Raw genomic sequence first — 72,089 nt, forward strand, 5'->3', positions numbered from 1 at the left:
TGCGTCTCCCTCCCTCCCACCCTCCCTATCCCACCCCTCTAGGTGGTCACAAAGCACGGAGCTGATCTCCCTGTGCTATGCGGCTGCTTCCCACTAGCTAGCTATTTTACCCTTGGTAGTGTATATATGACCATGCCACTCTCTCACTTTGTCACAGCTTACCCTTCCCCCTCCCCATATCCTCAAGCCCATTCTCTATTAGGTCTGTGTCTTTATTCCCATCTTACCCCTAGGTTCTTCACGACTTTTTTTTCCCCCTTAAATTCCACATATATGTGTTAGCATATGGTATTTGTTTTTCTCTTTCTGACTTACTTCACTCTGTATGACAGACTCTAGGTCCATCCACCTCACTACAAATAACTCAATTTCGTTTCTTTTTATGGCTGAGTAATATTCCATTGTATACATGTGCCACATCTTCTTTATCCATTCATCTGTTGATGGACACTTCGGTTGCTTCCATGTCCTGGCTATTGTAGATAGAGCTGCAGTGAACATATTGGTACCTGACTCTTTTTGAATTATGGTTTACATATTTCCATGCAGTCTTGGTTGTGACTATGAGCTAGTGCTATGTCCACAGATATACCCATAATCTGGTAAAGTTCTAATTATTTCTATTGAATCCATACTTCACTTATAATGAAAAGTGAGTACATGAAAACGTTGGAAATCTTAAAGAGGAGGTATTGCAATTCTTGGAATCTCAATGAGAATGCACATGATAATATAAAATAATTATGTTTTGATTGTATCATGAGTTTTCACAATTTTTGTCTAGAGAGGAAATTCTAATGACTCTCTGTAGACTTAGCCACAGTCCACGAGTGATACTGAGGTACGAGAAAGCTGGTAACTACAACTTCTTTCTATCTGACCCATGTTGGTAGTATTGGAACCTAAGGTTGAGTCATAGAATTGCTTTAGAAGAGATCTGAAATGATAGGTTAAAAATGATGTCTTTTCTATCAAAATGGATGAAATTCGTTGGTTGAAGGAAAAATATATTCTAGAAATGTCACCCTTCCTTCTACAATTCTCCTCCCCAGCCCAAATATAGAAAGGGTGATATATCTCACAAATATCTGTACCAGACCATTGCAGAGCCAATTTTTCAAAATTTGGTATAAGTGTATAGCTTAACATACTTATTAGGAGTTTCCCAACTAGAGACATTTTATAAAGCAAAGATATATGCCTATACAATGCTTTTTTTGGTTAAGATTATAGCTTTATGATGAATGTTGCAGGGAGTTTATTAATTTATTCAGTGACCACTTAATAGCCAAATATGGAGGAATAGTAAAATGATTTAGACATGATTTCTATCCCAAAGAAGTGTGCAGTTTTGTGCCAGAGAAAAACACATAAGGAAATAACTCTGAAAGTAATTATTTTTCTAGTCCAAAATGATTACGGACATGTTGGTAGGGTAGCACATAGGTGGCAGTGTATAGCTATGCTTCAAAATAAATACATATGCTATAGAAATTTACTAAGGTTTTGTACACTGGAGTTTTAGTTACTCAAGATTTTCTGAGGGTCCCATAAATGTAATGAATTTTTAATCATCAAGTATTTTTTTTTAAAGATTTCTCATGTGGGTGTACTATTTTTGATGCTACAATGAGAAAATTTCCATTTTAGGATGCAGGACATAATCAGAAGTATTTTTCCATGCTATAACGAGAGAGACTATAATCCACGCATTATTTCATCTAGAAAGCTGTGAAAACTGGCTTAACAGTGTTTTATTGTATATTGTGGAATAAACAAATCCAAAGATGGGGAAGTAAAAAAGCCCTCATAAAAGAAATAACAATCATCATGTGGTCTGAAGAATGAGGAATTCTATGGACTAAAAATAACAAAGAATATTTTTAAAAATATAACTCAGCAAGCACAGTTTTGGATCTATGAATGTCACCAGATGTGAGGTGTTGATGTTAATATTAGGAAGGCTAGACCACTGTGAAACTGGACAGGATAAGTATTCTCTACAAATGAGAAATCAGCATGCATAAGAATGAGAGTGACTTTAGAAATTTTCTTTTCTAAAGATAAGCCTGGTGAAGTTGTGCAGTGACACTTTTGTAGGAAACTATTGATATTAAGGCAAGAAGAAGCAAACAACAATTACAATATAGCAAATCAGGGATAACAAATGCCACAAATTCTGTACTGCTGGCCAAATGAAACAAAGAGAAAAGGGGCTCCAGAAAATTCACCTTGGCATTTTGAACATGTGAATATCCATGGTTCAAACGTGAAAACAAAGGAGTATGATAAATCCAGAGTCTGTCTGGATTCTGAAATCAGAAACCAAAATTGTCAGTAAGGGGAGAAAAATTGTTGTAAAGTTCTAGGACATGAAAACTACAGTTCAGTAGTAATTTTAGAAAACGGGTAAGTGTTGATTGTTAATTACCAAAACTCACACAAGGTGATTTTAGAAATAGCAAAAAAGGAAGCCCAAACCTGAACTACAGCTCTGGTAGGAACTGTGAGGGAAGTAGGCTGAAGTTGTGATTTGGGATCATCTTTTGGGTTTGGGTTAAGATTAGTATTCATGACTTCGTTATGAAGTCACTTTATTTATTTATTGAAACATTATTATTAAATCACTTACTTAGTAACAACAATCAGCAGATAACAGGAACACGCTGCAGATACTCATTTCCCATTTGGCCTGAATAAGCATTGTGTTTTTGCTACACAGTGCTATCCTAATGTAGGTTTTTCTGTGGCCAGGGAAAACAGTATTTAAAATAGTCCATCTTTCTAAAATTGAAGTGACTGTTCTAAACAGGTATTTAGAAAGGAAGTGGGAACAGTTAAGGCTTAATTACTATGAAAAAGCAAAACAGCACAATTACAAAAGAACATTTAAATAGGAAAATAAGGAAACTATACATTAAAAAATTATACATGTACACACTGTATCAAAATACCTTTTCTATTTTGGTAACCAAATTTTGGAGATTAAAAACAAACCAGTTCAAGCATTTCTAAACATAAAAACTTCAGGTTTATATTTATTAAAAACAAGATAATATCAGTTTTGTTGAAGTAATCATATATACACCATGATAAATATTTGGAATTGTGAAAATGGAAATAGTGAATAGCTTTAAATTTCCTGAATATTTTCATGGCTTAAATAAACTTTTTTCAGTTTTTATTTTAAAATAAGTTTACCTAGTTTTAAACTCAGGCCAGTGTGCTTTTCTTAAAAGACAAAATACTTATTAAAAATGGTAAGTATTAAGGTTTGCACGAGCTAAAAAAAATTTACATTTGCCTAGATGTAACAATTTAAAAACATACAAATTCAAGATATAGTAGGAAAATATGTAAAAAAACACATAAAGAACCATAGCCCATTAAAAAATATAAATGCACCTTCTATATATCGAAAACTAAATATTCTGATTTAAAAGTAGCTTCTGTAAAATGTCTAAGTAGTAGGCATTGTTTGCTTTCCTAATATAATGAATAAATAAGAACTATTTCTATCCCAAACAGTACTATCAGTATTTCTTAGCAAAAACTGTAGTATATACATATACATGGAAAGGCAGGCATTGATACAGGATGTTCTGCATCCAAGTTTAAGAGTTTGAGTTCCATTAAAATGTTTTCTACAACTTATAAGGACAATGCACACAAAAGTAAAAAGATGAGGTAAACATCTTACAATTTTAAGCATTACTTGAAACTTAATACTTAGATATTCCCAATGCCTAGGCTCTAGAACGATGCTTAGGAGGTCCTCCATAGTGATGATGATATGACACGTATCTGAACCACATAATGAGCAGCAGGTTTCTTGGTCTTCTGAGTAGGCAATGATGTTCTTCCCTGTAATTACAAACCAATCATGATTAAGTTTTGTCAAGAATATTGCTTCTGTGTGGGTTTACAGGAGGCACCGAGCTACAGTAAGAGCAGTTACAATGCCATTCAAAATTGCCATACTATAGTTCACGTGGAAAGAATGTCCAGTCAGTTTCTTGAACCTGGCAGGTGAAAGAGGAGTAGGAGGAAACATTCCTGGTTCATGTAAGGAACGGCACCAAAAACGGAGGAGAGCTTAAACAAGCTTTATTTGGGAACGCTCCCGGGCGAGGTTCACTGGTCCGAGAGAAAGGGGCCAGAGAAGTCGCGACCGGGTGCAGGCACGAACAAAATTTCTAGGGGCGGACGCAGGGGAGGTGCTTGCTGTGTGAAGCAGCCCTTTTTTGGTAATCTCTCGGATGTTGTGGCAATGTCGGGTGTCGGTTGCATCAGCCTCAGAGCCGTTGGTTCCGCCCCTCGGGAAGCGGGAAGACCGGGGCCGAGTGGTGTGGCAATGTCAGGTGTCGGTTGCATCAGCCACTTTGGCGGGGGTTCCGTCTGGCTCCCGGGGCCCTTCCCCGGACCTGCTGGCCTTACATCTTGACTTCTTTGGTGTAATGGGGCGACATTTGGTCTCTGGCTACCTCCTGCTGTACGGGGGCGCCGGAAGGGAGTCGGGCGGCCAGCGGTCCGGAGGTTAGGGGAGGACGGCCACGGGGGGCTCTGTGGGTAGTAGGTATATGGGTGGAGGAGCATCTGATTTACCGCCACCCGAGAGACTTCTTGTATGCAGCTGCGGAGAAACCTGAGGAAACGGGGCAAGCATGAATAGGATGCAGATAAGGATTAAGGGGCCTAGGATTGGTGTCAGCCAGGTATAGAGGGTGGACCGCCACCAGTCGGGGATGGGGGAGGTGGATTGTCACTGCCTGCGTTGGAGTTCTTCTTTTAAGCATCGGAGAGCATCTACATTGTCTTCAACGACCCCTGTCTCGTTGATGTAGTAGCAGCACTCTTCCTGTAGGAAGAGGCAGGTACCTCCTTTGTCGGCTGTCAGAAGGTCCAGGGCGCGTCGATTTTGGAGGGCAACTCGGGCTACTGAGGTGATCTGGTGCTGGAGGGAGGTGATGGAGGCGGCAGAGGCCTCGATGGCTAGCTGGAGTTTCTGTTCTAGGTCGCGGGATGTTGAGACACTGTGTGTTAGGGCTCCTCCCCCGATGCCCGCAGCGACGAGAGAGGAGGCGAGGGAAATGCCTGCGACCATAGGGAGAAAGATGGCCCTTTTTTGTCGGCCAAAAAGTTGTGTGGTAAGTGAGAGAAATTCGGCTTGGCCACATAATGTGAGTTGTGGAACAAGGGTGACGGGGATACATGGGAAGGGGGAGGAAGAGTTGACCTCTTTTGTAAGGGAGCCATTACACCAAAAGAACAAGCCTGGTGGGGCCTCCATTGGCGTAGTTATGGGGAGAGATGAGTTGCAAGGGAGTGCATCATTCGTTAAGTTTGGGCGGCTGCCATAGCAAATTGTGAGGTTCTTTTTTTCTAAATCTCTGAGGGTGAGAAAGGCCTGTTGAACAGTGGAGGGAGAAGTAAGGGGTCCTTGGGGGGTTTCTTTAGCAGCCAAATATAGGGGTTTAGCAAGAAGAGCAAAGTTAGGTATCCAGTGTCGGACAAATCCTATCAGGCCCAGAAAGGAGAGAATCTGGTCAGCTGTCTCTGGAGGTTGGAGGTCGTGGATGGCCTGGGTGCGGTCGGCTGTCAGGCTGTTTGTTGTGGGGGTAAGGTGGATTCCCAGGTAGGTTACCGAGGGTGTAGACAGTTGGGCCTTGGCTGGAGAGACCCGATAGCCGCGAGAGCCGAGATAATTGAGGAGGTCAGCAGTGTGCTGTTTTGAGAGGCTGAGAGATGGGCTACAGAGGAGGAGGTCATCCACGTATTGGAGGACTATACTGGGGGTGAGAGGGCAGGAAGCGAGGTCCCGCGCCAGAGCCTGGCCAAAGAGGTGGGGGCTATCGTGGAAGCCCTGGGGAAGAACCGTCCAGGTAAGCTGGCGGGAAGCCTGGGTATCCGGATCTGTCCAGGTGAAAGCAAAAAGGAAGTAGGAATCAGGGTGTAGGGGGATAGAAAATAAGGCGTCTTTGAGATCGAGGACCGTAAAATGGGTGGTGGACGGGGGAATATGGGAGAGCAAAGTGTATGGGTTTGGCACAACTGGGTGGAGGGGAATTATCGCCTCATTGATCAGTCGGAGGTCCTGGACCAGGCGGTAATCTCCTGAGGCCTTGCGGACAGGCAGGATGGGGGTGTTGCAGGGAGAGTCCGTGGGGATGAGGAGCCCCTGGTCTAAGAGTCTGGTGATAATAGGTTGTAAGCCCCTTAGATGAGTTTCAGAGATGGGGAATTGGGGCCTGGATGGAAACTTGGAGGGGTCTTTAAGACGGATTAGGACAGGGGGGTGGTGTGTCACTATTATGGGTCTCCATGTATCCCAGACCTGGGGGTCTATCCGGTTGGGGGAAATGGGAGGAGGAAGAGAGGAGGGAGAGGGCTCCGCTGCCAGACCGAGGAGGGGGAGCAGGAGTTGAGAGGAGGGGGCCTTGGGATCAAGTCTGGCCAGTTGGAGAGAGGCCCCTAATTGGAAGAGAACATCACGACCTGGCAGAGGAACCGGGCAGGACGGTATGACTAAGAAAGAATGAGTAAAAGGGAGCCTCTCGATGTAACATGAGAGGGGGCCGGTCTGGAGCGGGAAGGACGGCTTACCGTCGATGCCCATAACCGAGATCTGGGAAGGAAAAACTGGCCCGGAATATGTAGGCAAGACCGAATAGGTAGCCCCCGTGTCCACCAAGAATGAGATGGATTTACCCGCTACCTGTAGCGTTACCCTGGGCTCGGCGAGGGTGATGGGGGGGGTGGTCTTCGAGTCCGGGTGTTTGTCAGTCGTCAGCCAGTCCCAGGAGTTCGCGTGGTGGAGCCGTCGGGTCGGTCCGCCCTCCACGTGGAGGCGCTGAGGGAGGGCCGGCCATAGGGCAGTCACTTTTCCAATGGCCTGTTAGCCCGCAGCCAGGGCAGGGCTTGGAAGGAGGCCGGGGATTGGGACATTGGCGAGCCCAGTGCCCCTCTTTTCCGCACTTGAAGCAGGCCCCTGGTGGGGTTGCCTGCAGCAGGTCCCATGGATGTTGCCCATGGGAGATGGCGGCCGCAGGGCGGCTACGAGGGCTTGGGTCTGGAGGGCCACCTTTTGGTGCATCCGAGCCTGTCGGCTGGATTCTGCCAAATCCTCACGGGCATTGTAGACTTTAAAGGCCATTTTTACCAGGTCTCGGATGGGAGTCTGGGGGCCGTCCTCTGCCCGCTTAAGTTTTTTCCTGATATCAGGGGCTGACTGGGTGATAAAGTGGGTGGCCAAGACCGTTGCGCCTGCCGGGGTGTCAGGGTCCAAGCACGTGTATAGAGTAAGGGCCTCTGTAAGGCGGTTGAGAAAAACGGCTGGATTTTCACTGGGCTCTTGGGTTATCTCTTTTAGCTTTTCGAAGTTGACAGTCTTGCGGGAGGCAGCCTGCATACCAGCCAAGAGGCATTGGATCATTAGATCGCTTCTGCGGCGACCGTCTTGGCCGTCCTGATAACTCCAGCCCGGATCGGTGCCAGGAACGGCAGTGGCTCCGACGGGCACAGAGTTATCAGTGAGGTGGACCTGATCTGCGTGGTTTCGGGCAGCAGTTTGAATTCTTTCCCTCGCGTCGGGGGTCAGAGTAGAAGATAGGACCACAAAGATGTCGTGCCAGGTTAGATCGTAAGCTTGAGAGAGGTAGCGAAATTCTTTGATGTAGCGGGAGGAGCTGGCAGAAAAGGAGCCTAATAGCTTTTCTATTTGAGAGAGATCTTGGAGGGAAAAGGGAACATGAACTCTAACTAATCCTTCTGCTCTGGCCACCTCTCTTAAGGGACAGAGAAGGTTTGGGTCCTGGGAGTCGTGGCGGTGAGAGCGGGTGTGTGAGCTGACTGGCGAGGAGAGGGGTGATGAGAGAGAGACGGAGGGAGAAGAAGCGGGGGAAGGGGGGGCCAAGGGGGAGGTTGCCGGGGGGAAGCGGGGGAGTGGTGGGGGGCGCTGGGGTGGGCTCAGGAGGGAGAGGGGCCGGTCCAGGGTAGGGTGGGGGTTGGAGAGGAGCTCTGGAGGGGGAAGAGGCGAGAGATTCGGGTGGGTCGGTGAGTGGAGAGGGGTCATCGTCAAAGGAAATTAGGGGCTTGGATGTAGGAGATGTCTGTTAGGCAAGAAGGATCTGGGAAGTGGAACAATCGACGCAGAGGGAAGGGCGGGAGCGGAAATACCAGAAGGCCTGGACGTAGGGGACCTCGGACCATTTACCCGTCCTGCGGCAGTAGTTATCTAAATCGCGGAGAATGTTGAAATCGAAAGTCCATTCAGGAGGCCATTTAGATTAATTGTCTAGAGGGTACTGTGGCCAGGCCTCGGTGGAATAGAATATGAGCCGCCTGCGGCGGAGGTCTTGAGAAAAGCCGAGTTTTGTAAAGTTGGCCAGGAGACACCCCAGGAGTGTCTTAGGATCTGGTTTGGATTCTGAAGTCCCCATTACCTCCGTCTGTCCCCAGGTGAACAGAGAAAGAGAGAGACGTCTCTGGTCTCAATCTCTGGCCACGGCGGATCGGAGAGCAGTCAGGCTGTGGGGACGTCGCCACAATCGCCCGAGGCTCGGAGGGAAGACGGAGGAGTCCCTGACGCGGCCGCGGTTAAGGACAGGGAGTCCGGTGGGTAGGGACCCCGGGGGTCGAGGGGAACGAAGGAGGGACTTACCCCGCTTCTGCCGGATCGGGTGGGTGAGCGGAGGTCCCCGGTCGGGAGGGGTGGCCCCGCGGTAATTTGTGGGGCTGGGTACCCCTCCCGGGTTTCGGCACCAAATGTAAGGAACGGCACCAAAAACGGAGGAGAGCTTAAACAAGCTTTATTTGGGAACGCTCCCGGGCGAGGTTCACTGGTCCGAGAGAAAGGGGCCAGAGAAGTCGCGACCGGGTGCAGGCACGAACAAAATTTCTAGGGGCGGACGCAGGGGAGGTGCTTGCTGCGTGAAGCAGCCCTTTCTTGGTAATCTCTCGGGTGTTGTGGCAATGTCAGGTGTCGGTTGCATCAGCCTCAGAGCCGTTGGTTCCGCCCCTCGGGAAGCGGGAAGACCGGGGCCGAGTGGTGTGGCAATGTCAGGTGTCGGTTGCATCAGCCACTTTGGCGGGGGTTCCGTCTGGCTCCCGGGGCCCTTCCCCGGACCTGCTGGCCTTACAGTTCAAAAGAATCAAAATAAGTCACTGTCCAAGAAAAGCTGCAGCAGGAGATTCCAGCAGTTAGGGATATTATAAGTAGAGTCCAGAATCCTAACAGTCCAGTGTGTACCTCATCTTCGTTCTTCAAATTTTCGGCATGTAACTCTTTTACGATCAGGTAGGTGATGGCGAGAAGGAAGGCGAGGAGGATGGCAAACAGCAGCGAACAGAGAACTGAGAGGACCTGGACCGGCCAGTGCCGGGCTTGGGCTCTGACGCCCACACCGCCGAGAAAATGCCATTGCGTTTATCGGGCAGGGCGGGGGACCCGTCCCCATCTGGCCGGAGTAGCGAGTCCTTTCTAGGTTCCGATGACGCCCCGGCCGAGAACTCCGCCCGCAGGTCACGGGCCACTCGGTTGCATACCTCCTCCTCGTCGACTTCACCCTCACCCCAGCTGTCTCCGTGACTCGGGCCGGGGGTGAAGGTGGCAGCCCCCCACTGCCCCACCCCCTACGGGGTGAGGCTGTCTAAGCTCGGGAAGCTGGGACACAGTTGTCTTCCCTTCCCCGGGGGAAGTTGGTGGAGTTTTCTGAAGTCACTTTAAATGAACTTTCCGCACAAAGTTGAGTTTGACAGTCAACCTCCAATATGATACTTGAATAGCTTTCTAGAATCTTAAATAGATCACCGAGGAACATTAGAAACCTAGTGTGAGCAAGCTAGGCTTTTACCTGGTGGAGAGAAGGAGGGACTATTGCACTATCCATTGGTACTTTTGTGCTATTTTCTCTTAATTTTCACATAACATCAACCCCAACTCCCGTAGATTCTGCCACCCATGTGCAGCTAACATCCATCCAGTTCCTCTCATATCCATTGCAGGAATCTGCTCTAAGTAACGTCATCTCTCATTTGTAATTCTCCAACAGCCTCTGGATTTATCTAGAAGTACATACCCTTGATCTTCCATTCCCCACACAGTAGTCACAAAGATCCCTTTTGCTTAGATTCCTGTACTTTTTTCTCTTAGAGTAAATTCTCATACATTTCCCTTAACCATTCATGGCCTTGGCTCACCCAGGCTTCCACCTTCATATTGTTTCTATACTACTCTTCCTTTCCTCGGCAACCACATTGCATTTTTTCTGTTTCTTGTACTGTGTCTTTGCTCTTTTCCACCTCAGGACTTTACACATTTACCTACTACATTTACCAGAAACATCCATAATAATTTTCCTTCTCAACCTGCCTGCCTTTTCAACTATACGGTAACATCCTACTTATCTTTTCCTCATTCCTCTGATCCTAGTTTAAATGCCATTTTCTCAATGCAGTCTTTCTGGAATCCCTTACTTCAAGGTAAATTTAGAAGCTAGATTTCTTCTATTTTAGCACATGTCATACTAGTAAATATGTATTTAATAGTTACAGCATTTATAGAAACTATATTTATTTCCCTCCATTCAGCATCACACCCCTAGTGCTTAGCCCATAGTGACTGACTTGACTCCCGCTGAGCCTTTCTGTGACTTGAGTAGGGACTAGCCTGAAAGGCAAACATCACTGTGGGTACGTGCCATGGAAATGGGACAGGCAAGGGCTAACCATGAGGGCTTGAGCAAGTCTGTGTTGGCAAGAATTGAAATAACAGTTTCAAGTAGTATGGTTTTTTTGAACTTTTTATTTTATATTGGAGTATAGTTGATTAACAATGTTGTGTTAGTTTCAGGTGTACAGCAAAGTGTTGTTTTAGCTATACATATACATGTCACTATTCTTTTTCAAATTCTTTTCCCAATTAGGTTGTTACAAAATATTGAGCAGAGTTCCCAAGGACAGCAGGTCCTTGTCGGTTATTCATTTTTAAATATAGCAGTGTGTACACGTCAATCCCAAGTATTTATGAACTGGAATAAATGTACTTACAGATGGAGATGATAAGGAAGTAGTCCTGTCCTTTAGGTGATGCTAACAATGATCATAAACAATATAGGAGAAGTCAGTTTATGGGGGTGAGAACGAGAGAAGGAGGAATTATGCTGATGGTGTTGAGTTTAAGGAATCTAGGGAATTTTCATAAGAGATATCCAAAAGGCATAGTTGCATCTTGAGCTGAAGAAATAAGTGAAGATTAGAGAGTTGGGATTCATTTCGTGTGATTGGAATAGTGCTTGTAAAATATGTTTACTCAGTAGAGTATTTTTATTTTATTTTATTTTTTTTGCAGTACGCGGGCCTCTCACTGTTGTGGCCTCTCCCGTGTGGAGCACAGGCTCCGGACGCGCAGGCTCAGTGGCCGTGGCTCACGGGCCCAGCTGCTCCGTGGCACATGGGATCTTCCCAGACCGGGGCACGAACCCGTGTCCCTTGCATCAGCAGGCGGACTCTCAACCACTGCGCCACCAGGGAAGCCCTAAACAGTTAAATTTTTTGACCTTAAGATTCAAAAATGGGAAAATCAGTTCATGTTGTTTAAATTACTCTCTTGCTTTTATCTTTAGGACTCTCTTTGATGGGAAGAATGAAGAGAACCCTAGCAGGCACTGGGTTAAGAGGGATTCTTTGAACACACACAGATATGAGGCTCTCAGGGAAGAAGAGGTTGCTCTACTAGTGATGCTATGCATGACCAGCCTTAGACACACTTTGAAGAAGGGTGAGATTGCTTAGCATTTCTTTGTGTTTTCTTAGAGTCCCCTCCTTTACAAAGCACTCAAGTCTCCATTATCACAACATGTACCAACTAACAAACAAAATCATCCATATCATGTATAGAAGACTTGCTGTTTCACCTCTTCAAGAAATGACTGCATTTTTAAATGGGTCACTGAAGGAGGGAGACTCACAAAGTAAAAGCAATGGTGAATTGCCAAGCATTCACAAAGAAGGTATGTGGAGGGACGGGAAGATGGCGGAAGAGTAAGACGCGGAGATCACCTTCCTCCCCACAGATACACCAGAAATACATCTACACGTGGAACAACTCCTACAGAGCACCTACTGAAGGCTGGCAAAAGACCTCGGACTTCCCAAAAGGCAAGAAACTCCCCACGTACTTGGGTAGGGCAAAAGAAAAAAAAAAAAAAGAAAAAACAGAGACAAAAGAATAGGGACGGCACCTGCATTAGTGGGAGGGAGCTGTGAAGGAGGAAAAGTTTCCACACACTAGGAAGCCCCTTCGCGGGCGGAGACTGCGGGAGGCGGAGGGGGGAGCTTCGAAGCCGCGGAGGAGAGCACTGAAACAGGGGTGCGGAGGGCAAAGCAGAGAGATTCCCGCACAGAGGATCGGTGCCGACCGGCACTCACCAGCCCGAGAGGCTTGTCTGCTCCCCTGCCGGGGCGGGCGGGGCTGTGAGCTGAGGCTCGGGTTTGGGTTTCGGACGGAGCGCAGGGAGAGGACTGGGGTTGGCGGCTTGAACATAGCCTGAAGGGGTTGGTGCACCACGACTAGCCGGGAGGGAGTCCGGGGAAAAGTCTGCACCTGCCGAAGAGGCAAGAGACTTTTTCTTCTCCCTTTGTTTCCTGGTGCGTGAGGAGAGGGGTTTAAGAGCGCTGCTTAAAGGAACTTCAGAGACGGCCGCGAGCTGCGGCTAAAAGCGCGGACCCCAGAGACGGGCGGGAGACGCTAAGGCTGCTGCTGCCGCCACCAAGGGGCCTGTGTGCGAGCACAGGTAACTCTCCACACCCTTCTTCCACGGAACCTGTGCAGCCCGCCACTGCCAGGTTCCCGGGATCCAGGGACAACTTCCCCGGGAGAACGCACGGCGGGCCTCAGGCTGGTGCAAAGTCACGCTGGACTTTGCCTCCGCAGGCCCGCCCCGCACTCCGTGCCCCTCCCTCCGCGCCGGCCTGAGTGCGCCAGAGCCCCCGAATCAGCGGCTCCTTTAACCCCGTCCTGTCTGAGCAAAAAACAGACGCCCTCCAGCGACCTACACGCAGAGGCGGGGTCACATCCAAAGCTGAGCCCCCGTGAGCTGTGAGAACAAAGAAGAGAAAGGGAAATCTCTCCCAGCAGCCTCAGAAGCAGCGGATTAAAGCTCCACAATCAACGTGATATACCCTGCATCTGTGGAATACCTGAATAGACAACCAATCATCCCAAATTAAGGAAGTGGACTTTAGGAGCAAGATCTATGATTTTTTTCCCTTTTCCTCTTTTTGTGAATGTGTATGTGTATGCTTCTGTGTGAGATCTTGTCTGTATAGTCTTGCTTCCACCATCTGTCCTAGGGTTCTATCCGTCCATGGTTTTTTTTTTAAATTTTTTCTTAATAATCAATTTTAATTTTAATAACGTTATTATACTTTACCTTCTTTCTTTCTTTCCTTTCTTCCTTCCCTCCTTTAGACAACGAATCATCCCAAATTGAGGAGGTGGTCTCTGACAGCAAGATTTATGATTTTTCCCCCTTTACCTCTTTTAGTGACAGTGTATGTGTATGCTTCTGTGGAAGATTTTGTCTGTATAGCTTTGCTTCCAACATTTGTCCTAAGGTTCTATCCGTCCCTTTTTTTTTTCTAAAGAATTTTTTAATTCAATAACTTTATTATACTTTATTTTATTTGTACTGTATCTTCTTTCTTTCTTTTTTCCTTCTTTCCCTCCTTCCTTCCTCCCTCCCTCCTTTCTTTCCTTCTTGCCCTCTTTCCTTTGCTTCTTTTTCTTCCTTCCTTCCTTCCCTCCTTTCCTTCTTTCTTTCCTCATACTTCTACTAATTCCCTCTACTTTTTCTCCCTTTTATTCTGAGCCATGTGGATGAAAAGCTCTTGGTGCTCCAGCCAGGAGTCAGGGCTCTGCCTCTGAGGTAGGACAGCCAACTTCAGGACACTGGTCAACAAGAGACCTCCCAGCTCCACATAATATCAAACGGCGAAAATCCCCCAGAGACCTCCATCTTAACACCAGCACCCAGCTTCACTCAACGACCAGCAAGCCACAGTGCTGGACAACCTATGCCAAACAACTAGCAAAACAGGAACGCAACCCCACCCATTAGCAGAGAGGCTGCCTAAAATCATAATAAGGCCACAGACACCCCAAAACACACCACCAGACGTGAACCTGCCCACTAGAGAGACAAGATCCAGCCTCATCCACCAGAACACAGGCACTAGTCCCCTCCACCAGGAAGCCTACACAACCCACTGAACCAACTTTAGCCACTGGAAACAGACATCAAAAAACAGCGGGAACTACGAACCTGCAGTCTGCAAAAAGGAGACCCCAAACAAAGTAAGATAAGCAAAATGAGAAGACAGAAAAACACACAGCAGATAAAGGAGCAAGATAAAAACCCACCAGACCTAACAAATGAAGAGGAAATAGGCAGTCTACCTGAAAAAGAATTCAGAATAATGATAGTAAGGATGATCCGAAATCTTGGAAATAGAATGGACAAAATGCAAGAAACAGTTAACAAGGACCTAGAAGAAATAAAGATGAAACAAGCAATGATGAACAACACAATAAATGAAATTAAAAGTACTCTAGATGAGATCAATAGCAGAATAACTGAGGCAGAACGGATAAGTGACCTGGAAGATAAAATAGTGAAAATAAGTACTGCAGAGCAGAATAAAGAAAAAAGAATGAAAAGAACTGAGGACAGTCTCAGAGACCTCTGGGACAACATTAAACGTACCAACATTCGAATTATAGGGGTTCCAGAAGAAGAAGAGAAAAAGAAGGGGACTGAGAAAATATTTGAAGAGATTATAGTTGAAAACTTCCCTAATATGGGAAAGGAAATAGTTAATCAAGTCCAGGAAGCACAGAGAGTCCCATACAGGATAAATCCAAGGAGAAATACGCCAAGACACATATTAATCAAACTGTCAAAAATTAAATACAAAGAAAACATATTAAAAGCAGCAAGGGAAAAACAACAAATAACACACAAGGGAATCCCCGTAAGGTTAACAGCTGATCTTTCAGCAGAAACTCTGCAAGCCAGAAGGGACTGGCAGGACATACTGAAAGTGATGAAGGAGAAAAACCTGCAGCCAAGACTACTCTACCCAGCAAGGATCTCATTCAGATTTGATGGAGAAATTAAAACCTTTAAAGACAAGCAAAAGCTGAGCGAGTTCAGCACCACCAAACCAGCCTTACAACATATGCTAAAGGATTTTCTCTAGGCAAGAAACACAAGAGAAGGAAAAGACCTACAATAACAAACCCAAAACAATTTAGAAAATGGGAATAGGAACATACATATCGATAATTACCTTAAATGTAAATGGACTAAATGCTCCCACCAAAAGACACAGATTAGCTGAATGGATACAAAAACAAGACCCTTATATATGCTGTCTACAAGAGACCCACTTCAGACCTAGAGACACATACAGACTGAAAGTAAGGGGATGGAAAAAGATATTCCATGCAAATGGAAACCAAAAGAAAGCTGGAGTAGCAATTCTCATATCAGACAAAATAGACTTTAAAATAAGGACTATTAAAAGAGACAAAGAAGGACACTACATAATGATCAAGGGATCGATCCAAGAAGAAGATATAACAATTGTAAATATTTATGCACCCAACATAGGAGCACCTCAATACATAAGGCAAATACTAATAGCCATAAAAGGGGAAATTGACAGTAATACATTCATAGTAGGGGACTTAAACACCCCACTTTCACCCATGGACAGATCATCCAAAATGAAAATAAATAAGGAAATACAAGCTTTAAATGATACATTAAACAAGATGGACTTAATTGATATTTATAGGACACGCCATCCAAAAACAACAGAATACACATTTTTCTCACGTGCTCATGGAACATTCTCCAGGATAGATCATATCTTGGGTCACAAATGAAGCCTTGGTAAATTTAAGAAAATTGAAATTGTATCAAGTATCTTTTCTGACCACAACGCCATGAGACTAGATATCAATTACAGGAAAAGATCTGTAAAAAATACAAACACATGGAGGCTAAACAATACACTACTTAATAATGAAGTGATCACTGAAGAAATCAAAGAGGAAATCAAAAAATACCTAGAAACAAATGACAATGGAGACACAACGACCCAAAACCTATGGGATGCAGCAAAAGCAGTTCTAAGGGGGAAGTTTATAGCAATACAAGCCCACCTTAAGAAGCAGGAAACATCTGAATAAACAACCTAACCTTGCACCTCAAGCAATTAGAGAAAGAAGAACAAAAAAACCCCAAAGCTAGCAGAAGGAAAGAAATCATAAATATCAGATCAGAAATAAATGAAAAAGAAATGAAGGAAACAATAGCAAAGATCAATAAAACTAAAAGCTGGTTCTTTGAGAAGATAAACAAAATAGATAAACCACTAGCCAGACTCATCAAGAAAAAAAGGGAGAAGACTCAAATCAATAGAATTAGAAATGAAAAAGGAGAGGTAACAACTGACACTGCAGAAATAAAAAAGATCATGAGAGATTACTACAAGCAACTCTATGCCAATAAAATGGACAATCTGGAAGAAATGGACAAATTCTTAGAAAGGCACAACCTGCCAAGACTGAATCAGGAAGAAATAGAAAATATGAACAGACCAATCACAAGCAGTGAAATTGAAACTGTGATTAAAAATCTTCCAACAAACAAACGCCCAGGACCAGATGGCTTCACAGGCGAATTCTATCAAACATTTAGAGAAGAGCTAACACCTATCCTTCTCAAACTCTTCCAAAATATAGCAGAGGGAGGAACACTCCCAAACTCCTTCTACGAGGCCACCAGCACCTTGATACCAACACCAGACAAGGATGTCACAAAGAAAGAAAACTACAGGCGAATATCACTGATGAACATAGATGCAAAAATCCTCAACAAAATACTAGCAAACAGAATCCAACAGCACATTAAAAGGATCATACACCATGATCAAGTGGGGTTTATTTCCAGGAATGCAAGGATTCTTCAATATACGCAAATCTATCAATGTGATAAACCATATTAACAAATTGAAGGAGAAAAACCATATGATCATCTCAATAGATGCAGAGAAAGCTTTTGACAAAATTCAACACCCATTTATGATAAAAACCCTGAAGAAAGTAGGCATAGAGGGAACTTTCCTCAACATAATAAAGGCCATATATGACAAGCCCACAGCAAACATCATCCTCAATGGTGAAAAACTGAAAGCATTTCTACTAAGATCAGGAACAAGACAAGGTTGCCCACTCTCACCACTCTTATTCAACATAGTTTTGGAAGTTTTAGCCACAGCAATCAGAGAAGAAAAGGAAATAAAAGGAATCCAAATCGGAAAAGAAGAAGTAAAGCTGTCACTGTTTGCAGATGACATGATCCTATACATAGAGAATCCTAAAGATGCTACCAGAAAACTACTAGAGCTAATCAATGAATTTGGTAAAGTGGCAGGATACAAAATTAATGCACAGAAATCTCTGGCATTCCTATATACTAATGATGAAAAATCTGAAAGTGAAATCAAGAAAACACTCCCATTTACCATTGCAACAAAAAGAATAAAATATCTAGGAATAAACCTACCTAAGGAGACAAAAGACCTGTATGCAGAAAATGATAAGACACTGATGAAAGAAATTAAAGATGATACAAAATAGATGGAGAGATATACCATGTTCTTGGATTGGAAGAATCAACATTGTGAAAATGACTCTACTACCCAAAGCAATCTATAGATTCAATGCAATCCCTATGAAACTACCACTGGCATTTTTCACAGAACTAGAACAAAAAATTTTGCAATTTGTATGGAAACACAAAAGACCCCGAATAGCCAAAGCAATCTTGAGAACGAACTGGAGGAATCAGGCTCCCTGACTTCAGACTATACTACAAAGCTACAGTTATCAAGACGGTATGGTACTGGCACAAAAACAGAAAGATAGATCAATGGAACAGGATAGAAAGCCCAGAGATAAACCCACGCACATATGGACACCTTACCTTTGATAAGGGTGGCAGGAATGTACAGTGGAGAAAGGACAGCCTCTTCAATAAGTGGTGCTGGGAAAACTGGACAGCTACCTGTAAAAGTATGAGATTAGATCACTCCCTAACACCATACACAAAAATAAGCTCAAAATGGATTAAAGACCTAAATGCAAGGCCAGGAACTATCAAACTCTTAGAGGAAAACATAGGCAGAACACTCTATGACATAAATCACAGCAAGATCCTTTCTGACCCACCTCCTAGAGTAATGGAAATAAAAACAAAAATAAACAAATGGGACCTAATGAAACTTCAAAGCTTTTGCACAGCAAAGGAAACCATAAACAAGACCAAAAGACAACCCTCAGAATGGGAGAAAATATTTGCAAATGAAGCAGCTGACAAAGGATTAATCTCCAAAATTTACAAGCAGCTCATGCAGCTCAATAACAAAAAAACAAACAACCCAATCCAAAAATGGGCAGAAGACCTAAATAGACATTTCTCCAAAGAAGATATACAGACAGCCAACAAACACATGAAAGAATGCTCAACATCATTAATCATTAGAGAAATGCAAATCAAAACTACAATGAGATATCATCTCACACCAGTCAGAATGGCCATCATCAAAAAATCTAGAAACAATAAATGCTGGAGAGGCTGTGGAGAAAAGGGAACACTCTTGCACTGCTGGTGGGAATGTGAATTGGTTCAGCCACTATGGAGAACAGTATGGAGGTTCCTTAAAAAACTAAAAATAGAACTACCATATGACCCAGCAATCCCACTACTGGGCATATACCCTGAGAAAACCAAAATTCAAAAAGAGTCATGTACCAAAATGTTCATTGCAGCTCTATTTACAATAGCCCGGAGATGGAAACAACCTAAGTGTCCATCCTCGGATGAATGGATAAAGAAGATGTGGCACATATATACAATGGAATATTACTCAGCCATAAAAAGAAACGAAATTTAGCTATTTGTAATGAGGTAGATAGACCTAGAGTCTGTCATACAGAGTGAAGTAAGTCAGAAAGAAAAAGACAAATACCGTATGCTAACACATATATATGGAATTTAAGGAAAAAAAATGTCATGAAGAACCTAGGGGTAAGGCAGGAATAAAGACGCAGACCTCCTAGAGAAGGGACTTGAGGTTATGGGGAGGGGGAAGGGTGAGCTGTGCGAGGGCGAGGGAGAGTCATGGACATATACACACTAACAAACGTAGTAGGGTAGATAGCTAGTGGGAAGCAGCCGCATGGCACAGGGATATTGGCTCTGTTTTTTGTGACAGCCTGGCGGGGTGGGATAGGGAGGGTGGGAGGGAGGGAGACGCAAGAGGGAAGACATATGGGAACATATGTTTATGTATGACTGATTCACTTTGTTATAAAGCAGAAACTAACACACCATTGTAAAGCAATTATACACCAATAAAGATGTTAAAAAAAAAAAAAAAGAAGGTATGTGAACAGTGTTCTTCCCTCTTCCCCTAGAATCTTACTATATAGGACCCAACTGGGATGGAGTTGATGGTACTTGTAACCCAGTATATACTGATGCCCTCTGATTTCAGTAAACTTATGTTAGCATAAAATCTCTGTTACTCTGGATAACCAGGCCTTATAGGAAAAAAGTCAAACCCATGTTACATTGATTTTTTTGCCATGTATTTTAGGCCATGTGATATCACTGTTCCACTGTATAAATTAATGATGTCTCTTTATTTGTAATATTTAGAGAGATGTTATTTATTGCTTTTGATGCCGGAGGGAAAAGACATTATCTCACCAACTTAAAAATGCACCCTCAAATTACATCGTCCTACATGAGGGGTGTGAAGCACGTATGTCGACTTAATTGGAATTTACAAATAACAGAAGATGACAGCTGTCAAACACCAGTATGAGGAAAAGAATAGCATTATTGAAGTGTCAATTCTAAATTAGCATATTTCCACTAGTAACAAAAACAACATTTTCTCTAGATAACAGCTATTGCATCATATAAAAATTCATATTTATGTGCAAGAAGGAATTGCAAATTTTTCAACTTTTAGATGAAACCATGAACATATACAAGTCTGTTAGGTTTCTGAAGATACTGAAAATATTATGAAGGTTTTCACATATGTTTTTCAAAAGCAGGTGACATGAGGGACACATATAAATCATGATAACATGATAATATGAAGGTAATAGTATATTCGCAAATGTGGTTGTTTTACTCAAAGACAGACTTAACTGTTAGAGCACTTGGTTTCACCTATGCTATTAAGGAATGGAGTTTGAGTTCAATTAGTAAACTATTGAAGTTCTAAACTACTGCTAAATCAAAAGTCCCTAGAGTTTTATTTGTTTGTTTGCTTGCTTGTCTTATTTGTTTCTAAGGTGATTGGAATTATTTTCTTGGGTGTGTGTTTCTACAGTGTTCTTGCATATTCAAGGAAAATACTTTTTCTATCTCAAGTAGCCTGAAGTATGTCAAAAGAGCACATCGAATGATCTCCATCAAGACACATCCCTTGGCTGCTAATCCAACCTAAGAGTGATAAGTACAATGGGTTACAAAGGAGGGTACACAACCCCAGCACATGAAATCCAACAGGGTAAATATTGCATCCATTGTCTCCTACAGTAGTTGTCAAAGAAGAGTTTCTTCCTCCAAAATGAGACACCAGAAGTTACTTTCTTTTTAAGATGTTCCAGTACAATGTAAAAGTAATTACAATATTTAAGAAGGGCATAATATATATTGTAGTCTATATTAGGCATTTTGCATATTTACATATCGGTAATCCTCATAATATTATGAAATAGACTTACTACACTTAATTCACAGATGCAGAAATTGATGCTGAAGGAACGTAAATAACCTGATCCATTTATATAGCCAATAGGTGGCAGAAACCAAATCTGAACCCAGGTATCAGTAACTCCAAAGGCCATATTCATTTCATTATCTGATTAATAATTGCTATGTAATTGGGCCTGCAGTAATAGAACTGTTAAAATGCTTCTAGGCTCTAAATCAGTTGAAAACGTCAATTTATTTTTAAAATGAGAATTCTCAAAGTAAATCATGAAACATATTATAGCCAAATCTATCATTCAGTGTAAGTTAGTGGAAAATCCACTGTTACTGCACAACACACACAGCACCTCATTGTTTCTCAAGGATCCAGATGATTATACTTTACTATCCTATCTACCTTGTCTTTCTGGATAGCCAGCCTAGACTGAGAACAAAGAATTTTACCAAGTCCTTAAACTGTCTCCCGTAATGATATAACTCACCAGGAACCTTATTTTTAGTAAGATCACAGGTCCTTTCTTTATGATTTACTCCTGGGACCATCACAAACCTCTCTCTTGGCAACTCAGTCACTATCTCCAGTTGACATCAACCAAGACTCCATAAAGCATCATTTCAATCTTTCACTCTGAAAGTCCAGCATGTTAAACACATTCTACAGAATCTATGTCACAAAGCAGAAATAGATGATTCCTTTCAACACTTATTGTTTGTACATGATAATACATAAATTGTTTTTGTTTTACAAATATAAAGAATTTTAAATCATAGACAAGTGGATAATTTAGGAATGTTTGGATCCATTGACCCCAAATCTATGATCATCTTGTAGAAATTCCAGATATTTAGGAAAATAGATAAGAAGACCTTATTACTGCCTTGAGAAAAAATATTTTTTAAAATACATGAAAAGAAATATATGACAATCAGTAGGATAAATGCCATTACAGTTATATGAAAATAGTTCTTATATGTCTTCTGAATATATTTTCCCTGTAGCACGAAGTTCAACATTGAAGATTTTATAACACAACATTTCTGGACTAGGGATTTTGTGGCTCTAATAAGAAAAGCCCAGATGGTGGAAATTAAGGCAAAGACTAGTATATTGAGTACATTAATAAGGTTATTTTATTATGCTTCATTTTCTCTAAACTTTCTAATTCTCCTTATTAAATTATAGAGAAGTAAATTATTACAGTTAGTGATTTGGGATCCACAATATTTCCGTTTATCGAAAACCATACCACCTTGGATGTAAAAATGCACAAAATGTATTTGCTCTCTACTAGTTGAGAAACATGGGGAATTACTTGCCTTTGGATCCTGAGAATATCCTCTTCAGGAGCAAAATTTCCCCAATTAAGTTTGCCCTTATTCCTAAATTACTTTATTATTTTTAATCACCATAAAAATGAATTTTCAAATTTTCCAAAAAGTTTATGGGAAAGAAGTAAGAGGAGAATAGTAAATCCAAACTAAGAAATCAACTGTAAAAGGATACCAATAAAAAGAGACATGGAAAATTTCAAATTTTAACAAATTGCTTCTTATTGAACTGTGGGGCCCAAACTATTCCACTACTTTTGTCCAAAACCGAGATACCATCTATGAAAAAATTTCCTGCCAAGAACCCTCCCTTGGAGGCCTGTCCCAGGGACTCACTCATGCTCTTGCTGGGCAAGAAAGAATCAAGAATTTCCCTATCAGTTGACATGAGGGTAATATTTCAGCCTGTCGCTAAGTAAAAGTCATGTATCTGGTCTTGCTCAAATCATACAGTAAACAATATAAATAATTTAATTTTGCTATGAATGGCAATGATTATTAATGTGGGTCACCAAACCCATAAGCAAATCAGTTAAAACATCCTTTTGTTACCAGAACTCCTGATACTAAGAACAGAGAACATTTCATTGATTTTTATCCTCCTGTTCCATTACAAAGAAATAACAAATATGAGATTATTCCTTTATTCAAGGACTGAAGCCAATTAGAATGACTGTTTTTGAGCCCACATTTTCCAAATTGGAAAGGGAACAATGGCAAAAAGGAAATGTTAGTTCTGATTCAGTAGAAGGCTTTATGACCTAGGTCTTACTCCATGAAAAACATGGAAATTTCCTTTTAACCTGATTGTGCATTTAAGGTTGACCCCAGAAGTAAATTTGAGCTTATTATTTTAAACGCTGTAACACTCAGTCTTTTTTCCCTGCTCAAGATGGCAAGCACAATCCATAATTTAGGTTCTGTGACATAAAAGGTAATTATTGTCCAAATCCTCATAATCACTACCATTTCTTGAAAGCTTACTGTGAATCAGGGACTGTGCTTTGAGAGTTACAATTTGGTATCTACAACAACCTTATAAGGTAGATATTATTTTTTACATTTTATAGATTAAGAGAGGGTAAATAACTGCCCAAAATCAAATAGTAAGTCAAAGGACTAGAATTTTTACCCTGGTATGTTTAACCCCAAATATATAGTCATAACCCCTAGACTTTGGTCAAGTCATATCATTTTTTTGGATTTCTCTTTTCTCAGCTATAAGGTATGGAGTTGAAAAATTTGGGGCAATTTTCAAACTTTGTAAATTTTTTTGAAATGAAATTGAATTTCTTTGAAATGAAATTGTGTATATAACCTTGATTTATAAAAATCAAGCTTCAGGAGGAGAAGAAAAAATAGGTCTCTAAATCTTCCTTTCCCTGTGGTTGTCTGGAAACAGTTTTGCAGTAATCTTGGCTCCTATAGAAAACCTATTTTGAAAATTACTAGACTACAGGACTTTGGGGGACCATCCAAATTCCTTCCACAAATCACATGAACAAACTGAAGAATAAAAACCATATAATCATCTCAATAGATGCAGAAAAAGGTTTTGACAAAATTCAACACTCATTTATGATAAAAACTCTCCAGGAAGTGGGCATAGAGGAACCTACCTCAACACAATAAAGGCCATATACAACAAGCCCACAGGAAACACATTCTCAATGGTGAAAAACTGAAAGCACTTCCTCTAAGATCAGGAACAAGACAAGGATGTCCACTCTCGCCACTTTTATTCAACATAGTTTTGGAAGTCCTGGCCATGGCAATCAGAGAAGAAAAGGAAATAAAAGGAATCCAAATTGGAAAAGAAGAAGTAAAACTGTCACTGTTTGCAGATGACATGACACTACAGGTAGAAAATCCTAAATATGTTACCAGAAAACTACTCATCAATGAATTTGGTAACGTTGCAGGATACAAAATTAATACACAGAAATCTCTTGCATTCCTATTTTTACCAAAGATATTGATGAATTTAGTAAAGGATTTCATAGTGAACGATTTCATATATGAACACTATTAGGCTGCTGAGAGAAAACGATGGGGTAAGGGTCCTTTCCCTTCCAGTAACTCACCATACTGTTCAGACACTGTAAACACTCCTTATCTGAGGACATTATTTAGACACCTCCTCCCCCAAGAGACAAAAAGCATATGATACCAGATTTACTTTTGGCATAGCAAACAAAGAGGTCATGTTATTCCTGCACAAAGACTCTTGATCAAGATAATCTTACTGTTCTTCTCACCTTGGCTAAACTGTGGATAGGTTTTATTCCCTGTCAGCAGGCCCTTGACCTCCTTTTTCTTAAAGCATTTGCTTGAGAAAACTTGCAATATAAATTGGGTTTGTTTTTGAGATGTAAATATTCTCTCAGTCTCTTCCTAGTTTTACAATCCAAGAATGTCTTTCTCAAGGACCTTCTCAAGGAACAGATGATAGCCAAGTTTTGCTAGCCTCTTAGGTTGATGGCAGAAAAAAAAGTAGAAAAATAAGTATGACCCAGATTTTGAGATTTGGATGGAGATGAGAGTGTTTTCAAGGAAACAGACAATAAAGAATACAATGTGTGTGTGAAGTGATGGCGAGAACAAATTTCAAGTGATGAGAAGATACTCATGACTTCTATAAAACTTCATGGAATGTGCAAATGGGGAAGAAAGAACTCTATTTGGATAAATGCTTGAACAGATAATAGTGTCATCTGGAGAAAAGAAAGGGAGATTTTGCAATAGTAAGATAAGTCAGAGGAAAGTAACCAAATGAGAAATAAACTCAAGGTGAAAGAAATTGCATAGAATTGATACAGCAGAAAGAAGTGTAATTTAGGTGACTTTGAAGTGACAATGCTTTTCTGTGATCTCCAAATTGGAAACTATGCTCATGCCAAGTATAAAGTGAAATCTCCAAGGCTCTACCCACAAGAACACTCTGTAATATTAAGCACAGATAACAAAACTAATTAAAGAGGCATAGTTCTTACTGAACAACTTAACATTTCAACCCAACCGCAAGGCTATTTCAGAATAAATTGTTCACTAGAATGCCACATGCCCTTTGATCCAAATCTATGCTCCACTGATATTCTAAGTAGTGACAGTCATTAGATTAGTGATAAAATTTTATTACATAGTGAGAATAATGAAAGTTATGTCTTTGTGTGAGACAAAAGGGGGGGAAAGAAAATCAAAGCAATGAGGTCACAAAAACATGGAGGAAGACAGAAAATATGACTTGGCTTGAAACTCTTGGTCATTAAACATTTCCTGACTTACAAAATCCATTAATATTTATGCCAGGAGTGAAAAAAATTGGCTATAGAATACGGCAGTGTTGGAACATTTTTGTGTGCAGCTAATGCTTATCTGAGAATCCTCCCGTTCCTTCAGTCACTGATGTAACTCCTCTTGGTCATGGTCACAAAAGCATGTGGAGTGGAGCTGTTCACCAATGTAAGGTCCCAGAATGTTCAGGGTAGAAGAAGAACCAGGACATGATCACCTTCGTTTTTCTTTCCCTTAACTATGTCACTTGGGGTTAAGGAAATCGCTTCTCCATGTTTGTACAAGGAGGATGCTCATCAAAACCTTTTATTTTTTCACTTAATCTTTAGTGCTTTCAGGGGAAGAACGAAAAGCCTTGGTGAAAATTATATTTTCTGTTTAGTTATAGCATAATTTTATGTTCACAGTCCTATTGAAATATGGGATCCCCAGAACACAAAATGTTAAAGAAAAATATTAGTCCTCTATACATCTCAGTGTTCCCCTTGAAAGTGAAGGAATTAGCTAGAAAGAAGTCTAATGCCTCTTGCATGCTCAAAAACCTCTAAAAATTAAAAAAAATATTGTGCATCACTATGCTGAGTATTATACTAGACACCTTCTGTGGCTATTTACCAAGTAAACAAGCATTTCAATATTTGAATAATTATTATGATCATACCCAAGTGTACTAGTGAATAAGCACTAGGTGCTCTGATATTACAAGAAATTACAGGTGAGAGGCTGAAAGTAAAGAAGTTAAAAACAAACAAACTTTTATTCTCTTTCCTTAACAGTAAGCCCTATGCAATCAATTTACCATTATAGCCCCTGGGAATGGGTACAGTGTCTTCCACATAAGGAAGGAGAAGAATGTAATATACAGAAGTATCACTTCCAGGAAAAAGGAGAAAGAGACAAGCCAATTCCCTCCAGCCTCAGAAAAATGTGGAAAGAAGTTGGACAAGAGAAGGGAAGTTAGGGGAGAAGTGCCTGTAGCACAGGCTTCTCTTCAGAGCTCCCAACATGAGCAGAGAGAACATGGGAAAGATGGACTGATGAGATGATCAGTAGCATAGAAGCTTTAGCCCCACTTACACACTTAGCAAAGAGAGTCCACTAAGGCTGGTCTTGTACCAACCTGGGGTCAACCATAATCAGAGAAAAATAATGGCATATACACTTAGCTAGGCAAAGGAGAAACTTGACACAGACCTCCCCAAGCATCTCAGCTTCCATGTTAATCTCAGCTGGCATGAGACTCAGAACTTTCCATTTGCACTTGGAAATGTGGGAAGGGACACACACAAGTTAGCTGAGCGTCTTGACTGATGTTGGCAGAAAAGATGGTACTCGTAGGAGCAAATTGGTTTTGAATTCAGTGACTTGCCAGAGCCTAATTAAATGGAAGTTGCAGTTATATCTCAGAGGGTCTGCAATGCCAGTGAGACTTGAGGGTGGTCCTCATAAGTGGGAGGACTTGGCCCCCAAATGAGCTGAGAAAGAATAAACCGCAAGTTCACCAGTAGTAAAATTAAAATGCAAACTATGGTCACATGAGGCCCCTCCCTCCATACATTCAGATGTGATCTTGGAGTTGAGGTGGGGAAATGAGTGCCATCTGAAACACTACACGTGTACTTAGAGGGGCAATTCTAAATTACTGTCTGAGGCCCAGGGCCCCAAGGGGCTGACAGGGAACGGAGTTCCGCATTATCCAGGGGAATGGCTATCGTGAGATTTATTATGTGAAATAGAAAGAAAATATATTCTTTTTGTACATCTCAGTGTAATGTGAGTAAATGTGTGACTTCATAAGACAACAACAAGAAAATCAATGAACTGTCAAAGCTCAGCAGTTTGGAAACCTCCTGAAGAGTGTTTTTTAAACATATGTTGCACAAAAGTCTGTAAGGTTCCATTTGTTAGATTTTACTATGCTTATTGTATTCAAAGCACTGGTAACAAATTTAAAAAAAATGCCATGTCAACCATATTTCAGTGAATAAAAAGAAAGAAAATAAGTCAACTATACTTCAATAAATTAAAAAATGAAATAAAATATGCTTCCCTATCCAAGAATATAGGTATTATATAATTTATTTGATACTTTTTTATATTCAAATTGATTAAAATACATAATAGTTTATTTTTGAAGTGAAAAACCCTAGCTAAAGAAAATACCTTTTTCAACTGAAGTTTCTGTGAAACCATTTCACACTATACATATTGTTTCATAGGAATCCATGATGCTTAAATCATTTATTTTTATTTCAAATTCAATATTATTGTTCATTTAGTGTTTTTACCTATGTTCTTTACTATTTTCAATCATTGTCATCAGATTTTGTCTTCAACAATCATCTCTCTATTTCTTTTATCTTGAATACCACTTTCCCTTTAAATGTACCCCATTTTCTTCAAAGTAAGAAAAAGAGAAAAGAATTGATTTGGTGACTATTCTGTGTAAGGTTCGGTTCTAGATAAGGAAGTATTAAAAAAAAAAGAAAGAAAAAAAAGGTAGCATTCATACAAACCTAGACCAAACTCTTAAGTAACCTAAACTGCTGATATTAATAAAGATTTTTAATATACTTTATAATAATTCAGAAAAACACTTCATCAATATTCAAGAAAAGCATCAGATTCTAAAACCAGGAGGACTGAATCCCATCAATAGCTGCGTGAAACTATTTCTTCCTGGGAAGGAAGGCTTTTCCAAATGTCTACCTCATCATTTAAAAATGAACATTTTAAGTTGTGAAACCTGAACATACATTTTAAACAAAGTATATGATGCTCTTAACGAAGAGATTAGGAATAAGGGAGCAAGATTTCTTGGACTGCTTGTCTAGAGTCAAACATGGATGGACTAAACAAAGCCCTCTTTCAGTTTTTTGACTCAAAGAAATCCACTCAATGACAAGTAAGTCTCCCTTTTTAACTAGGGGTATTGTGTTAATAATGACTTGAACAAAAATCAATCTGCTGAAGACAGTTTTAAATATCTAGAGACGTATTTGTGACATGAAATGAGAGCAAAGCTGTGTTTGCCCTTCGTTTGTCAGAAAGGTCAAGTGTCTCAGAGCATTTAATTTAAAAAGAAAAAATAGTGCACAAAACACAACACTATTTCACCAGTTGAAATGGCTCTGGAGTTTTCCATCAACTTCAGAAATTAGTTTCCAAGTGTTGCCTGCTTTCATTCAGTCTGCAACCAGCATGGAGCAGACCACCTGCTGTGAAATAAGGGTGTAGCGACCAACAGTTATTATAGCAGTAGCCGTAAGTTTATTGCTTATTGGTACTAAACTTAAATCTTTGTAATTTTGAATTACTGAGTTAGCTTAGATTTATGGATATGCACAATCATTTAGAATGGCATTCATTCCAGAAGGGTATATTATCTAAACCAATTATCTTATAGTGATGCAGTTGCAATGCTATAGTTATGGTTGTATCAGCATTTCCATTATAAAGTCCTATTTTCAGGGTTTTATAATTTGACCATAAAAATTCCCTCTTGAAACTTGGCAAACAAGGTCTGAGACATAGAACTCAGTTTTCTAAATGAAATTTAAAAAAAAAAAGAATACACATTTGATCTATTCAGCCATTTTAGGCATTAAGTCTGAAAGTAACAACAAAAATACACCAACTATATCTAGACAGAATTAGAGAAAAGAACAATTACCTAAAACACCAAGGTGTAGAAATGGTCAATTTCTATCAATTACATGTTAAGTTCCTGTGAGGTTAAGAAGAACAATGGTTTGAAAGGAGGTTTGAAGATGCAAATGAAAATCTCACCAATGCTAATAGCAAACCAACGATTGGGGCAAGTCACTTTATCTCCAAGGATCAGATCCCTTATATGTGAGGCAGAGAGAATTACACTTGTATAAAGGTGTGAGAATCCAGTAGAAACAAAGACTTTAAAATTGTAAAAGCAGTTTATAAGTATGCAATATTATTTCTTTGGCTGAGAATCGTTCCTTCTTCTCAACTGCCAGGTGTCATTGTCCATACTGCTTGTTTAGATTTATTACATGTGCATAGCTCTCCCCCAAATATATTGTAAACTCACGGAGTAGCGAATCTCTGTTTTTGTCTCCAATGTGTCACATAAAGTTATTTGTTGAATTCATGGAGAATTAAATTGGTTTTACACTCTCCTTTCAGTGGTTGCCTGACTTTATTTTGCATGGAGTCAGTGCTTCTAGTCAGAATTAATCCACCCTAAAAACGTGACGACTGCCCTCTAGTGATCAACAGAGAATGTGCACACGATGCACCATGGAAAGGCCAGAATTTGTTTTTATGAGACAGGTCCATGGGAATTTACTTTTTATAATTTATAGAGCATATAAAACAAATCATAAGTCCTTAAAAATCTAAAATACTCGATACGAAAGAGGGAAGGTATTTCTCTGTGCTGTATTAACGCAAGTGATGAAGAACACAGGCTCTGATGACAGACTCCGTAGGGTCAATCCTGACTCTACTGCTTGCTAGCTTAGTACATTGGCAAGATACCTAGTAACTCTGAGACCCAATTTCCCATCTATAAAATTGAGGCTAATGGTAGCAATTACATCTGAAGGTTATCATAATGATTATAGGGGATAATCCGTGAAAACCTTAGCTCCTATTAAGTATAAGAAAAATGTTCTTTCATTATGTTGTTCTTTCTGGTATTCCATTCTGAGCATAATATTCTTTCCAAAATTGTCATTCATGAAGAGTATCCTCTTTCATGTGTTTTTCTTTGAATATTTTATTTAAACAAGCTTAAAGAAATCTAAAATTGAAAAACAGGCGAATGTTTCTTTTACTATGTAAGGAATAGAATATATGTCAGCTCTTACCTTCAACACACTTATAATTCTTTCACTTATGATATAGAGATGTAATTAAGAATCATTAAGGCCCTGGGCTTAGCACTGAACAGAGTAAAGACGTGGTCTTTACTATTCAGAAATTTACACTCACCTGGGAGAAATATGACATACCGTGCGGGCACTTTAGAGTTGGAGGCATAGAAGGTGAGCTCTGGCAGGAACTGGATTTCAATTCACTTGCTGTGTAAACTTTGGAAAGCCTCTGGACGTTTCTGTGCCTCAATTTCCTTATCTACATCATGCAGAGGAACGTCCATAAAGTATGTGGTATAGTAACTGGAACATTCCAAATGCTCAGTAGATGTTAAACAATGCTGTTTTAACCATTGTTTTTCACACTATCTTGGATTCTAGTGCTCACCTAAAATAGATAAATGTTGCCTACCCACACTTTTTTAGTGTTTGCAAACTGGGTAATGAAACGTCTAAGAAGCCCACCTCATTAGAATGTTTCCATGGCAGACAAAGAATCCTATCCATGATAGCGAGTGAGGAATTATGATTTTCACTTGCTGGGGGTGGGAAAATCTAGACTCAAATAACTTATAACCTCCAAAATGTACAGGAGACCCCCAATTTTTCCACTTCTCAATGATAATCTCAACTTTCCGGGTCTTCTCACACTCAGAACAGAAAGGATCACATACACAGTTGAACTCTCAGGTATGTTAAATTTGCTGAGAAGAAGTATTTTATGGTTCGAGAGGAAGGAGGATTATTTTTTATAAAATCTGAAGAAAGGTGGACTTTTTCCTAGTGATCTGTTTATTTAAGGGGTAAGTTCTGAGGTCAAAACTTGAGTGAATTCTCTATGTGAGACAGTTTTGTTAGAAAGAAAACAAGAGATGCTATAATTTAGGAAAGATGCCATTCTACAAGACAGAAGTTAGAGAATTAGAAAATACATTGTCTTCCCTGAGTCAAGAACATCGATCCTAGATTCAGGGAAGGGGCATAATAAATGGGAATATTATCTAGAAAATGGCTTATCCATTCTGGGATGTTGTCTGTCTCTCACTTGGAAGGACTCAAGTTCTCAAAGACCAAGTTCCACATAGTTACCTGTTATGGAATAGGGATGCATGGAAAAAGAAGGTTATACAAACGAAAGAAGAGTTATTGAGAAAGGTGAGAGAGAGAGAGAGAGAGAGAGAAAGGGATGGTTTGAGGACCACCTACTTAATAGTCCAGTGTTCACCTCTGTGGTTCACCTCAATTAACATTATAGGTGGAAGGTCTTCAGTTCTGCTTTATAAAATTCAACAAACATACATTCAATATATGTTATGGACAGTTGCTAAATTAGGTGATTGGAATTTAAACATAAATTAAAAATAGATCCATGTTCTCAAAAAGATTACGGTTTGGTGGAAGAAACTGACAAAAAAAATCTGAAGATTTTAATAAAATCTGATAAGTACTTTCACAGAATGTGGGCGAATAATACTTTGAGAATACCTAAGAGGGAAGGGAGTGTTGACGGGAAGTCTGAAAATATTTTCTGAAGGAGACAGTTTACCTGAAGGTCTAGTGAGAACAATTTTTCATCAGTTGAAGAAAGGAGGCAACATGTTACCTACCGACCAAGTAGGGAAAACGAACACGAGCAAATGTTTTTTGTTAGCCTGCTCCCGGGCCCTCCACCCCCTCGTTCCCGCCGCCACACCCACACTCCAGCCTCACTTTGTCCCCTCAAGCTTCTCTCTCTGCAGCGTGCTGCGCTGGGTCTCAGGCACAGACACGTAGATGTGATTAGTATTTACTCACCATGGTCCACCCCCATGTTGAACGGCCGGGTCACAAAAGGTGAGCATAAGGTGACCTCACTAGACTTTGTGGAACACAGTTTAAAAGGTAGATCCTGATACTGTGTCAGAGTGAGACTATCAAGTCAGTCCACACTTGTTAGGATTTGGGCTACGTTTTGACAGAGCAGTAAAGAGGATATTTGTTTGTAGTGATTGACTACTCCTGAAACAGTGTGTAGCCCCTGCTTCTGTAGAGTTTACAGTGTAATGAAAAAGATACACTAGCAAACTGACCATTAAAAAGGGGCAGGGTCATCTGTAACGTAAACGTAACACATGCCCAGAAATTCCAGGAGTTTGTAACATCAGGCATCTAATTCAGAATAATTCAAGGACTCTAGTCTAGTGAGAAATTCTAGAAGAAGTGGTAGTGATAGCAGAATTGGTAGGAGTTAGCTATAGTAGTGACAGGGCTCGGGCAGGCAGCCCCCAAATGTGCCAAGGTACCATGTTGACTATTTTGAATTAAAGTTACTTGAGAAACAGTCTGTACAAGAACACTCTGACCCACTTTTGTTCCCCTGAAATCAGGAAAAAAACTCCTATGCGAAGGCATCCTTACAAAGCTGTATAAACAAACGTTGTTACTTCTTCATTCATTTGCCACCCCAAGCAAAACCCCTCTGATTTCAAACCCAGTCATTGTCTCCAACCCCAGTGGTGCAAAATATTCCTGTGCATAAACAGCAGATTTGAAAAAGCAATGTTAGCACAGTAATTGTAAAGACGAAGAAACAGAACTTGAGTTACTGTAATTCTGTGAGACCATTTGAAGTTTTAATTTGAATTTAAGATTGAGAACAGTAAAACGGTGCAAACTCTAAGGTGTTTTATACATATTTATATGCATATATACGTGTGTGTATATATATATATATATGCATATATATGAAATTATGTATAAAATGTGAAATATTTTCCTGAATTACCTGACCCAGGCCTCAAATATACAGGAACACCACCAGAGGAAAGACGTAGCCTGGACAGAAGGAACAGCATATGTGAATTTAAGGAGCTCAGAGATTGCCGCTGAGAGATTACGGGGAGTGCATACTGAAGAGTTAGGCCCTTTGCAAAATCAGGAAGAAGCCTGGGAGCTAAGTTTTGAAATTTGAACTTGAACTGATAGGTAACTGGGAGCCATCGAATCCCAAGTGTGGATTAGCATGATCGTTTGTACTTTCTAGAGATAATTATGACTACATTGTGAGAAAAGGTCATGGGGGTGACACTGAGTGGAAGATCAGTTATGTGACTGCTGTCATTTCAGTGAGAGAAAATGATGCTCTGAATTAAGGTCGTAGGTCCACCACTAGAGAAAAACACAAGTGGAAAGAGGGGTGTCCTGGTACTGCTAGGATTTTGGCTTGGGTAACGGAGTGGGTGGCAGTGCCAGTCACAGAGCTAAGGAGAGGGCTGGAGCAGGGGGTTCAGGAGAAAGGGTCATTTTGGTCATAGGTTGCATGCTTTTCCAGTGGGATACAGAAACAGAAGTATCTTGGACGCACCTGAATATATTACCCAGAAGCTGAAGACAGACCTAGAAAGAGATATAGATTTGAGAATCTGGGGAGAGAGATGTTTGGCTAGTTGAAGCTCTTTGGGCCGTATACTCTCATTAGAAGTCCTGTGACCCAGATCCCTGGCGCTGCACCTCTTATCTCTACCACGGCAAACTCTATCACCGTCCTTTACTAACTCTATGTCCTTAGTCAGGCTATTTCATTTCACTGGGCCTCAATAATCTGTAACCTAGCAGTTATCATACATTAGGGGGAGGACATATTTTGAGAGTTCTTAAAATATTTGTCTATATTTTTTTTTCATAACTGCCTCATAAGCTGTTCTAGTATTTTCCCAGTTAGAAAGTCTTTCTTTGGATCTAGATTTTTGGCATCTCCAAGAATTCCTATTTAAAATAAAATTTCCTTGACATGTAATTAATAAATAAGGATAACAGCTATTAAATTATGTTTACTGTGTGCCAGACACAGCCCTAAATAACGTGCATATTTTAAGTCATCCAATCTCTTAAAAGCCCTGTAGGTAGGTACTATTTTTTTAAAAATATGACCTTATATTAATATTAGTAATTTTTTTATAGGAAATGACAATGGCTCTTAACATCTTTTTATTTATTTATTTATTTATTTTGCAGTACGCGGGCCTCTCACTGTTGTGGCCTCTCCCATTGTGGAGCACAGGCTCCGGACGCGCAGGCTCACGGGCCCAGCCGCTCCGCGGCACGTGGGATCTTCCCGGACCGGGGCACAAACCCGTGTTCCCTGCATCGGCAGGCAGACTCTCAACCACTGCGCCACCAGGGAAGCCCCGGTAGGTACTATTTTTATTACCCATTTTTCAGATGAAAAAACTGGGGAAAGAAAAGTCAAGAAACTTGCCCCAGGTCTCACAGATGGTGGTAGGATCTGAACCCACACAGTCTAGCTCCAGAATCTGTGCTCTTGATGACTAATCTATACTACTGTTAATTTCTTTAGTAGGATAAATTGTTAATGAAGAATTACGTTGGTCAGGTCAGAATGCCTGGTAAGTGTGATTAACTTATAGAATAAGGTTTTGGCAGAATGAGATTCAGGGCTGATGAACTTTGGTGGGGAGAAGTAAAGATGCTGTCTTGTTGAATGCTGGGCCAGGCACGGTGCTCGACCTTCTGGACATTTGGGTGTAGAGGAGGACATGCCTAGTGGAAGGGGTATAAATAGGGACAAGAGAGTCACAAAGAAGGAGGAATCCATCAAAGACGCATTCAGATACTTTATATTGAAAGCACCTGTCTACCCCCAGTTTTTCCACATAATTATGTGTTTACCCATTTGTATATTTCCCCAGGAACGTTATATGCATGATGTGGTACCAAATTCCTGATCCAATGGTTGAAAAGTGAGAGAGTCTTTGGGGACAAAGAATCTGTAAAGCATTTCAAATATTTGATAGCACTTTCCCCCTCCCTGTCTCCATTTGTTTTCTTCTCGTTCATTTTATCTTGATTTTGTTGTAACAGATGCCGATAGAGTTTTTGACACTGAGAATGCCAGATCCATCATTAATGTGTTGCCAAACTGGGGAAGATTTACTAACAATATGTTTTGCCTGCATCAGTTCGCAGTCTCTCGTAGAGAGACTCATTTGAATAACATCTGAATAAGGGAGTTAATAATAGTAGCCTAGAAGCAAAAGCCAGATTGGATTAATGAGCAACTGACCCAAATCTTCACCCTGAATTAAAATTGAATGGCATTAGAATAATTTTGGAGGCACAAAATGTTCTGTCAATACTAGACCCTCCTTCCACCCTTTCCCTGCTTCCCCTCCTGCTACCACATTTTTAACACAGTACTTGCCTTTGCCCCTTTCTGGCTTTACCTGGGAGTTAAGAAAGGATATGTTGGATTGACATTATGATCACTTCATAGCATCAGCAAAAAATATTATTCTGAAATTGGTTACAAATTTTAATTATTCAGAAATGATGTATCGAGTAGTTCATGCTGATGTACAGAATAAATGTAATGGCTAAAAATGGTAAGGGGGATTAAGAAAATTTTCTTCTTCTAAATTCAAATATCTAAGAATGTTTCAATGTTATATTCAGTTCGTGCATTTGTTTGTAAGAGAGAGAGTGGAGGGAGACAGAATTACTGGTGGCTATAGCCATTCAGACCCATCTATTTATAATAGTAGCGCTTGTGCCTATCTAAATACAACAAAATATATAAAAGGTAGAGGGGTCAAAGGAAGGTATGTATGTGGGAGGTATTTGAAAGCGCTATTTTATTTCACAGTTAATATATCAGAATTGAATTTCCAGGTTTTGTTGTTGTTGTTGTTAATCCTTAAGTATTAAATATAGAATGACTTCAAAAATCCTAAGCGTACACCATGATAAATGCACCCACATAACTAATACCCAGATCAAAAACAGAAGATCGCCAGCAACCCAGCCATTCCCTTCCATCCCCTAAAAAAAAAAGGTAACCACTAGTTGACTTCAATTTCCATAGATTCTCTTTGTGGTTTTGTATTTTATATCAGAAAAATCAATCTATAACTTTTGGAGTCCAGTATCTTTCATCCTGTGTGTGTGAGATTCAACCATGTTGGTGTGAATAGTAATAGGTCATTCATCCCCCTCTTATATGTATGACTAGACCACCATTTATTTATCCATTTTATTGTTAAAAACATTGACTTATTTCCAGTGTAGGGCTGCTATGAAAATTGTGTATGTCATTTTTGGTCAACATATGTGAATTTTGTTAGGTACTTAAATATAAAAAATAATTTCCACAAACTTAAGAAAATACTGATTGTTCTTACACCTCTGTTTGGCTGGGAAATTCAAGACACTGTTCATAAACCCACACTTTGTACCTGAATCATTAACCAGTGTCCAAGAGGGAACACCCTGGCGTTTTCTTAGTTTGCCCATATGTGGGGCACACGGTAAAGGGAGGAGGGTGAGGTTTGCAAGGTGCCAGGAGTCCAACATCCAAAAACAGAGTCAGACCACCTATTATAAGCACATTCTGTGTGTCAGACACGATTAGAGGCACTTAGGGTATGTCAGTAGACAAAACAGAGAACAATGCCTCGTATCATTGAACTTTCATTCTATTTAGGAAGACAGAACATGCACAGCAGAGATAATACATGAGTAAAACAAATAGGATGTTAGATTCCAATGACCCATCTGGAAAAAAAGAGAGATTAGAGGAAGGAGGATCAGGGATGCAGGAGGGTGGGGGCAGAGGTAGAACATAAAATCGGATGGTCAGGATAGTTCTCACTGAGAAGGGGAAATTGCAACAAATAAAGCAGATGAAATTGTTAGTCCAGCAGAATCTAAGGAAGAATCACGCAGGTGGAAGGAGCAGCCAGTGCAAGGGCCCTAAGGAAGCAGGATACCTGCTGGAGTGTCTGCGAAACAGCAAGGAAGCGGGTGTGAAGGAGGGATGTGAGCCAGGGGAGGAGGAGCGGAAGGAGATTAAATCACAGGGGAAAAGGGAGACAGATGATGAAAAATCTGATAGATCATTGTGAGGAATTACCGAGTAAAACGGGGCGCCGTGAGAGAGTTCTGAGCAAAGGAGTAACATAATCTGATTTGTCTTTTAAAAAGATTTCTGGGCTTCCCTGGTGGCGCAGTGGTTGAGAGTCTGCCTGCCGATGCAGGGGACACGGGTTCGAGCCCTGGTCTGGGAAGATCCCAGTGCCGCGGAGCAACTAGGCCCGTGAGCCACAACTACTGAGCATGCGCGTCTGGAGCCCGTGCTCCGCAACAAGAGAGGCCGCGACGGTGAGAGGCCCGCGCACCGCGATGAAGAGTGGCCCCCGCTTGCCACAACTAGAGAAAGCCCTCGCACAGAAACGAAGACGCAACACAGCAAAAATTAATTAATTAATAAACTCCTACCCCCAACATCTTCTTAAAAAAAAAAAAGATTCCTTCAGCTGCTGCATTGAGACTAGCCTGCAGGAGGATAAGGGTGGAAACTGAGAGACCAGTTAGAAGCCTACTAAAATAATCTGAGTGAGACATGATTTTGATTCAGGCCAGAGGAGGAGTAGTTGAATTCTAATATATATTTTGAAGATAGCGTCAACAGGATTTACTGTCAGATTGAATGTGGAACGTGAGAGGTCTTGGCGTCAAGGAGAGCCCAGTGTTTTTGGCTTGGACAGCTACAGGTGGAGCAGGTTTTTATAAAAACACATGAATGAAGCCAAGGTCTGCCTCCCAGTACTCCGTTCATCACACAATTCAACGGGAGATTAAAAGAGCTAATATGTGTAAGGTGGAAACAGATTTAAAAATATAAACAGGTAATGAGCTGAGGCACAACTGGGGCAAAATGGATTGTGGTTCTCTGTGTGGACAACAGAGTGAGACTTCCTGGTCTCAAATCCAGACTCTGCTTCTTTCTTGCAAAACGATTTTCAGAAAATCAGTTACTTTCTTTATCTCTAAGTTTCCTCTTGTGCAGAACGGAAATAAGAGTATATAATTATTATGGATGAAGATGTTGGAATGTAAAGACTTTAGAATTGGAGTTGAATTTGGGTTCCTGGGAAATTCTGTAGTAACTTATGATACTGTATTCACCTCTTTGACCTCAGTTTCTTTATTTGAAAAGAAAGAATTGTACTCACTTCTGCAGCACATATATTTAAAAAAAGTTGAAAAGCAAGCAAATAGTACCTAACGTGTGTGTGTAAGGAAAAAATAATGTATTTGGCATAAAGTAGGTATCATCATTAGAAGTTAACTATAACTTGCAATTTTTCTTCTTTTGTGTATTTATATTTCCCTCTTTAAAAATGATTTAAGTAAGCCAACGGAGTTTTTTCTCCATTTCATTTATATCTGATTTTTATCAGCAAAGATGACATAGCGGAGAACGGTCTTCAGAAAATACTAAGCAGGCTTGTTCTTGAGATGGTACGAAGATGGTAAAAGAAAAAAACACCATCTGTTTAAACCACTCTATACCTTGCTTTCACTTCAAAACAGCAGATTAATGATACTATTGGACCTAGGAAACATTGTGAATTAGATAAAGTTCATGTGTAATGCCCTTCCTGTCACCATACTCTATCATGTCTCTATTTTCTGTCACTTTCCATCCCTAACTGGTTCGCTAACCTCACTATCTCACTCCTACATCTTCAGAACTACATAAATAAATATAAACTTACATCTACAGGATCATGTCATAGTGGATCTGTACCACCCATCAGCTCATTCCGCATACATTGAGAGTCTATGCAAATTAAATGGTGAACACTTAGCAGTAAGCCGGGTACCGTCTGTGAGGGCTACAGTTAGACTGGTCTACTCAATTTGGCAATGACAATATAAACTAAAATAATGGCTGGGTTCCCTAGTTTCAAAAACTTCTTACTAACACTTAAAAGGCAGCCTTTTAATTCAGGACTTTAATGCATTTGTTGAATTTTCAGTTGCAAACGATGATAATATTCACATTTAGTGATATTTTTATGCAAGGCATCTGATATTAAGCATTAGTATATATAAAAGGATTCTTAAAATATGTTTGAGCCTATTCAGAAAGGTATCGACGATCACAATAAGGTACTGGGTTATACAAGCAATCTTTGGAGTCTCATGTTTCGTAAGTTCTCAATAACACCGTTATAAGAAAAGGCTGAATGGTAACCTCTGAACATCTTTGTGATATGGATTCATGCCTTGCACCAGCTCTGCTGCTTCCTGTGGAGCCTGCACACATCAGATGGGGAGATGAAATACTGGAATTATGGTATTCTATGCTTTCCTTTCAAATGTGAAAGTGCCTGTAAAAATACTCAGTAATATACCTGCATATTGTCCTTTGACTATTTTTAAAATTTAGCAACAGGAGGATTTAAATCTCCTTAGACTTAAAAGAAAAAAATTATCTTTATTAAAATGTGTGTTTTACAAATATGGCGGCAAGGGAATTTAGACTATCTCTACATTGGTATGTGAAACAAACATAAAAACAAGAAAAAGTAACTTCCTGGATGAGCGATATTTATAAGAAACTCCTGTTATTCAGAAGGTTTAACTTCTTGTTTGTAGTTCATTCACGTATCCATCATACATTTATTTATTTATCAAAACTTGGTTGCCCGTATACCATATTTTTGGTACAAGAGAGATGAAGGTGAATATGTAAGGACTCTTTTACTCTCACCACCAAATTTCCTGAAATAATTGGGATTCAAAATGGTTGATCTCTGTCCCATTAGGTGTCACTGTTTCACAGCTTTACGTCTAATCCAAACCCCGAAGTTCTTTGGTATATATTGTGTAAAAACAAAACAAATAATAAAAGACATGATTCCTGCCCTAAAATTGCTTAAAATATCTTTAATTTGTGGATGAAAGCCTATGAGAAAAGCCTTACTGAAAAGTAAATTAAGGAGTTACTACAACTGTGTGTTATGGGCGCCAGGAAAAATGCCTCACCTTATAGAGTTTCTCCCATTTTGATGTAATCATTCATTCATTCATTCAGCAAATATATTAAGTTCAAACTATGGTCTAAAGGATGCAATATATTTGGGGACACAGAAATATCCAAAAATTTTTTTTCTTTCTGTATAGCAGGGAATGTAGATAAACCATCAAATAATCATTCTGTAATGTGATAAACATTTTATAAAAGTATGGCCAACAGTTTGTGATTTTAGGAGGAAAAAATTTAATATAGGAGATTCTGAAAGATAAATAGGAAGGCCAGAACTAGGGTGAAATGATTGAGGCATTTTCCTTGAACACAAAATTTAAGGTGATGCCAAATAATTCAGTAATCAAGACAAATAATGCTTTAACAAAATAATTTTAAAATCAAGTTGGCAAACTATGGTCCATGGGCTGACCAACTATTTTTGTAAAGTTTTATTGGGCTTTCAACAAGTAAGAATGAAAGGTAAGATTATTCTAGGAAGAGAAAATAACATGAGAAAACACTAGAAGATTTGAAAATGGCACATGAGATGTTTAAGAATGATAGCTAGTCTTGTGAGGTTAAGAAGACTGAATAAAAGTGGGTTTTTGTTTGTTTTAATGTGAAATTCTGGATTATAGAGTCATTTCACCCTCTTTAAAGTTTACATCCTACTGGAAGGAATGAATTAGATTAACTGACCTTGAAGTGTTTGCGATTTATTTGAAAATATGATGGGCTTTAAATAATATTTGCTGAATTGAATAGTTTTCCTACTATTTTAAGAAATCTAGAAGGAATGAGGGGGACATAGGAAAGGAAGGGAGGTATTGGAAAGGGGCAGAGAAAAGGGGTAGTAAGTGCTTAGAAGGCACAGTTTTCTTACTATACAAAATTGCTGGTCTACCATGTATGAAATAAGAACAATGTGTGTAGAAATCGTATATGCACAGAGCACTAAGGGGATATGTAAGAAGACTAAAGATAGGTGGAACATATGGAAGTTTTCTTTTAAGAAATGAAATTCTGTATCTATTTGGGGGGACTTGGTTTTTTAAATTGTTTCCAGCTTTACTGAGGCATGATTGACACAAATTAGACATATTTATGTTGTACAATCTGGAGTTTTAAGAAGTACATGGTGATTTAATACATGTATACCTTGTGAAATGATTACCACAGTCAAGCTAATTAACACATCCATCACCTCAGTAGTTACCATTTGTTTTCCCTGTGGTAAGAACACTTAAGATTTATTCCCTTAGCAAATTTCAAGTACCCATACAGTATTAGTAACTATAATCACCGTGCTGTACTGTAGAGCCCCAGAACTTACAAGCATCATCTTATAACTGACAGTTTGTAGGCTCTGACCAATATCCCCTCTTCCCCCAGCCCCTGGCAACCACCGTCCTATTCTCTAGTTCTATGAAGTCATGCACAAAAAAACAAATAGTGTATGATCTCACTTATATGTAGAATCCAAAAAAGTCTGTATCTATTTTGAAGGGAAAAAATACCTACGATGGTATAGGTTGATTGGAAGCATGTGCTATGGGAGTGGCGGAGAATGTTGGGAAGGATAAGTGATTTGAAGCGTATGTACAACATGAAGAAAAACAGACACAGTAATGCTCAAAGGAATAAAGGTTACCTAAGGTAGTGTACCTGGTTCTGTACCATATGAAGACGAAGAACACAATGAGAGTTTTTAAATTTTATATAATGATATCAAATATATGTATATTTGAACTGCTTATGCATCTAGATATAATGGCATCTGTATTCGATTTTTAGATCATTACTGGTTCTTCCATAAAGCTCACCAGTAAACTTCAAGGTCAACAATGAATTATCTTACAATGTGGAAAATTTCTGGGCTCAGGGAGCAATCCTTAAGAAAGTAAGGGTACCACAACCTAAAATCTGGCCTTGTTACCACTTAATGACTTCATATTAAAGAACTCTTAAGAGGGTGTAAATTTCCCATCTCACAACCTGGACCAGACACAATGTTGAAATTAGAGTAGGTCATGCATCTCAACTCACCTATCGTGTGGCCTTCATGAAATCTGCCTATGTCTAATATGTTTTTCTTTAAAATCAGAATGACACTTACAACAAACTTCAAAGCAGTGTCAAAGACACTAAGGAATACTACAGTTATCACCAAGCTCCATGATATGTTTCTGTACTCCCAGGAGTTTACAGTAAGAAAAATAAGTTGTTATCAAGTATAGCATCAAAAACATAAACTACAGTCATAGCAGTATAGTTTTCCCTTTTTCCAGGTTCCTCATTATTTTTAGTCATAGCCTTAACTGAGAAACCACTAAATATGAACCACCAAAACGAGAGAGGCAAAACAGCAAAGTAAAAGATGGCTAGAGCAATAAGCAGATTTTAATTCTTCTTAAACTAGCATCCATCTCTCCAGTGTCTGTGATGGATGGTTTAAGAAAAGACCTCACAAAATCCAACAGTATAAAGATGTGACATTCAGTACACAAGCACATTGCCTTGGCAGGACCTTCCTCAGTGAGAGCAGAGAATATTGCTCAGAAATTTGGCCACGGGTCACTTGGACAGGGTGGTCACTGTGATGGTGTCTTGCTGCATTAGTTGTTTGTTTGTTTTCCCTTTCATTTATACGAAAGCTATCTGCTCTGGCTCTTGGTTTTTAGAGTCGAAGTATCCATATACCCACATGTTTTCGCCGTGTTTATCACAATATTCCTTTAGCAGTTTATATTTTCCATATTCAGTTACATTTATTACCTTATGCCATGACAGCCTTATGATATAAGGGAGCTATCCACTACATTGACTGCGAACAAACACGTCCAAATTGAGAGAAAAATAAATAAATGTTGTATATCATTAGCAGGAAGTGAAAAACTTTCAGGTTCTAAACACAGTTCTGGCCAAATCATATTCAGCCAACAGTTATCTACTTCTCTCTCAACTGCTGCTCCCCCCTTCTCTCACTGTCTCTGGGCTTCATCTCTCTCCCCCTTTCTCCTTCTTTAATGATGTTCCTCTCTTAAGACTTACAAACAGAACCACTATTTACTTCTTTATTTTAGTTTATTCCTTCTTCAGCCAACTTCTCAAAAATGCCTGTGCTAGTCTTTCTTACCCAACCTTTTTGCTTCTTCTTTCAAACTCTTCCCTCTGTTTTGGCCAAATCAAACTGATTGAGTCTATTCTTAGGCAAAGTTTCTTACTTTAGGAATCTCTTCCCGACCTACTGTGTACGCTCATGAATTCTGTATCCAGGTATTAATAGAATTCCTGTCACTTTCTTGGGTTTATCAGGCAGTCTAGTGTCAACCTGAGTATCTGTCAGAGAATGCGAAAAGCTGTGAGCCTGCTGAGACCTGCATTTAAAATGTTATGTAATGCAGATGACATTATGGGTGCAGGTGTACCTTAGCACCCGAGTCAGGCTCTCATGTGGACAAAATGCCCACTTCAGGAGAAGTACCAGGGACTAGAAGAGAAAGGCTTCAGAGTTAAGAGTATTTATTCTTGAAGAACTATTCATTCATTCATTCATTTACTCATTCATTTTTAACTTATTCATTTTGGTTACTGTTGCTCTAGGTCTTCTTTTTCTTTTATCTACAAGTCTTAGAGTTAATGCTTTGTAAAGTATTTCTCCCAAGCTGGAGGAAAATCATTCAGTAAGGCTCTCTGTCCAAAGGATGAACAAAATTAAATTTATGCCACCCTTCTATGCATGGGAGGTTGAAGTGAATGATATAAAAGAAACAATCTGCTGAAATCTGGGCTCAGAGAATCTGACACCAATTGAGGTAATAACTTATTTACCTGGGTGTCATTTTCATGTAACCTCAAGCATTCTGAATCAAAACAAGGGCCTGGAAGAAAGCAAATACAAGCAAACAAATAAACAACTGCAGTCACACAAAAGGGATGCCACAAAAGCTATCCAGGTAAACTGAAACTTAAGGGCTTTTTTGAAGATTCTTAAGAGATATTTTTATTTTATAAAATATATAGTTACCACAAAGCTGGATTATGATACACATTAAAAATATAATTTAGAAGTGTGGGAAAGATCTGGCTTCTGGAGAAAGTCCTCTGTCCTCACATCAGCTCTGACAAAGACAAAGAAAAGATAACTTACAGAACACAGTTCCAAGAATTAAAAATAGAGTTCTTGCCTCTTTTAAGTTGAGATAAATGACTAAAATATCATCATAAGCTTTCAGAATATCATTGTATTCAAGTTTATCTATTAGCTTTTGTTGCACTAAAAAAGCACCCCAGGGCTTCCCTGGTGGCGCAGTGGTAGAGAGTCTGCCTGCCGATGCAGGGACGCGGGTTCGTGCCCTGGTCCAGGAAGATCCCACATACCGCGGAGTGGCTGGGCCCGTGAGCCATGGCTGCTGAGCCTGCGCGTCCGGAGCCTGTGCTCCGCAACGGGAGAGGCCACAGCAGTGAGAGGCCGCGTACCGCAAAATAAATAAATAAATAAATAAATAAATAAATAAATAAATAAATAAAAAAGCACCCCAAAACACAGTCGTTTAACACAACCACCTAATCGCTTATTGAGCTTGCAGTTCTACTGGGCGGTTCTTCTGGTCTGGCCAAACTTTCCTGAAATTGACTGGGTTAGTTTGTGCAACTGTAGGTACCTGGTGAGTCTCAGGCTTCACTCACAGGTGTGGTAGATGGCTGGCCATCACCTGGGGCAGCAAGGGTGATCGGGCCACATGTCTTTCATTGTGTGGTCGGCTAACATGGACTTATTCACATGGTGGCATTTTTTCTGAGAGCAGCAAGGAAAGGAAGCTGCAAAGCCTCTTATGGTCTGAGTTTAGAACCAGCACAATCTCACTATTGCCAGTTTCTGTTTTTTAAAACAAATCTTAAGGCTCCCCTAGATTCAAGGGGTGAGGAAGCAGATTCTGCCTCTTTTTGGAAGAGCTATAAAGTACTGTGAAAGCCATTTCTTTGCAATCTACCACCCAGAGAAGAGTAAAACCACAGATGCTTGAAATGGTATCCTAGAATCAAAAGGAAAAGGGGGAAAAATGTCTTGTTTATTAAGCTACGTACAAAATTTTAAAAGATTTATAATAGCAGATAATTTTGAAGCTTAAAGGATGCTTAGTTATTACTATGGCTCTTATGAAGCTGATGTGTATAACAATTCTTTTTTTTTTTTTTTTTTTTGCGGTACGCGGGCCTCTCACTGTTGTGGTCTCTCCCGTTGCGGAGCGCAGGCTCCGGACGCGCAGGCTCAGTGGCCATGGCTCACGGGCCCAGCCGCTCGGCAGCATGTGGGATCCTCCCGGACCGGGGCACGAACCCGCGTCCCCTGCATCAGCAGGCAGACTCCCAACCACTGCGCCACCAGGGAAGCCCTATAACAATTCTTAATAAGTGATACAGTATTCACTGACAATAAGCTGGTATTATTATCATCTAAAAAACTCCAGTAAAATGGCACAATTCCGTCCATGGCAATACTAAATAAGTGAGGAATATTTTGTGTGTGTCTAGCATATGCGATATTCTGTGCTTGATGTCAAGTCTAAAATGGTTAATATACCATTCCAAGCCTCCATCCTCATGAAGCATAGAGTCTAGTGGGTGAGACAGATGATAAATTCAAGAAAGAAACACATATCTACATCAGTGAAGAATGGTATGATGAAAACAATGTGGTTTTGGTGTCGAAAACGAAAGGAAGGGGATGATACCTGCTTTATATGTAGTATTCCAGATGCCATCTCTGGGGAAGTCACATGGTAGCCAAGGCTTAGATAGGATTAAGAATATTATAATTAATTCCACTTTAAAATACTATGTTCATTTGAATATTAGAGTTATAGATGTTTATAGAAATGATCTAATCAACAATTTATAGATGAAAAGCATTTGGTACCTAGACAGGAGAAATAATTTGCTCAATTAAATTTATATTCATGTGCTCAAATAATTTCCTCAGTAGTTGGGAATGACTTGGGACCTGGCCTAGTTCAGTATGTGCCTTTGCACCACTGTGCCCTGTTTCCCTTTGTTCTCAAACACAATTCTGCAAAAGTCTTTGTCACCCACTTGTGAGGTCAACAAATCCAGCCACAACATTGACATTGATTTGAAAGGACATTGATTTCAGGGACTTTGTAGTGCTTCTCTTGGGGCAAGAGCAGGCTGATACAGGAGCTGCAGGAAAGCATAGTAGTTGAACGACTTCAGTCTAGGAGACATTTTGACCTGGTTAAATCCAGCTCTGCAGCTTAGTCCTACATGTTCTCAAGCCTCTTTGTGCTTTGGTTTAATAATCTGTGAAACGGGGATAAAAACATCCATACTGAACTCGTAGGACTGGCGTGAGGACTAAATGAGATAAAAACTGCAAAGCATTTAGAACAGCGCATAATACTTAGTACTCCTGTAAATGTCATTGATTACTAGTCTAAAGTTTATTCGTGAAGCCTAAGGTTGGACCCCAGCCACGTTTTCTGGGAGAAAAGAAATGAATGAACTGATGGAGGGATTAGAATTGAGAAAGTTCTGACATCTCTAATAACAGCATGGAAGCAAATTGCCAAACATTTTCTCCTTGATTTTCAGGGAGAGTGTGTATAATTAAAAATAAATAATAATACCACCAAATATATTTTTGTTTCATAAGTTTCTAGTAGAAATTTCAGGAGTTGGAGGCATGACTAATGCTAGTGAAGATGTTTCCCTTATTTTCCTTTCTCCAGTGTCCACCCTGTTTACTCCTCTGAATACTGCAGGACATTCAGTGTAGGGAGAATAATTACATAGGAAACTACCAAGGAACCATTGTTACCAAGCTCTGTAAGAATTGAGTGATTGATGCCTGTCATTAGTTCACATTCTGATCCCTGTGAGGACGTCTTGGCAGCCATATGGAATGTGGGTGGAGTTCAATGTATCCTTTCCCCACACACACACTCAAAGCTGCAAAGGCCCTTTGTGTATGTGAATGTTTGGGAGTTGTCATAAGTCCACACTCAGATGCTACAGTATTTTAGAATTATGTTAATATGTCACAGGGTTAACGTAAGAATTCAGCAAGTGTCATTCATTCCTGACTTTGGTAACAACTTCTATCACCCCAACCACACGTCTTGTCACTTTCTATCCTGTTCTGGGAGTGACTTATGTTGCCACCTGATCTTAACATTCCAACTTATCATCAGATTCCTCTTCAAGAGTCCCCAACATTCTTTCATTTCTGAGTTGTGCAGTCCACGTCTGGTTAATCATAACATATATCTTGAAGAGCCTCCAGTCAATTTTGATTACCATCTGCTGCACATTTGAAAGTCATTCCTGTAACGGAGTGGCCAGACTCCAGTGACATGTGTTATACCCAAACCTTCATGTCAAAGTGGAGAAGCTAGTTTGGATAAACTTAATTGAGAGGCCTTCTTTTAAAGGGACATTACCCTTGGCTACATACATACATCATTTTAATTAGTTTCTCTCTTTGTTCATCTAATTAGTTTTTATTCCTTCTCAAAACTCTTAAGTCAATCATGTTTTTGTTTTGTTTTTTTCTCTAAATAAAATTTCTAGAGAGAAAGAAGATCTACAGAGACAGAATACATGGTGCTCTGTTACCCCTGGGAAGCTGCTGAAACATTATGGCAATATAGCTTGAAAGGGGGGGAATCTGGACGTTTGAAGAAAATATTGAGACTTTCTGGATGTACCTATATCTTCCTAAAAACAAAAAGAAGCCCACAGTCATTTAATTGGTAGTTAGTTCATATTGCACTGGGTCAGGTGGAGGAGATCCATTTTTCCATCCCAATTATTCTCATCTTAAACACTTCTCATAGCTTGAAGGGTTAATATATCTATGGTGAAATAATGAATTGTTATCACAGTTATTTATGCAGTTTGTCCCAGTCTTTATCATCTTGGTCATCACCATCCCCATCAGCATCAGCCTGGGGTAAACATAAAGCAGGCAGACCTTAGCTCTTGTGATCGCTGTCTTAGCCTGTTTGGTCTACTCTTACAAAATACCACAGACCGGCTAGCTTACAAACAACAGAAGTCTGTTTCTCACAGATGTAGAGGCTGAAAATCCAAGATCAAGGTGCTGCTTGGTCAGGGGAGGGCCCTCTTCTGGGTCACAGTCTTCTCTTGTACTTCACTTGGCAGAAGGGACGAGGGAGCTCTGTGAGGTCTCTTCCATCAGACCACTAATCCCATTCATGAGGGCTCCATCCTCATGACCTACGACCTCCCCAAAATCCCACTTCCTAATAACATCACATGGGACAGTAGGATATCAATGTATGAATTCTGGGGGACATAAACATTCAGCCATAGCAATCATCCTCTAAGTTTTATTTAGATACTGATATTTATGGAGTATTGTTATAAGTACAGGGGATCATATAGACGTGTATACAATAATCTCTGTCCTTAATGAATTCCTAATTCTAGTCTAAAGGAAGGAATCAGATCAAACAAATCAATACCAACAACAACCAAAGCTGCCTAATGAATATTCAAACAGAAAACATCTTTATGGAACAGGGAACCTTCTCTAGCAACTCATTGTAATGGACTTTGAAGATTTTTCTTCTTGGGTCTTTCATTCTCTTCATAATTCATATATACTGATTTGATATCTATTATATGCCAGACTGTGCAGAGTTCTAGCCCTTCCCACCTCTGACCAACACTCTCTTGGGTATGGAGTCACTCAGAGCCTTGGGCAGGCTGAATTCATCTAATGAAGTGAAAATTAACATAATTCACACTCTGTAATGAAGAGGCCACTCCAGGTGATATTTATACAATGAGTGGGGAGGAGAAGTGGCCAATAGGGGCTGTTAAGGACTCTCATTGTCCATGAATTCCAAAGCTCCAAGAACAGTTTACCTCAAATAATAACTTCCTCCTTAATTTCAGGAGATACTCCCATCCTGTAAGCCTTGAATTTAGTGAGGGCAGGGATAGAATGCAATTTTTACAAACCTCTTCTGTTGACAGGATTTCCAATTTCCTTTCCTGATGTCTCTTCAAGTCTTAAAAGCAGGAGTTGTGTGTTCAAGGGATAAACTGACAATTTAGAACTTTTGTTGTTGCTGAAAAACAATAATGTTGATTTGCTGGCTCAACTGTTACTTGATGTGGAGAAACAGATAGTTGGCCTGTGCCCAAACCCTGTGGCCTTGTGCCTGCTGATAAGATTGTGTCACAAACTTTCCAGTTGTTCTTCTCTACCAGGATGGAAAGCAGAGGTCCAATTCACCGAAAAAATGTCGGTTAATTCAGTTGAAAGTAAGAGGAAAATTTAGCTTAATTTAGTTGATAGTAAAAGGAAAGATTCAATCAATGGAACAGGATAGAAAGCCCAGAGATAAACCCATGCACATATGGTCACCTTATCTTCAGTAAAGGAGGCAAGAATATACAATGGAGAAAAGACAGCCTCTTCATTAAGTGGTGCTGGGAAAACTGGACAGCTACTTGTAAAAGAATGAAATTAGAACACTTCCTAACACCATAGACAAAAATAAACTCAAAATGGATTAAAGACCTAAATGTAAGGCCAGACACTATAAAGTTCTTGGAGGAAAACACAGGCAGTACACTCTGTGACATAAATCACAGCAAGATCCTTTTTGACCCACCTCCTAGAGAAAGGGAAATAAAAACAAAAATAAACAAATGGGACCTAATGAAATCTAAAAGCTTTTGCACAGCAAAGGAAACCATAAACAAGATGAAAAGACAACCCTCAGGATGCGAGAAAATATTTGCAAACAAAGCAACTGACAAAGGATTATTAATCTCCAAAATATACAAGCAGCTCATGCAGCTCAATGTCCAAAAAACAAACAACCCAATCCAAAAATGGGCAGAAGACCTAAATAGACATTTCTCCAAAGAAGATATACAGAGTGCCAACAAACACATGAAAGGATGCTCAACATCACTAATCATTAGAGAAATGCAAATCAAAACTACAATGAGATATCACCTCACACCGGTCAGAATGGCCATCATCAAAAAAATCTACAAACAATAAGTGCTGGAGAGAGTGTGGAGAAAAGGGAACCCTCTTGCACTGCTGGTGGGAATGTAAATTGATACAGCCACTGTGGAGAACAGTATGGAGATTCCTTACAAAACTACAAATAGAACTACCATATGACCCGGCAATCCCACTACTGGGTATATACCCTGAGAAAACCATAATTCAAAAAGAGTTATGTACCATTAAAAGAGTCATGTACCACAATGTTCACTGCAGCTCTATTTACAATAGCCAGGACATGGAAGCAACCTAAGTGTCCATCGACAGAGGAATGGATAAAGAAGATGTGGCACATATATACAATGGAATATTACTCAGCCATAAAAAGAAATGAAATTGAGTTATTTGTAGTGAGGTGGATGGACCTAGAGTCTGTCATACAGAGTGAAGTGAGTCAGAAAGAGAAAAACAAATACCGTATGCTAACACATAGATATGGAATCTAAAAAAAAAAAAAGTTCTGAAGAACCTAGGGGCAGGACAGGAATAAAGAAGCAGATGTAGAGAATGGACTTGAGGACACGGGGAGGGGGAAGGGTAAGCTGGGACGAAGTGAGAGATTGGCATGGACATATATATACTACAAAACGTAAAACAGATAGCTAGTGGGAAGCAGCTGCATAGCACAGAGAGATCAGCTCGGTGCTTTGTGACCACCTAGAGGGGTGGGATAGGGAGGGTGGGAGGGAGACGCAAGATGGAGTGTATATGGGGATATATGTATACGTATAGCTGATTCACTTTGTTATACAGGAGAAACTAACATACCATTGTAAAACAATTATACTCCAATAAAGATGTTAAAAAAAAAGGAAAGATTCAATAATGGTGCCGTATATTTTAAATTCTGCAGTCTTTTGGTGAAGGGAATAACTCAAGAGCTAGGATTTTCACTATGTATTTAAATGTGTATGTAGCTATGAGCAAAATATTGGAAAAAAATTTATGTTATCAGTATTCATGGTTAAAGGGATCACCGCCAGTAGCATTCTAACGAAGCCAAATCAAATCTTTTTTGGAATAAGGAGGGTTGCATGTTAAAAATAAGTAAATGTCTAATTGTTGGTTAAGTATACATTAAAAGAGCAAAGAGGAAGCAGGTCTTTTACAGAAATGTGATGCTTTGCCAAAGTTTGTCTAACCACTAACCATAAATCTCTAGGGCCATTTAAAATAAGCTCTGGAAATGGAGGTTTGGTTTCAAAAATGTTTTGTTTTGAATTTATTATAATTAATCTCATTTTGTCATTTGTATGACACATTTTCCCAAAGGATATCAAGACACTTAATAAAAGCTAGGCGTGATGGTAAAATAGCATCAAATTGGTGTTAAATGGATCATTTGTTAAAGTGTTCTACTACACTAGTTCATCTCTCTTCAGCTTCATTCTCTTTTTTCCTCCTCCCAAATGATGCCAATTATCTAAAATCCTGAATAATAATTTATTAACCTTCACTTGTCAGCTTAGTAACTCAGCTCAGTTCTTCCATTTCCTTTGCAAACTGTTCATTGCATAGTTATCTCACATTCAGCAATACTTTTAATTATAAAATAATTATAGACCATGAAAGTATCTATCAGTGCCCGTTTCTGAAGTAAAATCTGAACCCAATTTTGTCTTCTGCAGATCCTTTAAATGTAACTTTGTTTTCTGTCCTCTTTTTGGCCTCTAGGGGGAGTAGATATTTTTCTCCTCTCTGCTTTGCACTAATAATAGATTATTTTATGGAAGCAGGTGGTTTTTCTGAGTTTTGGTACACAGGTCAGGGTCTTACTTTGCGTAGAACCCTCCTGACCTTATTTCTGCTATTTCCCTTACAGTTTGGCTTTGTCTATATAAAACAGTATTCTGTGTTCCTAAAATATCTTCTTTTCAAAGTCTATTAAATAAAGTGTTTAATTCTCCTTACAGACCTATTGTAGGTCTGTGCCTCAAGAAGACACAAAACTCATTGACAAAAGAAAATGTGAATATAGTTATAGTTATTCTCCCCTGTCTGCAGCCAACCTATGGGAACATAATCTCATTGATCTCCTGGAATAAAAGCCCGCCTAGCCTACATAAAGTGGACTCTTTGGCATTTCAACATTTAAAGTCTATATAGAGAAGAGATGTCTTTCTTGAGCTTCTGGGTGGTCTGCAGATGTCCAGGTCACATGTCCATCTATGTATGCAGTGCCATGCACTTCAAAATTACGTAGCAGTCCTGATTCAGCCCCAATGTCTCCAAAGGTTCACTTATACTTCACAAACAGGTATTTTGGTTTGGAGTTGAAAGATAATATAGTCACAAGGTAAGTGACTCCAAACTCACCATCTTTAAAGAATGAGATTCCTAGGCAGAAATATATCATATCTCACTGTCTTGGAAAACCACAAGCAAATGGAAAAGCACAAGCATCTCCACCTTCACTTTGGCTACTGTTTTTTGGATACCCGTGGACACACCTTAAAAGAGGCTGGAACTCTGTTAAAACCCCGCTGTAGCTTTGGCTGCCAATCTAGGTCTAGTCAAGACACCAGGGCATGTAGTGAGCATGGTAGCATTGGCTGTGTGTTGGTACCATCCTCTGGTGGATGTCCGAAGAAGATTCCATTTGGGAGGAATTCTCATTATGCAGATGAGGAAATACACATTATGAGAGGACACGATGGAGTTGAGATTTTAATCCAGATTTATGGGGTTCTAAAATAAAGCCTATTACTCCTATACCTTAATGTACCTGTATTAGTTTCCTAGGGCTGCTTGACAAAGTACTAAAAACCGTGTATCTTAAAACAATGACACCAAAAATATTGTCTTACAATTCTGGAAGCTAAAATCTGGAATCAAGGTATTGGCTGGGTCATGCTTTCTCTGAACACCTGGAGGGGAGAATCCTTCCTTGCGTCCTCTAGCTTTTGGTTTTTATCAGCAATCCTTACACTTCCTTGGCTTACAGATGCATCACTCAAATCTCTGTGTCCTTCCCTTGTGTCTCTTCTTACAAGGACACTGGTCATATTGGATTAAGGGTTCACTTTACTCCAAGATGACCTCAACTTAATTAATTCTATCTGCAATGACGTTATGTCCAAGTAAGTCACAATTGTGAGGTACTAGGGGTTAGGACGTCAACATTATCTTTTTTGAGGACACAATGAAACCTATACTCCTCCCACATACTAATGCAACATCTTCAAAACTAATCTGAGTCTGCCAAAAGCTCTTCTTGCCTCCAGGGAGTTTGAGTTTGAGAAAGAAAGAGATTGAAAGATATATTTCACTCAACTTCGTCTAGCTTATGACTATATCTGGAGGATTTGTAATATTTTGTAAGTACTAAACACATGCCTGCCTGATGCTAAACAAAACATTTCTTTGCTTGATTTGTTTTTTTTTTTTCTTTTTTGTGGTACGCAGGCCTCTCACTGTTGTGGCCTCTCCCGTTGCGGAGCACAGGCTTCGGACGCGCAGGCCCGGCGGCCATGGTTCATGGGCCCAGCCGCTCCCCGGCATCTTTGCTTGATTTTTAAGCACTCTATCATATTATTCCTGGGTTGTTTCTAAAGTATCATGCTCTCCAAGTAGTAAGTGATCAGGATTTATATTTCTTTGACTCCTCTATGCAACATAACCTAAAACAAAATAGATGCTCTGTTCATACTTATGAAGTTGAATTGAACTGCATTATATAGAATTGTCAAAGAGGAACAAGGTAGAGCAGCAGAGCATTATCTAGGGACCCTTCCACTTCTGCAGATGAGTCCCTTGGCTGTAGGTTCTTGATTCAACACTTCTTACAGAGTCTGGCTGAGTCATGTTCAACAGGAAGTGATGCTGCACTTTCCACAGTGAGCCAGAAAAGGATGCTGAGTATACAGTCCCATTAAAATTAAGACAGTCCACATGGCCCAGCCTGGAGGAATCTTTAGTATGATTTACTTAGAAAGGAGGCTAAGATAATGCTGTATTAGGTTTCTCCAGAGAACCAATAGGGGATTTTATATATATATATTATTGTTATTTATTCCTATATATAAATTGATTATAAGGAAGTGTCTTACATGATTATGGAGGCTGAAAAGTACCCCAATCTGCTGGCAGTAAGTTGGAGATCCAGGAAGGCTGATGGCATAGTTCCAGTCCAAGGTCAAAGGCCCGAGCACCAGGAAAGCCAATGGTAGAAGCTCTAGTCCAAGTGCAGATGACCTATGTCCCAGCTCAGAAACTCTCAGGCAGAAAGAGAACAAATTCTCCCTTCCTCCTTTTTGTTTTATTCAGGCCCTCAACAGATTAGATGAGACCCACCCATATTTGGGGGGGGGGCAATCTACTTTACCCAATCTACTGATTCAAATATTAATCTCATCCAGAAACACCCTGAGAGACACACTGAGGAATAATGTTTAACCAAGTATCTGGGCACCTCAGGGCCTAGTCAAATTGACACATAAAATTAACAATCATAGGTACTGTTCTTGAATTTTTGAGAGAATCATCCCTAAATATTTATCAGTTACTTAGGAGGCATACTTCCTCTTCCTTTTTTGTATCCTATACCTGATCTCCTAGGCCAACTATAGGAAGTCATGAGTGTTAGAGGAGATGAAGGCAAAACCCTGTGTTATCAACACAGGAAGCAATTCTGGTGGTGAAGCAGCACAGTCTCCCCTAAATCATCAATACTGCCCCCACCCATATTCTTTTTTCTCTCTCACTGTCCTCTAAGTCTTCAAACTTGACTGATAATTTTATTTCAGAAGTAAATGAGAATTACAGACAACATATCATGATTTAGAAAAGCAGAAAGCTAAGAATTCAGACAGACTCATATTAGAATCCCAGATTTGTTTCTCATTACCTGGGAGCTCTGGCAGCATGGCTTGACCTCTATGAGCTCTAACTCTCACTCATAATATCAGGAAATTAATACATCCCTAGAGGGTTATTTTGAGGAATAACTGAGATAATAAAGTGATATGCTGAAAATATGCTCAGCGTCACACAGCTAGTGTGCAGTAGAGCTGAAATTTGAAATCAGGGTTTATCTAACTACTTAGCCCCTGGTCTAAAACAGGGCTCAACAAACTATAGACTTTAAGTCAAATCCAGCCCGCTGTCTGCTTTTAGAAATAAAGTTTTATTGGAACAGAGCTACGCCCATATTGTAAAATGTATTATGCTTTTGCAGGCAGAGTTGAAGAGTTATGATACAGACAAAAACTTAAAATATTTACTATTTGTTTCACTGCATAACAAGTTTGACAACTTCTGGTCCAAGACGTCGCATTATACCATTGGAGGCATTTATGATAATGTTTGAATTTAAAAGATAGGAAAAATAATATAATAATGTTGTATCAATGTGCGTTGATCGGTTGTAACAAATGTACCATTCTGGTGTGGGATATTGATAGTGGGGAGGTTGTGCCTGGGTGGGGACACAGGGCATATGAGAATTCCCTGTACTTTCTGCTCAATTTTGTTATGAACCTAAAACTGCCATAAAAAATAAAACTTATTAATTAGTCAATTAACTAATATTATTTATTCAAATTATTGTATTATTTATTTATATTATTTGCATTATTAGTTTATAAACATATATATATACATATAACAAAGAAAAATTGAAACTAAAAAGCATATTAAGCAGTCTCCTTATTTCAGCAAATGAGGTAGTACCTTGTCCATTCTCTGTCTATGGAGTAACTAGAAATCTTATTTGGCAACAATTCAGGTAAAGAGTACTTCTAGCCACATTCTATTTTTCTAAGAGATTGCTATTCTAATAATTATTTTAATATGTCCCTACTGATATGAATATACCATATTTGTGTGTTATAACATGCTATCTAATAACAATACAACTAATAATAGTTATGTCATTATTAACAAGTTGTCACTCTTAGTTTGACAAAGATTGTTTTGTCAGGGACAGATGGACACTATATTCTGCTAACCAATTGCTCTTTTCTACACCGTGTCTAAGAAATGTAGCATCCTGTGGATGACTGTGTATTTCTAGTACAGCCAGAGATGATTTAACTGCCTTCTAGTAATCAGAGCATTGTGTCTCACCAAAAATATTTTAAAAAATCAACCACTGTGCATTTTAAACAGGATGCTCCTTTTAAAAAAACGAATATCTTTTATACTGCTCACATAAATACTTCCCAATAGATTATCAGAATTAGGAAATGCAGGCTATCCCTATATTGCAAATTTGACAAAACCACGTTTAAAAAAAAACCAAAACTCCAAAACAACTTCTTGTTGAGTTCCTGAAATAGATACTGTTTAACCTGTCAGATTGATTTTTTTAAATCAAAGTTAAAAGAAATAAAATAAAAAATTCAGAACTTAAAGTTAAGAAATTAGTTAATGGATACTCCAAATTTGCAACTGATTTTCATATAAGTTAAAAATCTCCAAGATCTAATTGATTTTCCACATTGTATACTGAGGAATAGTGTTTTGTACCTTCTGAATAATTCACAAGTCTGAATCCTAAGGAGTATACACACACACACACACACACACGCAAATCTAGATGCATAAGTATATATTATGTGTGTATCATATATATATGTAAATATATATACATATATATATGGCTAATTATTCTGGTAGCAAAGGTCAAAAGGACAAGGTGGTCACATAAATTAATAATAGGTTAGAGGATTCAGATGGAATGTGGACCTAAATTACTGTGTTACATTACCTTGCTGAAATCTTATTGCTAAAATTTTGCACTGCTAGGCAGTAAACTAGAAAAAAAAAAAAGAAATTGAGAAAGTGTTAATTTTTAAGCAAGTTTGACAAAGATTGAGTTTCATATGACAAATATTGTCAGCAAGACAGGATTCTGTCAGTGGAAGAAGTTTAAACATTAACAATTTCTGTCAGGCTGTTGACACAATCATGGCAGACATTTCCCAAGATGCCGAGATGACTGCTGGCATTTGTCAACAATCCTGTCATAGTGACAGCAATAAGACCATGTCTGGAAATGTGACAGTTTTGGCTTTGTGCTCCCCTGAGCAATAGCCCAAGTGTTCAGAGAAAGTGTGGGAAAACCCACATTTCTGCATTGTCATTCGAACACAGCAAACACAGGAGGAAAATGAGCTGTCACTCCAATTCCCATGATGCCTTGCTGCTTAGCATAACTCTACAGCGCGGCCCTAGGTCCACTGGTCCATACTCTGACAGATAATTAAGAAAGCAGCAGCTTTTTCTAGACGGCTCTTCCTCATGATTTGCATTTTAGCCAGAGGCGACCAGTTATAAAAAAAACATGATGGAAAGATGGTAAGAAGCCAATTAGATGGATGGATGGCTGACTGACAGCTCTCTGGTATTACGACTCCAGATTTCAGACTACATAGCCTGGCAGTTTTCTACAAAAACCAACTTTTTTGCAGGTTAGTAAAGCTGTTAAGTGTGGGGCTATATATAGCACTATATAATTTTTGCAAAGTTGTACATTTTCCTTAAATAAGCATGTATTCTTTTCAATCAGGTTTGCATTAAACAAGTTTTCACAATTTAATCACAACTTGTGTCACTAAATTTAGCAGTATTAAAATTCCAGACAACTTGTAGGCACATTAGCTGTGCCAGTAGAGAAGTGATTAAAAAGCTGAGAACCACGTTGCGCCAGCAGAGATTAAGTGAACTAATAATTAGAATGTCTGTGCAAATGTGCCTTTGGAACTTTGAAATGTATATTGTTTGGTTCTAAGCAACTAGAAGCATAAACCCTAAACTTCCTTTCCATCTTTAGATTCTACACACATATATTTGCTTATTATCCCTGTACAAGGTCTAATATATGCTAGCACGTCTGCTACTTCGACTAATTTTGATGTTAAAAAAAATAAACTGTTATACTCAAGCTTCCAGTTTGGTCGTGATATTCTATAGCTTCTAGCCAATAGGAGTTAACTCTTCATAATACTGTCCAATTTGGAACCTTACCCAATGTTTCCTGTGTACTGCCTGCTGTGTATGTGTATGTTGTCTATATACATACACAGACACACACACTCACACACAAAGACACTCTTTTTGAGAAGCCAACCATTTGTTATTAGAGCGCCGTATCTCCATCTGTAATTTGAAACGAGAGAATTTTCTTTCAAATTATAATGATACCTCTGACTTGTTTTGGATTTTGAAATACTAAGGGAAGGCAATTATTTCAATATAAATTGAGGTTTTAGTCAGGGACATTAACCCAAGCCAAAATCGTAAAGTGTATTTTATTTCTGCGGGTAATGGATCTTCAAACTGAGAATGAATGTTAAACCAATAGTGGGTCTGAATGCTTTCAGTAACTTAAAATAAAACAATGCAGATTTCAAAGGTCCACGTTTATCAGTGAATGTACATTTGATGTCAAAATCCACAGTACACACAAAGCATGCTGAGAATGTCTTACCATATGTATTAAACACCCTCCCTTTATTTTCTTTTTCAACCATATTGGTATTTGTCTTCTTTGCTTTTGCTTTATATCATGTTGTTGGAATAAAATGACCTTATTATACCTATAATCGTTCTAAAAACTGTTCTACCTGTACATACTTGGAGAGTTTAAACAGAAGTTCAGGGGACTAATGACAGTTCAATAAACTGCCTCCCAAATTAGAGAGGAATAAATGCACGTTTTGGTTTTTCATTAGAAACATTTTTTTCCTACTGACATAGTACAATACCATTGGAAATAAAAATCTTCTAGAGAGTTTTTATAATTTTTTAAGAACTGTGTTTCATTTCAGTAGTTGAAGCCCTTAGATAAGAAAAATATACTTTCACTATTCAACATTTTAGTTTCCTCTGAATTTGCCATTTTAAAGAGAGAAATTCTGTGCCCCGATTAAGTAATTCTTCAAATAAGAAAAGTGAAAAGCTTTGAGGCATTTACTTATTTGGATGGATATTCCTGCGCAAAGTCTGGCTGGGTCTTTTTTTCCCATGTCCTCAGCTTGCACCAGCCACTCATACTTTTTGTTAAAATTTCTTTCACTTTTGTATTCTCTTCCTTATGGCACAATGTCAATGCATTATATTTTCTCAAGCTCTGGGGGAAGTTATACATCTTTTAAAAAATAATTAGAATTGAAATGTGAGTAACAGTATATAATGGACAGATTTTGAAATAACAGCTACACATATTATGTAAAACTTCTTTCTTTCCCTAAACTACATAGTAAGAGAAAATTTCTGTTTAAGGGAAAATCTGAAGAATGGTGCTTATTAAATTGAAATGAGTTCCGAAAATACTAGTTTTAAAGGAGACCTTTGTGTCACTGTAGGGTAAAGAGATATATTTCTAGATAAAAAATGAAGTGTGGTATCATCAAAACAAAAAGACACCTCACCACAAGATCTGTGTAGTTGTGCCTGGAAAATGTACTAAGGCTCAGTGGAGCTTATTGCTGTCATCGTGTTCATATTAAACTCATTTGCAATTTATGTGGCTGGAACCTGAACATAAACAGCAAAGAGAAGAATATAGACAAGTTTTTAAAAAAACTGTCTTTCTTCAGTGTATCTGTATTACTAATTGAATATTTGGCTATAGAAGTGCTCTGTCAGATTTAAAGTAGAATATTTTGATAGCATATAACTATTGTAGCTCTGCCTCTCTGCCTCTCCCTATATGCAAATAGTGATTTGGGACACATTTTGAAAATAACCAATTTTCTTTTCAGTGCATTTTACCGTAGCAGAAAAGTAAAGGAAAGAAAAACTTAGGCAAAATCCATTTAAGATGTGAATGTGAAAGTTATTTCCTGTTTTCTTCTTCCAGATGATTTATAGAAATAGAGCTTCATTGATCTCTTTAGAATAGATCTTTATAATCCTATACGAAACCGGATTTTTTGTTGTTCAATATGTATAAACAATTTCTAGAAGTACAATAACAAATGACCTTGAACATCTTTTAAACACTGTCATTAAGGAACAATGTTATTTATGTTGAACGGATTCTCAGCACCTCATATACTTTTCTAACTCCCTAAACATCCAATGGCCCCATGAACCATCACGGGGTGACAACACTTGACTAATCTGGTTTGGAATACTTTCCAGAAGCGAAGATATTACTCAAAATCTGTTCATCTTCCCTGATTTGGAATAGAGTCTGGTTTTTTATATATATATATATAAAATTGAGAGAGAGAGAATAAAAAGAGAGAGGGCACTGAAGGGGCAGAGATACTGAGAGAAAAGCAAATCAGCAACAAGTCTTTGTTATACCTTGCTCATAAATTGTTCAGAATCCCGTTAAAATGAATGGCTTGAATGATGTAAGAAAGTCCACCAACACTGAGACACATATAGTAAAACCAGAGCCTTCCTAAAGACTAGAGGAGTACGTAGATCCCAACAGTAAAACAAACCTTCCTCTCTCTCCCTGCATTCTGATAGTCTTTCTCTTAAATGTCTTTGCAAGCACATCTCTGTTGTGTAACAGCAAACTGCAAGCTCTTTAAAGACGGGAGCTGCATCTCACTTGTCTTTTTATTCCTGCTCCAACAATACAGGCTCACGGTACAGGTTCAATTAACAGTGATTGAATTTAATGCCGCTGTGTGCCTGGCTTTGTAGTCATTCGTTCTTTTACCTATCACAGGTTCAGTGTTCCACTGGCTACTTCCTTGTGCCCAAGTTGTGACCAGGCCACGCAGTTTTATATTTTCCAAACACAACTGAGTCAAGTTTTTATATGTGCTTTGGCTATGAGAAGACTGGATGAGAAATGATGGCCAGAGCCATGCATGTCCTCTTCCTTCTCATCACATCATGATCATCATAGTAATGGTAATAACTATCATAGTAATGGTAATAACTATCATAACTATAATCCATCATCTGCCTAAGACCGGCCATTGACTGTTTATCTGTTCTGTAGTGACTGCCTTCCATAGCAAAACTATTCTGTGTCTGTGGGTAAAGATGCTAGAATATTGGCAATTTCTTATCATTCAACCCAATTTTTCCTATTCAATCATTCAAAACACCCTAAAAGGTAAATATTTTCATCCTCATTTTGCATATGTGACATCCAGGAAGTTAAGTAGCTCTCCCTAGATGTAATATCCATGTGGTAAAATAAAATTTGAACTGAGATGTATCTGATTTCAAAGCCTCTCTTCAGTGCCTGAGTTTCTAATGAATAAATAAATATTAGCATAACAACAGGTACTAATTTTAATGAAAGCATTTCTGGAGAAAGAAAAATATATAAAGCATTAGTAGTGTTGTGTTCCTTAGTAAAAGGACACCGACATTATTTATTTTAACTGTGTTAATTCTCATGTCATCAATGCACAACAGAATGTTTCTTATCTGTAGAGGCTCAAGTTAGTTAGGAAAAAAACATGGATACTAATCCTGTCTATAAGATAAATTTAAGGAGATAGAAGGAGAAACAGTAGGGAACATAATATATTATTTGTCCTCTTGGACCTCAAAATCTATTGGAAAAAGACACAAATAACTCTATTACAACAGTTGCTACGCACAGTGTACTGTCCTGAAGAAATGATTCAGTGATCGCCCTGAGATACTAAGAGAAGTCTTCATTTATGTTAGGTCTTGTCAAGTGATTATACAACTACACTGACTGAGATAGCAGAGAGCATTTAAGGTAAGAGCAACAGCAGGAACCGGGATCTGTAAGAATGAGGGTACCAAATTATCACATGTATCTAGAGCATAGCGTGAATCCTGGAAGGGCGAGATTGTGTGGGAAGCTTGTGCAGGGATGAGTATGTTGGGAAATAATCTTGGAAACTCAGGCTGGGACAAAATAAAGGAGACACTTCTTTGCCAGGCTCAGAAGCTTACACTTTCTTCTATAGGTAATGGCAAGTCATGTATGAGTATCACTATGATGTGATTGAACTGGTGAATTAGGATGATAACTCTAACAGCAAAATGGATCAGTGCTGAAAAGTAAAGAGTTTGGTAACAGAGAGACCAGTATGGGGACTGCTTCAGTGACACGGATGATGAATAACTGAGCTAAGACTGTGACAGTGGATTACAGTGATAAAGGTTTAGTTACAGCCAGCCCTGGTTTGTAGTGTATCAAAAACACCTCATTTTTGTGCAATTTCCTCTAGTTTTCTAACAGTGCTAATGGCTTTACTTTTCTTAGATTTTGGCTCTAAATCTGTTGGTAATTGCCCAATTTGATTGTTAAGCGTAGTTCTCTTTCACCAGGGAAGAGTCAGAGCCTAAGAGGAAAACGTTTAGTAATTTTTTTCTCTTTGGGAAAAAATTTATTATATTCATGTTAATTTTTCTATTTTTATTTTTTCAACAGAAGGTCATACATATGCTGTTTCAGAGTTCACAGCTAGGCACTCACTACTCAAACTGTGGGTGTTATTGCCAGACTGCGGAGATGCAGAAGAAGTGACTTGAGAAGCTAGAAGATTATTCATGCACCCACACACACTGTTATCTCTGGGAACTCTTAATCAATGCAGGGTGAAAGCCAGTCAGCACGACTGAGGTTAGGGCACCTGGGCTGTTCTATGGAAGATGAGGAATTAAAACGTGACTATTATTCAAATTGGAGTATAAAATAAAGAGCACATTCCAGGAAAGAAGAGAAGGAGGATATTAGAAATAAAGATTTGCTTACTCAAGCACCTGCTATATTGTGTTTTTCTCCTTGAAATGCCAAAACATTATAATAAACTTTGACGGGAGGGAAGGGTTTGGGGGAGTCATACCCCATCTCTATTTTTCTTGCAGATATGCTGAAACAGAAATTCTTAAAAGCTGGGAATGTCTACTAAGTCTGCCTGAATATATAAACTAATCCTCTTATAGAAAATTGCACTAAAGAAAAATCTACGTATGAACCAAAAAATAAATTATAAATGTCAGTTAATGGTCCAGTGATTACAAAGAAAATAGATGATGGACCAAAATTCTAGTTATAAACACTGGAACTTAGACTGCAATTTTGGAGCTCATTAGGGACATAATGATAGTGTAACTTACCTAAAAAATTTAAAGTTTTTCTTAATATTTGAAAACATAAGTATTTAATAATCATTTATTTGATGGCTAATTTGAAGAAGTTTTGGTCGTAAATACATGCTTGTCTTGACTTCTTGACAGTAAAAGAAAACAGTGATTTAAACTCATATATCCTAGATATCTGACCCATTTGACTTTATTTCTCTTGGATTGTGCCTATGAATTCATATTTCTTGGTTTTCCTCCATATTTTTGAGTGTGTTTCTGACCTTGTGTTTTTATTCTATATTTTTATCATATAATTTGATTTTGTTTTCGCTTCACATTCTAGCTGGTTTCTGGACCTTTTTTTTTTTTTTTTCCCAACTGTCACTAGCAGATGGCCTCAACGTTCAATAACTTACTATCAGCAATTACTAGAAAAGATCACATTCCATGGAAATACGTATTAACCTTGGAGGATTCTTTTCAAAATACCTTGACATTCCCTCCCTAGATCCGCACATCCCCAGATATATGCTTTAGTTCCTTTTCGCTCCCAGAGTCCTGGGTCAGAGTAGACAGAATCTACTGCATAAGAGGCATAATATGATACTGTACCTTTAAATCAAAGTGAAATTGTTAGATAATCTTAATTTTTCAAATGAATAAGCCACATATAAAAAGCATGGACTACAAAAGGAGCATGGAATAGTTCGTTCTTTTTCTGCAATTCTTTAATTTGAAAGTATGAGCAATTGCTTCCACTATATGACGTCTCAGAGTCATTAGTCCACTCAACATTTTTAGTGTTGTTTGAAATCACTTTCGGGTGACTCTGCAATGTTGACTGCCTGTGTTAACATAAGAGACATTGAACTTTTTTTCATGATTCCTGCACAGAGTCATTTCTGTTCAGGATGGCTAAAATATCTTTTTGTAAAAAATGAATCTCTTTATTTTCCATATAATGAGTACATTATAATGCTGCAGCCTTTATCCAACCTGAATAAAATCTTTACCCATTTTTTCAAAAATAACATTCTCACAAATGCCCAATTGTAACCCAAAGCATTTTATTAATTAAATATGTATAAAATAAGACAAAAATGAATTCTTTGTGGTCAAGACCTTATAGTACGACTCTAAAAGCCAAACAAATTTATATGTTACACACAAATGAATTTAGAAATAAAAAAATGAAATATTTTACGTGACTGAAGAAGTAATTTTCCTGTAAATAGACGCTGCCAGCTACCTGAATACACTATCACACAAGATTATACACTGAACTCCATGTGATAGCGCAGTTCTCCCACCACTCTTTCTAGCTCAATTACTTAAAAAAAGAGTTCTTATTTTGTACCTTGACTTGTCATAATGTATTTCACTTTCAACTTGTCATAAATGTATTGTTTGCTTATTAAGCACGTTTAATCCTGTCCTTTACTTATTAGCCCAAGGTCATTGAAAAAGTACTCTTCTCCCCCTCCTTGTGATCATAAACACAAATGCCTATATAGACAATGAAATGGAGAAAATTATGAAGGGGCCACTGAAATGATCCTACATATACAAACAGTTTTGAGATTATCATTCAAAAAACTCACAAAATATAAAAACTTATATAAATTACTTGTAACTGCTAAGACACATCAATCAAACTTTAGAGAGGTATTCACTCTTATTTGAAAAATGCTGAAGTAGGTTTGGTGGGCCAGCTGCAGGAAGAGAGTTATATAATGTAATCTTTTTAATGTTCCTATTCTTCAAAACGCTTATGAGATGAGACAATAATTTGATAAATAACCAAACCAGAAACGTAACCAAGATTTTAATTTATGGATTAAAATGCTAAATGCAAAAACTGTGATTTTCCCCAGATCTTTGTAATTCTGCTATTAGTCAGTATTAGGACGCCCAGAGGAAATATGAGTTCAGTTGTGTTTCCTAAATCTATTCTGTCAATGTCTTAAGACAGGACAATAAGAATTCATCTTCTAAATGAGCACTAGGGCACTGCCGCCTCCAGCACAAGGTGAGCTCCCTTTGAATTAATGTTGTGATGCAGCTTATAAAAGTGTTAACGGGGGCCCCTAATGCTTTGCTAGATATGGCAAATCCCCATTCTGACCATACAGGCCTCCTTGCTGTTCTTGCTTTGAGGTCTTTGCACTAGCTCTTCCCTTGGCCCGGAATGCTTTTCCTCCAAATATCCACGTAGCTCACCTCCTACAATGTTGTGTTCTCACTTATCAGCTTCTCAGAGCTGTCTTCCCTGAATTCACTGTGTAAAACAACACTGCCTCTATTGCTTGTCCTCTTTAGTCACTCAGAGGTTGAAGCTACTGAGATAACAACAACAACAACAACAACATTCTCAAAGTGTCTACTGGGGAAAAACAATTTCTTAACTGTGTAAAGTCAGCAGAGTGTCAATACTCCATATTGGTAAGATAGAGGCATCTTCACAATATTTTAAGAACTCACAGCAAGAACACTTTGCGAAGGTTTAAAACAGATTTTCTAAGAAAGATAAGAAAGAAATGGCTCTGGATCAGAAAGAATGGCTCATTTAGTCAAAGGACTAAAGTAAGATGAGGTGTAAAGTCAGAGTGAATATCACGAGCAAAGGAACAGATTCATGATACAGCCTGAGGAAACTATAGAGTGGCAAGTCACAACATTGGAAGGTAGGGAAAGTTGGAAGACACTTGTAGATATGCTTTAGGATATATGTATGGATTTGTTCCCCTCGTTAGTGATTGTCCAAATCTATAGCCCCTGCAAAAGGGGCATTTTTCAGGAAATATTTTAAAATTACCATATAGCCTTCCTGTCCCCAGAATTAGCTAGAAAGAGCTGACTGAATCAGGGGACAAATGACACTAGGAAACTATTTTATTGGATTTTCATTGACCAATCAGATTTTCACACTCAGTAATTCAAGCTACAAGACCTACCGAGAGGTGAAAAGTCATTTCGTGGAAAGGTTTGAGTGGAGGTGATGTTAAGCCAATGCCACATACAAGCTGAAATCACAGAGGGCATAACTTACGAGACAATTATGGGAATAGGAAGCAGTCAAAAGGAGACAAGAAAAAAGCAGAGAGAGAAAAAGTAAGAGAGAAACATCAATTCTCAATTTCTAATTTCTCATATCTAGTCTCTTTAGTTCCAGCTGACTTTTTCTTCTTGACCATGGATAATAGTTCGACTATCAGTTATCCTTTGCAAATGTCACATCAGTGGAACTTCTTTTGTCACAGTTTTTATTGGACCCAAAGACAATAGGCGCAAACCAGCTCCACAATCCAAAGCTGGGCAAAGACACTGGATTTTCAGAGAGGGATTCAACGACTGTTTTTTCAGTACTTAGCACCTCACACACATCGAGTGTGTAGAAGTTGAAGAATTGTTTTGAGACAATCACAATGTACTGGAAGGTCTCTCTCCATGGAGTGCAGATAGGATGTGCCTCCCCCTCACTTCAAAGGAATATAGAAAAAAATGATTTTTAAGGACTTTACCAGAAAAGCTTGATCTGTGTCCTCCTGGAGTCTGATAAGCACAGCTGACTGGAATCATATCTGAAAATTCTACAGATGGAACGTGGTAAGTGGAGCGGCCTTCCAGCTGAGGAATAAAGAGGGCTCAAGTGGCGAGTAGCTGTTCTTCTTCTACCCAAGGCTGGTCCAAGGCACATGTCTTCAAGGGCCCAGTGTGGAAACTGGGATGAGATGTAACCCTCAGGTGTAAGTGTAGGTTCACTTGAAGAGAGATCCTGCCTGAGGTGGTGTTGAAGCCCCCAAAGAAAGAGGCTGAATGGAGTGACTTCCCAGGGACTAAAGGAGGGATGGTAAGCAGGTCGTGAGAGAGCTCTTACCAGTTCTCCGAAAGTTCTTATGGATGAACCTCTGAGGAGTTAACAAAAAGCATCCAAGGGACAAATAATCAACTCTAAACACCTATGAAAGTAAGAGACGCCATAAGAAATGCCACCTGAGTCAGCTGAGTACGATTTTTCCTACCACGTAATCTCGACTCTCTTCCCACTTTCAACCCTGGAGGAATCAGAAGACCTAACTGGGACCAACAGTTTCCGGGGAGGAGCCAGAGGCACAGACACACAAATTAACGAACAAAGGCAGACGACTCATCTACCCCTAAGTTGGATGAAAGGAGTTTAACATTCTGGCTTTTGGTTAGGACTGGACTTTTTAGTTACTGAAGTGAAACTATTCTTGGAAAGAAAAGTTAACACAGATTATTTTTTCTACAAGTGAGCAAATAAGCTATGGATTCTGCAAGAATTTTATGTAGTATGTCCTTGGTCAGGTTCCCTAGAAGCAGAACCTAAGATGGGATTCTTGTCTAAGTGATTTTTTGGGATGAGTGCTCTCAGGAGAAATTAACTGGGGGAAGCAGGACAGGGGGGAAGAAAGTTAAACAAGAGAGTGATCTCAGCTGGAGAGTAATTTCAGTACTACAGGGATGCTCTGGGGCCCAAACTGCCTCACAGTGTCAGTTTTGCCTTCATTCATTTGCTCTGCTGCGACAGCAAGGCACAGTTTAGGAGATCTGGGTAGGGCACTGATAGAACCCACTAAAGAGGGATAGGGATGGGGGCAGAATTTATCTCTCATAATGGATTTGAATAAGGAAAAAGGTAAAGCTGTATCCTAACTACATCAACTAGTACCATTTTTGTAATAACCATGTCAGTTATAGTAACTCATCCTTCTTAATTAAGCTAATGGAGCTAATGTTTTAGGTTTCTATCCTTTAAAACAAAGAACATTGCCTGGAACAAAATTGGGGAGTTACATAACAATCTTTCTGTCTTCAGCAGCTAGGACTAGGGAAGGACAGAGATGATATTTTATTGGTATCTGTGGAATAAGTAAATAGATGAACACAGCATTTCACTGAATAAAATCACTTCCTCTTGTCAATCTCAATGCTTCTGTAGTCATGCTAATGAACTTGACATGTCTGCAAACGGGGCTTATTCAGAAATGAATATCTCTATGCAGGTAGGCAGAGAAGGAGCATGGTAGATTTAAATAAGATCCGAAAAAATATTTAATTAAAGGCAGGATCAAGCTAAGATTCATTTATTTCCCTTTATGGATTTCAGAGCATAATAAAAAAATCTGTAGGAAATGAAAGGAGCTAGATATTTCAGAGCGTATGATGCCACACATTTTGGCATGGAAGGCAAGAGCATATTTATTTTTCTTCCCCAATTTTGAGTTCCTATAAGCCTTGAATTATAGCATTTGGTGATTCACCTCTGTCTTGTAAAATTCCCTCAGAAGGTCACACCCTGGTTTAAATTACAAAACAGGTAGTATTGGCTATTCTCCCTTGTTTCAAAGTGTTTTACTCACTAAGGGACTCAAATTAGATAGAAACTGATAGAAGCTGTCATGGTGTCTAATGCCCCAATGGTAGCCTGGTGTTTTCATTCCACCGTGAGGAGTAGGGCTCCTCACAACTTCCAAACCACAGTAACGTGCTATGAGAAGAGGACTCACAGTTACAAGGCCCTGTATTCCTTCCTAGTTGCTAGCACCACAGCAGGTGCTTTGTTGAAACTAATCCCCAAAGACAAAGCTACGGCACCAACAGCGAGCAGAGGAGTAACACTGATGGCAGGGAATGGTCTGAATGCGGGAGGCCAGCGAATGATACTTCTGGGCAGGAAGGCTCTTGCTACAATTTCTTTTCACACTTTTAGACAAACAGTGGTGAGGGTACCAGAGTTTAGTTAGACGGTGTGGGTTTGAGATAAAAGCCATGCTGATAAGAATATTTGGGCTCCAACCTGGATCACAGAGAGTCCTCAGAGTGACAAAGGAGGATCACACACAAATCCTAATTGGATGACCTGAGTGAACAAGGAGAAATCCAGGGTTCTAAGAGCTCAGAAAAATAAGAAAGGAAAAGACCAAGGAGGCATTGAAATATGAAGATAAAATCGATACAGAATTGCCTAGGAAATCAATAAGAGGAATAAAGGATGTGCAGGGGATGTGAAATACGTGTTCTGTCTCCTGTACAAGGGAGAAATCTGGCAGCGTGTTTTGAACAAGCTGCAAGGCTGTAATTAAATCTCCAGGGAGAACGGCGAGGAAGAATCTTAATAATCCAGTGAAAAGATGCCACGGCAATAAGTGACTCCTTGTCAGGGAAACAGTTTCATAGGCAAATCTTAAGTTAAATATGAACTCAGGTACATAGCCGGAAGATAGGTGGATAATCGTGTCTGTATATTTGTGAAAGTAGAGACTGGTGCTTGATTTTAGACTCATAACCCAATAAAACGTCATCTTTCAATCGGCCAAAGTAACTTGCTCATACAATTACCACAAGCTTGATGATCACAGCATTGTCTCGGGCTAGACTTCAAAGTAAGAGATTATTGCCTCTCAAATGCCCAGGGTATCTGCAAAGGGCCAGAGCCCCTAAGAGTTAGGCTGTTATGGTTAGATGTATTTATAGAAAACCAAGGATAGGTGTCTTACCCTCTGACACACCAGACATGAATAAAGCAATTAGAGAAAAAGCTTAGAAAATTACTCATGCACACATACACACACACAATTTCTTGGTCATACAGAAGGTAATACAGAAAAAAAAAAATATATATATATATAAAACTCAAAGCAGTATTACTGAGAATCAGGTTTGATCACATGAACAGAATATTAGGAAACCACCTGCTTGAAAAATGCTACCGTCTTTTTATTGTTCCTTCCTTATTGAAGCAGAGGTGATGTGTTTAGAAGTCCAGGGGAAAACATACATATCAATAGGGACAGATTACTGACATAGACAGTTTATAATTGCTGGTTATTTTTGTATATCCCCAAATTGCCAATATTTTCCAAAGAGGACATTTTAAGTTTGAAAACAAGCAAAAGTTATTTAAAATAAAATTTTAAGTGTTGGAAATTCTAGAAAATGGTAGCAGGAGTGTAAATTTTTTTAACTCAACAGATCACCACATCAAAACAGAAAAACTAGGTAGCAAAGTCAAAAACACAAGATGACCTTTGCAACAAAACAAAGGTGATGAAGTATCTTCAGGAAGCCCCAAATACAAGGACATGGAGAGAAACCACCAACAGCCACGAGACCTGTATGATATCAACAGCTGTGCTGGAAGAAGCAGAGGGAAGCATCAGGTAACTGATGATGCTAAGCAAGGAGAACCTCAAAATGGACAATAGGTATTTTCTGGAGAGTATTGTAAGAATAGCGTGTGAACCTGGAAGAGGTTTTGCCTTCTCCAATAGGGGGTGAACGCATGGAGCCTGTGATAGGAAGATCTGAAGGTAAATGGAGCAGAGTGCCCCCTTGTGAGCTCTAGAAATAAAGCATCCAGAACAAAGCCCAACCCCCGACAGCGTGGAAGAGGAACTCCTGAGTGTCATCAAAATTGACTTGATACATAAAGATTAAGAATGTCCAGATAAGAGTGAGGGAGGGAAATAGAGCCAGAACATCTCAAAAAAAAAAAAAAAAAAACCCACAAAAAACATTTAGTCATATTTTTGAACATTGTATTAAAACAACAGAAATGAGAGCTCTGAGGTTAGAAAAGCTTCCCTGAAAACCATCTTCTTCTAATTTCAAAAAAAAGTGAGCAACAAAAAAGTCTTGAGATCAAGTTTCTTAGTTGTTTCAAGACATTAAAAATACTAATAAAGAGCAGGATAGCATTTCTATAAACAAGAAGAGTACATAAGAAATACATTCTCATAATTACATAGGACAAAATAAATCAGAGTTAGAAACATTCAGTAATGAGTTGACTGAACTTAGAAAACTAGAAATAAAAGAAAAATAATTTAATAAAGACTCAACTAGAAGGATCATAAGAATGATTAAACATAACAGATAATAAAAACGAAGAAAAATTCTAAATCATAAAGAAATGAATAAAGAGACAATTTTTTAAAAAAAAGAGAGATGCATAGTGAACATAGGCAAATAACATCAAACGTTAACAGGTAATGAGAAGTTCTCAAGAAGAAAACTGAAGCACAGAACAGGATCAATACTAGAACATACAATCTAAGAACCGTTTACTGAAGAAAAGAAAAGAAACTTCAAAGAAACTACACACTGAAAGACAACACTGCATTCCTCAAAATGTCATGCCAGGATGATCAACACCAAGTCACCAAGGGATTAATGGAGAAGTACAACTTAGATGATCAGATTTTTGGACAGCAGTGCTTTATGCCAGAAGAAACTGGAGCAATATATGTGAATTACTAAAGGAAAGAAAATGCACCAAGAAAATCTGACTTTGAACCTTTAAGGGCACATTAACAGATAGATTGACAAACTATTACTATGTAAGGACTCAGAGAATTGTACCCACGTTCCTAGGCTGTACTAGAGAACAGAGGTTAGACAACCAACATATGCAGAGACACTGATATAAGGACTGGGAGTGAAAATTCAATATGTATCATATAAAACTAAGACCAAATGAGAGTTTAAAAATGATAGAGACTATTACATAATGGCCATATTCTCTGATAATAAAAAATGGTACAACCATAAACGTAAGAGAGAGTGAGAGGCCATGTGCAAAAATCACACACACTTTTCAGTAACTGTATTGGGATGATAATATTACTGTTGCTATTCTTATGTTGTAGTATACATAACATCAAATAAAGAAAATTAATAATTATGCAATATTGAATCATCTCCCTTGCCCTTAAAAACCATTATTCTTGGTATGAAATAGAAGACATATAACACAGATTCTGACTTTGAATGGAAAATGTTAGTATGAACATATGACATTTCATCTTTAAACAGGTCCTAGTTCCTTCTACTGAAAAGGTCTAGAAATA

The 72,089-nt window shown here is 39.2% G+C and overlaps 1 pseudogene; it reads right to left on the reverse strand.

Moving 5' to 3' along the window:
• Positions 1-3,922: 3,922 nt before the first annotated feature.
• Positions 3,923-34,877, reverse strand: LOC115860562 (ADP-ribosylation factor-like protein 6-interacting protein 6; annotated as a pseudogene).
• Positions 34,878-72,089: the final 37,212 nt, after the last annotated feature.

Source organism: Globicephala melas, chromosome 11, assembly GCF_963455315.2.
Source record: "Globicephala melas chromosome 11, mGloMel1.2, whole genome shotgun sequence".
Lineage (NCBI taxonomy): Eukaryota > Metazoa > Chordata > Mammalia > Artiodactyla > Delphinidae > Globicephala > Globicephala melas.